General features: G+C 47.2%; 1 protein-coding gene across 6 annotated transcripts; it reads left to right on the top strand.

The window, feature by feature from the left end:
• Positions 1-17,874: 17,874 nt before the first annotated feature.
• Positions 17,875-67,221, top strand: PRDM11 (PR/SET domain 11). Of its 6 annotated transcripts, none has more exons than XM_048305823.1 (8): positions 17,875-18,000; positions 35,791-35,909; positions 36,292-36,395; positions 37,299-37,561; positions 38,468-38,535; positions 53,211-53,398; positions 56,488-57,138; positions 57,977-67,221. In XM_048305823.1, the coding sequence occupies exons 2-8, from the start codon at positions 35,794-35,796 to the stop codon at positions 60,139-60,141; spliced, it is 3,555 nt and encodes a 1,184-aa protein (XP_048161780.1). In that variant the 5' UTR covers positions 17,875-18,000; positions 35,791-35,793; the 3' UTR covers positions 60,142-67,221. The 6 variants fall into 6 exon arrangements, with proteins under 6 accessions (XP_048161780.1, XP_048161779.1, XP_048161781.1 ...); XM_048305822.1 differs by lacking the exon at positions 17,875-18,000 and adding an exon at positions 18,254-18,507; XM_048305824.1 differs by lacking the exons at positions 17,875-18,000; positions 56,488-57,138 and adding an exon at positions 18,256-18,507.
• Positions 67,222-70,853: the final 3,632 nt, after the last annotated feature.

Here is a 70,853-nt window from a genome sequence, read left to right as displayed (position 1 = left end):
CTCTGGACAGACACCTGTGAACCTTCTCCTGCTGGGAGCCAGGCAACGGGACTGCTGCTGGCTGATGGATTGACAACACCTAACCAACAACCTCATGATTGACGATATTATGAGTAAAAGGGACAGTTGGGAAAGAAATCCTTTGTGGACCAGAGGCTTTTCTGTTAGCCTGTGTAATCTGTTCAGTACCATGGAATCCTGCAGGTACATCACTCCTTTGTCACCACCTAATGCTCACAGCACACACAGGCAGTCGCTGCTTTGGGCAGGAGCCCAGAGCCTCCCTGCAGTTTGAGGAAGGTGTGTGTTGCTCCCCATGGGGCACTGCCTCTTAATTACCTCTGTTAAAATGACTTAAATTAACACTGCAACTTGTAGAGTCAAGAAGCTCCTAAGGATGCAGCGATGCAGATGTGGTCAGAGAAATATTAAGACAGCAGCAAGAAGAGATGGCACATTCCTGCCTGGAAGGGAGAGAAGAAAACAAGGAAACAGAGCTCCCAGAGGCAGCTGAGATGCAGAGAGGTCGCCGACTGCGGGCACACACCCACCACTGCAGACAGGGTCGGTCACCCGTGTGAGGGCACAGCATCTTCCCTCCTGCCAGCCCTGCAGGGCCAGGCGGGGCGCACCGGCAGCCAGTCACACCTCTCCACCCTGGCTTCAGCGCTGCACCTCGCTGTCAGATGCTACTGGGCACAGAGCTGGGCATGACTCACCAGCTCAGCAGAGGCAGGTGGAAATGGAACTCTGATGGGTTGCCCCCAAGCACAACAAGGCACGATGGGGCAAGGACCACTGCTGGCAGGGCTTCCACCACAGCACCTACTCACTGCAGGCTGCCCAACAGGGGTTTTTCATTTTGTGGATGAAACAAGGCCTGAAAATTTCAAAGCTACTTGGGAATTGTAATTGTGTTTTATGCAGCAGATTTAATGGTATCTGTGAGGATAAATCCCTTGGATCCCTTTGAATATCACCAAAAAAGACCTGGAATAACGAGTCATCAAAGGGCTTATTATATTTCCCACAAGAATTGATTGTCTGATGAGAATTCCAGATCAAGAAGCCACATTTAAATTCCACTTCTCATATCAGCCACAGGCGAGATCTAACTCATGCTCTGCTCTGAACCTCTGTCGAGTATTGTTAGCCAGCCACTGTGATGTGCTCCAGCTGCAGAGGATGAAATAGTGCCAGTGCATCTCCTACTTTCCCTTTGGGACAGCAAGGCTTTGTTCTGGCATCCTTTCCCCGCTGGTGAGCAGACCCACTGAAGTCAGTCCCACTGCCTGACTGTGGCAGGGATGCTCATGGGGCTCAGCCCAGCTCAGCAAATGACTCTGATCCTCTTCTGAGGATCAGAAAACTGCTCAGGAGGGGGTAAAGTGCACTGCTGATATTGCTGCAGGAATTTTTACGAGTTGCTTCCCGCTAAAGCCCCATCCCCCTCTATTAGTTTCCAGACCTATGTCAGCAATAGTTGTCTTCCCTTTCTTCTACCTTCTGCAAAAATTTCACTCAGTAGGAGCAGGCTGAAAGTGCTTCTAAATCCCTTTACTCTTCATGAAAGTGGATCAGATCAAAGAAAAACTTCCCCTCCATTCCCGAGAAGGAAATGGTATCACCCTGCAGACTGACTCCTCCTTACAGTTCTTTAAATCCTCAAAGAATGGATCATTTTTCAATGTTTTCCACACTGCGTTTTGCACTTTCCCACCAGTCCTGATCTGTGGACCCTTCAGTTGCCAGGGTGGACAGTTACACAGAGAATTCAGGCACTTCCTTGGCATAGTTTACCTTTGCTTTCTGCCAAGGGTCCTACAGGAGCAGACCATGGTCTTTCACATGCCTGCAGGCAGAAGGCATTCCAGGGCATAACAAATGCTCATTTGTGTCATGTATTGGCAAGCTCTTTCTCACAGCATATCCGAGCTTCTCTTTACAGGAGACTGTAAAGGCCAAAATTTCTGTCCACTTTAATCCCAGAATATCTCCAGTAGATGACTGTGAAGCAGAATAGAATGACTCGCTTTACATTAGAGAAAGCTGAATAATTCAGACACCTTATTTAGGCCTCCTCATCTCTTCCCAAGACAATAATCATCCCACATTTTTGCCTTACAACAAAACCAGCCACCCAGGACTTTTCTGTATTCTCTAGGCTTGGTACCGACAGGAGGAAAAAGCACAGATCCCTTTGCCATTGGAGTGAAAAGAGAATTTTATTTGATTGCTGGAACATGAGCCTTGTGCTGCAGTTGTGCATTTCCGGCTGCCTTGGAGGATGGGCAGTGGCAGGTGCCCACACGTACGGATCTCTGCTCACGCATTAGGGAGGATGTTTATGCAGCCCAAGGCCGGGGACTCAGCCAAAATGGGAAAAAATCTTGCTGCAGATTTCCTCTGTGGTTTCGGCCACATCACTTTGCCTGTCTGTGACTCACTGCTCCACCTGCAAAGAGAGCAGTAGAAGCACAGCCTGCCTGCCGCTGGTGGCCACAAGAAGCAGCATATGCAGTGAGTGTCACAGACCTCGATGACCGGGAGTGTTAAAGCTGCTCCTCACCCTACACAACTTGTCCCCAGCCCTCCAGGAAGCCTTGCTGCTCTCCTATGGGATGCACCAGCAGCTTGTTCTAAGAACAGAAGAAATCCTAAAATGGTTATAGATCTTTTATCAGATGAAGGTAATTATGCATCTAATATTCCTGCACAAAACCTCCCAGCCATGTCCAGTAAATATTTATCTTCTGTATTCTGAAAAAAAACAGGTGCCATATTAGTATCCTATGAGATTAATGCATTATTCTACTCTGCTCTACATTAACAACAAAAATTACTGAATATACTTTACAAGAGATAAATATTTCTAAATCAGGACACCTAAATAGTATTCAAAAGGTTTCTATTCAGAAGGTCAAATAGTATTTAAAAGGTTTTTAAAAACTCTCTGAAGACCTCTGTAAATAGTTAATGTCAATTTTTAATAAAATTTGGGGAAACTGAGATTTGTCTGCAAACTGTAAGGGAGGCATCATTCCATTAGCACTTCTAAATTATAAAAGAGACACAAAGAAGAGAGGGAGATGAAGGGGAGAGGGAGAGGCAGAGGAAGAGGAAAGCTGTCTCACTCATCCCCTAGGCCACTAGCCCACTACTGGGGAGAGGGATGCGAGGCAGAGGCACATGAGGCTGGGTTATTATTGCACAGAGCAGGGTATTTTGTGTCTGATGACATTTGGAGGAGGGAGAGTCACAAATGTACTTTTGTCCTGGAACAGTGCCCATCACTGAACTGGCTAAATTATACCCCATCATTTCTTGCTTTGCAAACCAACAGATCTCAAAGTCTTTTCACCAGCCGTGGTGAAAATGGTCAACATAATGTCCACTATCTCAAGTGGTTTTGATGCCATGATGATTTTTTGCCTTTTCTTTTATACCCCTGTTACACCTTTTTACAACTTCATTATTCTTAGTGCTTTTTGCCTACATTCTTGGACTTGTTTGTTCAGCAAGGAGACTCAACATCATAGAAGCTTCGTAGCTAGAGATCAGTGTGCCCCAGACCCCAAGGTTCTCTCCAGAACACATTCTGTAAACTAAGATAGAACCGTCCAGGGGGGGAAGGTTCCTTGGGGAGGGGGGCTCATTCAAGCCTCTCATTGGGGAATTTTTTATGGATAAGCTTATTAGTAAGACCTATAATGTTATACCAGATCTTTTAGCGGTGTGCATTGTGGTGTGCATTTCAGTGCATTCTACCTGGATGTGGTGCACCTAAGGATCGTTAAAACAAATACCAAGGTAAAATCCCTTTTTCCCTTCTAACCATGTATGACTCTTGATTTCAAGACCAGGAAAAGGCATCAGTTTCAAGGGAGGTGCATCCCTGACCTGCTGCTCTCCCATACTCCAGCAGCCATCCAAAAACGAACTTAAAATTAGTGTCTGCAAATTTCTCAGCTCTCACTGCCTGGAAGGCTGGTAAATAATGAAGATTTACACACATAAATTCTGGTTACACTGACAGAGAATGACTGGAAAACAGTATTTGTGAACAGCCTGGTGAGAGCATGAACAGACACAGTGACGGGCTGCCAGAGTGCTGCTGTGACCAGTGGAAAGGCACAGGCTTTGACATACCAGAATGATCCTGCCAAGAGGGTGCCCTTGCTGGGTCATCCTGCATGTGTTTGTGCAAGATAATGGCCAGATCTGCAGTTACTTGGAAATGTGGGCAGCTCAAAAGATGGAATTTTTTTCTGCCCGAGCAGCTCTTCAAAAGGCTCTCTCTGTTTCAAGATGTTACTGAAGTGCATTTGAAGAAGGCAGATTTTTTTAAGCATTGTATGATATGAGCCAGCAGAAAAAGCACTCTGTGTCCTTGGAAGGATACAGGCATGGTGACAGCTTGGGATTTTGGGTGTCTATTACTGAGGAAACCCTAAGCGTCCCATGTCAATGTGCACAGTCTCTGCTGTGAGAGCAGCTGGTGCACAAGCACCTCAGGGAACAGCCAGAAATTCAGTGTCTCACCTTCCTTCAGCAGTAAGACTTCCTCTGGTTATTGAGACAGGCAGTCTCCCAAGCCATTCAGGGGCCTTTGTATTTCCCTATGATCCTTTTCTTCTTCCCATCACCTTTATCACAGGAATCTGACTTTGCAGATTCCCTCATAAAGTGGAATGTCTGAACCTGGGTCAAGTGATTAAGCCAAAGACAAATACAGCTAAACCCATTACCTTCAGTTTCACTGCCTAGCCTGCAGCTCCAGACAGGTGAGATTAACCCTTGCCTATCTCTACGCCATTGCTTGAGTTGAACCCCTAGTGACCACCTCCTCTCCCTGCTCAAAGTTTCTGAGGTAGCATATGCCACAGAAGAGGCAGAGTTGTGAACCCAGACATTAAAAAGAAGATAGTCCTCTCCTCATTTTGCCATGATAACAGGAGCAGCTTTTGCTAATGGAATTGCTGCACGTAGAGGTATGCTAATACACTTTCACAGAAAAAACTTTAAATCTCCTAAGCACTGGGAATGCTGCAAGCAAATCATCTGTGTGTGTGTGTGTGTGATTGCAAAACAAGATACATTGCTCTCTTTCATGTATGTGTACACTTACCACTTCTTTTGATACTTGCTCTTGTTGAGCTCCAAATATCATATTTTCCCTTTGAATGCAGTTTCCCTGCTCTGTCCTGAGTAAGAGGGATGACTTATCTACCCGTTACATCAGCTGCTCCAGGTGGAGAGATAAACATGGGCCTGGGGAAAAAGCTTTGTCAGCTTTTGACAGAAAGATTAAATGCAAGAGGTTGCTGAACCTAAGGCAGTGCCAGTGCCCAACACATGAAACTCAGCAAACAATACAAATCCCTCCATTCCAGAGGCACCAGTAGCGTGAGAAATGTGTCCCACTTAACTGTGACAAACGGTCTGATCCCAAGGGGGAGCAAAGCTCAGTCAGTCCCAGTGCTTCTTATTGTTGCCAGCAGTATTGTTTGCACAGCCCCTCCTCTCTCAGCAGCTGGGCAGCAAGTCCCCCTTTTGGGGCTACATAAAAGCAGACAGTTGGTGCGAGCTATATCACCATGTGGGGGAGAGCAGTATTAATTCAGAGAGGGTTTAGGTCTTTCAAAGGGCAGGTTCAGCTTCTCCATCCAAGTTTGAATAGCATTAATGAAAAAGCATCATAACAGAAAATTTCTCCCCATGCTGGAAAAGGGCTGGTGAGATTTACTCTGGTAACTGTAAAGTGGTAACACCAGTTGCAACCACAGACACGTCAGCTCTGCCATTAGCTGAAACCTTCTGCTTTCCACTGCATAGACTTACAGGGTAGCATGGATCAGAATTCCTTTACATGTTTACACACGTGTTTTGGATACCACAGCTGGGAGAAGAAATGCAGAAGTTTAACACCCTGGCTCTAATTTACTCATCAGGTTCTGGGGCAGCCCTCACTGAGCAACACCACACCAGCAACTCACTACATGGGTTGAGGCTGTTCCTTCCTCTGCCACCCAACCTGGTGATTCTAACTGCTCAGCAGAGACATGCTTTACCCTTTCACAGTCCCCTCATCACCCATCACCCCTGCACCAGCAGCCAGGTTTGAACTATACACACTACACTCTGTTGATGGTGCCTCCAGCAAGCAGGCAACACATGCATGCCTGCGTCCTTGGATTTGGTGATGATTTTTCCAGCACATGTGTCTCACTGGAGCACTGGAAGGATGCAAAGAAAGGAAAATCTGAAACAAACCTCCCATGACATGTTGATCAAAGCAGGAACATTCAGGGCTTTGGCTGTATTCACTGACACCACCTTGAGAAGGACTGAGGCTGCTTTGAGGATACAAGGGGCACTTTGCTGCTGAGAACATGAGGGGAAAGATGCCATCTTTCAGTTCCACTGTCTGTGAAATTGTGCCTTCAGATACACATTTACAAAATGGAATGTGTTGCACCCCCACAAGTACTGAGGAAGCCTGCAAATGCATAAACAGCACTGAAAGAGGGATACTTTATTTTCACACCTACTCCAAATCTGCTGTTCTTTGTCCCAAACTGGTGTAAACTATCGCATGGGGATCAGAGAGCAGTCTGCCAGCATATCTTGAGCATTCATTTGATTTAGTCCTTCTAGGTGGCTCAGAGATGCACAGAAACATGCCATCTCTGGGCTTGAAGAAATAGTTTTGCCAAGAACCTAGCAAGCCCCAGTGAAGTAGCTTCAGGCTTCAGCTAAAGATCTTCCACGCCCCTTGCTGGAGAAACAGTGCCATAACAGAGCTCTGGACAGCAAAGAACGAAACCAGTGAAGTGGAGAAAAGCCAAGTACATAATGAATCTATATTCCCACGGATAGAGAGGTCTCCTAAAACTCACTTCCAGTAGTAAAAAGTGAACAAATAACCCATGCAACTTAAACTGCAAAACAGCACAGGCCTGGTATATACTGGCACCACATGTCTGATGTAATACAGTGCATATTCTCCTGTTTTTAAAACCAGAATGACCACTTCAGAGGCTGTGGTACATGAGAAATCATAACAGATGTTCACATAGCATAGAGAAAGATGGCATAGAAGTGACTGTGTTGTAGTATAAAGATACTGGAAATAACTTCAAAATAATTAGCTAGTGTTAGTCCTGATAGCCATGTAGTGGTCCACTCTGAGATCTGCATTGCCACAGGCTGTTTCCATTGCTTGAGTAAGCCAGCTCCAGGCCAGCTCAGGAGCCTCCACTTGGCACCATCTGTAGTGCTGTGACTGCATCATGGAGAAACCCAAACCTTCTGAGCAGCTCTTGCACAGAGCCAGTTAAAAGCAGAAGAAGTGTAGAGAACAAATCAACTTGAGCAAAGACAAGTGTAAGGTCTTGCACCTGGGAAAACGTAATCCTGGAATACAGCACAGGCTGAGATCTACCTGGGGTCTGTGGAAAAGGACCTGGTGTCCTGGGGGACAAGAAGCTCAATGCAGGTGAGCAGTGCGATGATGTGACATAGAAACCAATGGGATGCTAGGCTGCATCAGCAAGGGCATCACAAGCAGAGGTAAAGAAATCATCCCACACTACTCAGTGGTTGCCAGGCCACACCTGGAATACTGTGTTCAGTTTTGGTCCCCCACTATGCAAAAAAGATGTGGACAGGCTGGAGAGGGTCCAGAGAAGGACCATGAAGATGATCAAAGGACTGGGAAGCTTGCCATGTAAGGAAAGGCTGAGAGAATTGGGTTTGTTCAGCCTTGAGAATATAAGGTTTAGGAGAGAGTTTATCACCATGTTCCAATATTTAAAGGGTGGGTACAAAAAGGATGGAGACTGCCTTTTTACAAGGAGTCACATGGTAAAGATGAGGGGTAATGGTACAAGTTACTCCTGGAGAAGTTCTGACTGGACACAAGAGGACAAATTTTTAACAATGAGAACAACCAGCCACCGGAATAATCTCCCCAAGGAATTGTTGGATTCCTCAGTATTGAACAAATTAAAATTTCGGGGAGACAGGGTGCTGGACCATCTTGTCTAGGTCATGCTTTTGCCAGATGATCTTTGTATGATTCTATGATCCTCTGAACTTAAAAAGAGAAGTGATTTTGGGTTGCTTCAGTTACGTAGAAAAGGTTAATGCTGTATTAACATGACCCATATGCCCATGTGGAGAGTTGGAGCTCTGAGACTGCCATCCAGAAGACTTTGAGGTTGTTTGAGAGATTGGCAGTGCTGAGTGGACAGGGGTTTCATGGCATTCAGCATTACTGTGAGATGTGATACTTGTATTTCCACACCCCACACCTTCCTGTCAGGGCTTTTCTTTCCCCGCTCCTTCGCTCTACATTGTTCTCTCTCTGATACAGGCTGTTCCAATCTGAAAATACCTTCCCAACAATTCCATGTTGCTCTGCCTTGGTTTGGATCATCAGGGAGCTATCTTCCTCAAAAATGAGCTTTGGTATGAAAAATATGGAAAATTTCACATTTAGAGACACAGCTTTATTCAGAAACCAATTTGCACTTACTGATTTGTCAAAGGCAAAAGAAACAATGCTGTGCTTTGTGGGGAGAATACTACAATTTACTTGCTGTGTTTCACATGAAGAAGGAGCTCCATGGAAAGCCTTGTAAGATTCCCACTCTTAAGCTTCTGTTCCGCCTGCAGAGTCTCCATGAAAGCTGAAGAAAGATCAGTTTCAGGAAACCTTAAGAAAATCAGTTTTGTTTAAAATATTGGGGGGTTTTTAATTATTTGGCAAACATTTAATGTGTTCCTAATGGAGCATAAAGTGAGTGGACTCATCTTCTAACACTTCATTACCTCCTTTATGCTTTGTTTATTGGTAGTGATGGCAACTGAGTGGCCTAGAGGGAATTGGCATTTAAATTTCTGTAGCAGCCCAAAACAAAATTGTTTTTAATCTAGGTCGTGTAAAAATGAATGGCTAATTTTCATAGAAGCATAGAATGGCTTTCATAGAAGCATAGATGACCTTAAAGATCATCTAGTTCCAATCCCACTGCCATGGGCGGGGATACCTTCCCCTACAGCAGCTTGCTTAGAGTCACATTCAACCTGCCCTCGAACACTCCCAGGGATGGGGCATCCGCAGCTTGTCTGAGCAACCTGTTGCCGTGTTTGTCTCCCAGCCTCGGAGGCGGCCGGGTCGCGGAGCCCCCGGGCCGCCCGGCAGAGGGCGGGGAGCGGCAGCCGGGCTGCTGGACATCCATCCCGCCCCGGGGACAGCAGGGTCAGCTGGGGAACAGGCAGCGCCGTCCCACGGGCAGGACTCGGAGCGCCGGAGCGAGCTGCGGCGGGGCTGGAGCCCGCCCGGGGGCTGCCCTGAAGGAGAGCGGCCCATGGCGGGTTGGCCAGGGCAGGGCGGAGCCGGCCCACGGCGGGTCGGCCAGGGCGGAGCGGGTCCATCGCGTGTCGGCCAGGGCGGAGCGGGTCCATCGCGGGTCGGGCAGGGCGGAGCGGGTCCATCGCGGGCCGGCCAGGGCGGAGCGGGTCCATGGCGGGTCGGCCAGGGCGGAGCCGGCCCATGGCGGGTCGGCCAGGGCGGAGCGGGTCCATGGCGGGTCGGCCAGGGCGGAGCCGGCCCATGGCGGGTCGGCCAGGGCGGAGCGGGTCCATCGCGGGTCGGCCAGGGCGGAGCGGGTCCATGGCGGGCCGGCCAGGGCGGAGCGGGTCCATCGCGGGCCGGCCAGGGCGGAGCCGGCCCACGGCGGGTCCGCCGCCGCACACGGCACGGCGAGCGTGCCCCGGCTCCTTCTCACCGGACAGCAACGTGATTTGAAGCCAGTAGAGACTTCAAACCTGCCAGGGTTTGCGGGGTGGCTTGGGCATTCTCTGAGCTCGCCTTTAAAGCCTGGAAGACCCGCACGACAGGCGAAGGTGCCTATCTGCCCATATAGACCACCCAGCCAGAGGGAGTGTACACATGTACTGACTCGTTCACAAAGGAAATTGAGGGAGAAAAACACCCTCCAATTTACTTCTTCCTCGTACTGGAAGAGATCATGACACGAATGATATTCCAACAAGTCCGGAGGAAACTGTTAGTGAAAATTTAAAATGAAAACATTCTTAGCAGGAAAATTCGTGGAATCTACCCCATGTTTTAAAGCATTACTTTGCCCAGATGTTCTTACAACTGATCAAAATAAAAAAATCCATTTCGGTGAATTTTTTTAAAATGTTGGATCGCTTTTAATCTTCCGACAGTAGAAGAGCAAAATCCAGAGCTTTTACTGATTTCTTTTTTAGTTTGTATGTATTTTTATTGAACTTGTTCTTAGAAACACTTTTGACACTTTGTAATAACTAAATGGCCTTTTAACTGAAGCTAAGCTTAAGGAAAGTAGCAATCAGCCTTTGGGGGAAGCTAAAGCTTTCACTGGGCAAACACATCATACTTCACCTCCACCTAAAAGATAAAGATTTCATCATAAAAAGGAGAAGGCAGAGAAAATGAGAAAATAATCTTTCTTCATTAAAAAAGAAAAGTATTTTTTGATTTTTTGAAATCTCTTATCCGTGCAAGTCATACCCATGGAAACACTGTTTTCAGCTCAGTGGGCCTTTTTTGATGTATTTCTTCACCTTGAACACTTTTGATGTTCATGCTTTTAATAAAGTAATGTGTTGGCTTTGAAACTACCCTGCATCATGGTCATTGTTTTCACTTGTATTAGTCCTTTTATTACATATATTAATGGAAGACGTAGAGACTATAAGATTACCCAAGTGCTAATCAAATGCAGAACACACACACAAAAAAGGGGTTCTTGACTTAACACACTTAACACACCTTAATCCCTAAGGGATTAGGCAGGAGACCTGGCAGACTGCAGAGTTTTTTCTCCTTACAGACCAGAAGATCTGGACAATCATTTTACTTTTTGTTTATTATTAGCTCCCAGTCACAATAATTTTCAGACTCTGATGCATCAGAACAACATGAAATGATTTGAACTGCAACAGAACAAGCAACAATTTACTTGGTATAAAAATATATATTTTTTTTCTCTAGGATTTCAAAACCACATGGAAGCATTTATTTGATGTAGATTAATTTAGTTACTTTAAAATTTTAATTCAGAGTTAAATTTGATCTACATGCCTCTAATTTGGAAGAGACAATCCTGAGATTTATAGATCATGTTCTCTTGATGTAGTGCCTGTAACATAATATGCCGGTGCAACAGCGAATGGCAGAGGCTCCGCCTGTGAAAATCTGCTGGAATTATTTGCTTTGGAGCTCTCTGCTCTAGTCGAGCATTTGTGTTGACTTATTTTACAAAATAGCCTGCTAAGGACAACATCAGCTAGTGGGGAACTGTTGCACAGATTGTCTGTAACATACTGTGTTAGCATTTCTGGAACAGCAACACTCCTGCGCTCCCAGTAAAACGAAATAGTAATAAATGATGTGTGCAGGAGGCATTCCATATGGCTGTCTTAAAGTTGAACTGGAAGAGATGTCTGACAAGGGCCATCCTCTTGTTATGCAGAAGCATCATGAGAGCCTACCCCAGCCTTCCTCAGAGCAGCAGGGAGTAGCTGCAATTCCCTGGTAAGAAGAGTGGGTAGAGTCTCAAGATGCAGAGTCAGAGTCAACTGCAAGACTGAAGTGACAACCTCTTTCAAATTATGTCCCCTGCTCAGGAAATCTGCCTCCAGCTACTGCAACAGATAAACTGGTAATGAACGGACTTTCTAAGAAGTATTTACACCTAACCTACTCAGTATTATACCAGAGAGTTAAATATAAAATTACTGATGATAAAATTCACAGGTGACATCAACATGAGCAAACGAGGGAAGAGAAGCTGGCGTGCTATCTGATCTGAGAGTGCTTCATGTCAGAAACAGGGGCCCATTCCCAGAAAGGGATTTTGCGGGCGGTGCCATGCATTGGCACTGCGGGCACAGGCCACTCCCAAGGAGTGATGGCACACCCTCTGGGTAACAGCAGCACTTGAAAGGGTAAAAGGACACTTTCATGGGAAACTTGTAGTGTCCCTACACAACGATAGACGTGGTGATCCTGAAAGCATAGCTGTAAAGATATTTTTATATAAATATATATGTGTATTTTGGGTTAAATGGATCCTATATTGCCAGGGGCAGTTCAGACAACCGTGTTTTAAAAAGGATGTTGAAAAATTGAGCGGAGTTCACAGGAAAAACAGGAAAACAATATAGGACTGGTAAAAATATCTTTTTTGAGAAATTTAAAGAGACAAATTTGTTAACTTACTCAGAAAGAAATATTTTGAATTGACTAGATGACAGCATAGATAATATTTTCCTAGGGAGAAGATACCAAGAATGTATCTAAGCATAAAGAAAAGCAATAAAAAGAACCAGTTTCTAGAAGATGGATGCTGCCAAATTCTTACAGGGAATCCAAGCCCATGTTTATAATGAGGAGAGTGAGGACAATGGGAAAGAAATTCTTTATCTCTTGATTTCTGCACCTCAGAACTCAGTGTCTTTCTTAAAGACAGCTTTATAGTTAAGTACAAGTTGTTTGGCTCAAGCCAGGGTAGCTGCTTGTGATATACAGAAGTGCACATTCCTATGGACTGCCAAAACATGTGACGGATGCCTAGAAACAAACCACTGAGTTTTGAAGTGCTTGTGAGCAGAGACATTCCTTGCTTTCCAGTCTTTGGGCCAACTACAGAGAGACCATTTCATATGGAAAAGCAGTTCTGGTTATTCATTAAAAACATACCAGCACAAATTCTCAGATCCTAGTGTTTGAGAAAGGTTTTGCATGTGCCTCCTCTAGTCCAAAAGATTTCAGGACTGGTCTTGGGCAAGGGATTAAATGTCTGTGTTTCTGGCTACAGTCTGACTGCTCATTCCTGCTGCCATCCCTGCAGCCCGAGGTATGGGCACCAATCTGGGTAAAAGGCAATCCACATGCGTGATTCAATACTACAATAACCAAGCAGCTTTCTTCTTTTTTTGGTGGATTATTTTTAACCCAGTTCAGCCTTCTTCCCCAGCTCAGGGCCTATGAACAGCCTTGTCAGCACAGCCAGGGCTGGGCAGCCATGGCAGCACCCACTCACCACAGAGCAGGAAATCCTAAAGGCAGCACTGCCTCGGAGGTGCAGATGCCAAGGCTGATTCCCTGGCTTGCTGCTGCCAAGGGAAAGGTCTGGCTTTCCCCCTCTCCCCCAACAGCACAGTCCCACCACCACCTCCTTTTGCTGATGTTGGCAATTGCTGGGTTAGGCATCCAGCTCAGAGTGAGCAGTCTGAGGGACTGTGACTGCTGGAGTGGCTCTACCTACCTGCTGCCATCACGGCATCTCTACCATCAGGCCATACCCTCAATTTCCCATACAGCTCTACAGCATTCCCAGGAAGGACTCCATACACTATTCTAAACCCCAGGCAGGATCATCCCTCCCTCCGCATTGTCCCTAACACTGCCTTTTCCTGCTCTCTTGCTAGCATCAGAGCTGCTGTGGCCACAGGGCGGGCAGGCTCAGCCCTTGAGGCAGTAGCACAACTGCCAAGCCTGGAGAAGAGAGCAAAGGGTAGAAGGTTGCATCCAGAAGTTTCTTGCTTACCAGTTGAACTCAGCAATATTCATCCATGGAGAACGGTTCATTAGGCTTAATCCAGTGAAACCCATAACTTCAAGGAGAGCACTGTATTGCTAAAGGATTCCTATTCTTCTACCAGTAACAGTGGAAGACTCATATAGCATGATGAGGAAAAACACCCAGCACTGCTGGGTGAAGGTCATCACCACTTCTATTGTACAGCAGAAATAAAAACACAAGCTGCAGCTCTGCACAGTTACGTGCTCTTCAAAGAGCTCTTCCCCCGCACCTCATTCGGAGCCTGTCCCACCCTGCTACAGTAATTTGTAACTATGGGCTTCTGGCCGAGTTTCCTTCTCAGCCATGTAATTTCCTCTTCTTTTGTGGGCCATTTTCAGATTTTCAAAGGGAAAAGTTTGTATTCCCTTCACTATCCAACAACCTATCAATGTGGAAGAGAAGCGTCCTTGATTTTGGTGTGGCTTATTACCAGAGTTTTTAATGCTAAAAGATGTTTAACAGCTAACGACACACTGAGTGAGAGCATCAGCACCATGGTCCTGCAAATTTGAATCTTTTCTGTTTGCAGGAGAAATGTTGTCTGTATAATAGCAATAGGATTTTCCTTTCTGCTTGCAACCGAGTGACCTTTCCTGGAGGAAGATGAAGTTTGGCCCCAAGCAGCCAGTTTCTCAGAGCTTGGGAAGCAGATGCCAGCTTCTTTGTATTGATGTGGTTACATAGGATGTTGACAATCTTAAATGAGAGAATACTCAGTAATGTCAAGGCTGCTGCTGTGTGCTACAACTTGCAGAAGAACCCAAATGCTTTTCTACCTTTCCTTAGGCACCCTGTTGAAGACAGCCAGACACCCCACCTCCAGCACATGTCCTGACTTCCACCCTCTTTGCAGTGTTGTGCCTGAGCCACTGGGTATTTTTAGGTAAGCTCATTCCACAAAATACATCCAGACTCTTCTGGTGCAGGGGTCAGTTTTTGCAGCTGACAGATGTACCTGCCAAATCCCAGCACTTTGTGCTCTGAAGACCATTTAAGTGTGGCTTTTGACAAGCTTGATTCAGTTTTATCCACTTTTGCAAGCATTATTTTTTATACCATTGGCTAAAAGTTCAGTGTCAGCAGAAGAACCTTTTTGCCTCTGCAGGAGAGTATCCAGCATTTCATGGAGGAACAGATTTGACAGTATAATACTGGAAAGTCAACACCTAATTAGACAGTCATTCTGTCAACACCTAATCAGACAGTCATTCTGAAGTGATGTTGCCATTTGTAAAGTTTTATTCTGAGAGCCTGCAGACAGAGGAGATTTGCTGTGGGTGGTGGAGTGGGGGTTGAATGTACTCATTAAAAAAATTAATCCTATGTCTTCTTAATAAGTGAGGAGGCAGTTTGTTGAAGAAGGGAAGCCTTTTCAAGCCCCAAAGGTAACATTTTTGCAGAAAGAGTACACATTTGCACTGTCTTCCTTCCATAATTTGCTTCTAGATAAAAAAGATACAAAATCTTCTTTGTGGGGATTTTATCTCCTGATGTGATGGGTTGACCTTGGCTGGACACCAGGTGTCCACCAGAGCAGCTCTATCACTCCCCTCCTCAACTAGATAGTGGAGAGAGAATACAACTACTAAAAAGCTCATGGGTTGAAATGAGACAAGGAAAGATGACTCACCAATTACTGTCAAGGGCAAAACTGACCTAACTTGGGAAAATTAGCTTATTACCAATCAAATCAGAGAAGCATCATGGGAAATAAAAACTAAATATTAAAACACCTTCCCCCACCCCTCCCTTCTTCCTGGGCTGAATATTACTCCTGAGTTTTTTAATTCCTCCCCTCCAGAAGTGCAGGGGGACAGGGAATGGGGGCTGTGGTCAGTTCATCCCACATTTTCTCTTCTGCTCCTTCCTCCTTAGGGAGTGGACTCCTCACACTCTTCCTCTGCTTCTGCCTCCCACAGGCTCAAGTTCTTCACAAACTGCTCTTGTGCAGGTCCCCTGCAGGGTCACAAGTCCTGCCAACAAACATGCTCCCGTGTGGGCTCTTCTCTCCACGGGTCCCCAGGCCTTGCCAGGAGCCTGCTTCCAGCGTGGGCTTCCCAAAGGGTCACAGCCTGACTTGAGCATCCACCTGCTCTGGGTTGGGGTCCTGCAGAAGGTAAAAGTAGATACCATCTACACCATGGACCACCATGGGCCGAAGGGCACACCCTGCCTCACCATGGTATTCTCCACCGGCTGCCAGGGAATCTCTGCTCTGGCACCTGGAACACCTCCTCCCCTCCTTCTTCAACTGACCATGGTGTCTGGAGAGCTGCTTCTCTCATATGATCTCACTCCTGTCTCTGGCTGCAATTGCTGTTGCAGTTTTTCCTTTCCTTTTGAAATGTGTTGCTACAGTGGTGCTTCCACAGTTGTTGATGGGCTCGGCCTTGGCCAGCAGTGAGTCCGTCTTGGATCTGGCTGGAGTTGGCTCTGTTGGACATTGGGACAGCCTCTCACAGAAGACACCCCTGCGGCCTCCCCGCTACCCAAACCTTGCCACACAAACCCAACATACTTGACTATTAAACATATAAAGGCAACCGGCACACATTAAGACAAGGCAACTCCCTCAATAAATTAGCATGCCTGTGTTTACAGGAAGACATAATAGCTGTTATTTATATTGTACTTACATATTTAATTTTCTTTATAAATAAAAGCTTTATGCCTCCCTTTGAGCCTCCTCTTGCAGCCTTTGTCTACAATAGCTACAACTAAACTATTACTCCAAATTAGCCTGGCATTCAGTGTGCATTTGTATTACTCACATGATTTTTATTGGTTTTTTAATTATTATTTTTTCTCTTGGTTCATTCATCAATCATATTTACAAACCCATTGTTGCACTTATTGCCAGTTGAGTGTTCTCACACATTTCAGCACACAGACAGAAACTGCAAACTAGGGCAGCTCTATTAGGATCTCTAATATTTCTGAGGAGTCTGAAGGTGCTGACAGCTTATGGTCTTTCCAAGGCAAGTGCAAGTGCCTCAAAGTCCATCTATCTGCAATTACTGGAAGGGGTAGAATGACACCGCACGCTTTTCCTTTCAGAAGGAATCCTCTCCCCAGAGGTTAGAAATGGGGAACAAAAAGCAAACTACAGCTGGAGATCTGATGACTGATACTCACTTGAACTTCTGATTACTCATCTGTCCCACACTGGCTGCTTTTGCAAAGTGAGCCTGTTTTGAACCTGAGTTGATTACCTTCCTTGTTTTGCCAGACAGTTTAAATTAAGTGATACATCAAGACCTAACCCTGAAGTTCTGCCACCCCACAAGGCTCAGTGAGAGCAGTGGAAGCAGCTCAAGGATGGCAGAAGCAGGCCTTGGTTTTGCTTGGGCTATGTACTTTTTTACTTTTTGTCCTCACTCAATTTTTCTATTCTTTGCACCAACTTTGTATAGTAGGCACTTCAGGGTGGAGAGTATCAAGAAAGAATTTATTTCTCAGGACTGCAGAAAACGCTGTTTCTCAGGGCTACAGAAAAAGGCAAGTAGTTCCAAGAATCCAAGCCGGCACATTGTCACCACAGCCATGCTTGCATACAAGTCCATTGTCAACCGAAGGAACTGGAAAATTGTGGCTATTTATCCATCCCTCTCTTTACCCCCCCGCGTTGTGCCTCTTTTGGCAAAGCAGCTGAAGAGTGTGCATTGTTTCAAATTTAATGCTTGCAGATGGTTTTATTTAGAATTTGTTTTATTGGTGAGACATGCTTCCTCTGTTTATTAAATTGTGCCTACTTTTTGTCATCCGTCATGTTGCTCACAATTTCTGCACAGAGCTGGAGGGTAGGGTTTGTTGTTACTGTTGCCGTTGGGTGGGTTACTTTTTTGGGGGGTAATTTGAAATATGATCAAGGTCCGAGCGCCAGGGAGACACCGCGTCTTCTCATTCACTTTTTTCCCGCAGAAGAGCATGAGGTTCCCGACGGGCGGGCAGAGGTGCGGGGTGCTGCCGGTGGGACAGGCGCCCGGCACGGGGCAACTCCGCCCCTGGTCCTGGCCGGCGGGGGAGCCCCGGGGCACGGCCGCGGGCGGGGGTCACGTCTGGCCGCCGTGCCCCGGAGGCGGGCGGCCCCGAGGGCGCGGGCGGGCGGCCGGGTCCCGCTCCGCGGAGCGCCGCGGCGGCTGCCGGGCGGCGGCAGGTGGTGGCCGCGACAGCGCCCGGGGGGAGCCCGGCGGCTCCTCCGGGACGGGCCCCCTCGGTCGGCGGCTCCCCCCTTGCGGTGCCCGCGGGCCGTCCGGGCGGGTTTTGTCCTCCAGAGCCCCCCCGAGCCCCCGGCCGGCCGCGGGGGCTGATCGCCGGCGGCTCCGCGCGGAACTCGCAGGCTCCGGAGCAGGAGGTGGGAACCGCGGGCGGTTTGGGCTTGCTCGGCGTCTTCTGCGCTTGGTTTTTGGTGGTTTTCCCTCCCCTGCTCTATGCGGCTTTTGGGGTTTGTTTTTTATTATTTTTTTTCCCCTCCTCTTTTCCCACCGCGGGTATTTGGAAGGAAAGCAGGAATGCCGCGGCCTCCAGAGAGCCTCGGCGGGCCGGGCCGGGCCGGGCCGGGCGGGCCGGCGGCGCCTCCCCCCGGTTCGGGGGGTCCCCGGGCTCGGCCCCCGAACGCCCCTCTCTTCCGTTCTCCATGTCATTTCCTGTGCTAATAAGATGGTGGTCACGGCCGGGAGGGAGGGAGCCGCCGCTGCCGCCTCCGCCGAGCCCGGCCCGGCCCCGGGACCCGTCCTCGCCTGGGACTAGCCAGCGGGGCCGGCGGGGTGGGAGGGCGCAGCCAGCTGGGCTCCCCCCGCCCCTCCCGGGCGGAGCGGGCCCCCCGACGCCGAGGCGGGCTCCCCGCGCCCGCAGTGCCGAGGTGAGTCAGCCTCGCTGGTAGCCAAGGTGGCCACGAAAATGGCTGCGGAGCGCGGGGGGGGAGCCCGTCCCAGCCCGGGGGGGAGGTCCGGCCGGGGGGTGCCCGCAGCGAGCAGGACGGCGGCGGAGACCCGCGGGCGCAGGTATCGCCTCCCCCCCCCCCCCCGCCCCGCTTTTCCCCCTCGGGGCGGGCTGCGCGGGGCCCGGCCCGTCCCCGCCGCTCCCGCCGCGCCGCTCCCGCCCGCGCCGCGGCTGCGCCCGCCCGGCCCCCCCGCCCCGCCCGCGGCCGCCAGCGGGGCCGGCGACTGACGCGGCCGGCGGCCAATGGGCGGCGGGGGCGGGCGGGCGCGCGCCGCTTTGGAACGCGGGGGCGGGGCGGCGCGGGGCGGCGGCACCCGGGAACCCCGCGGGACACGGGGACACCGCGGCAGCGGGCACACAGCCTGCGGCATCGCCCGCGCCCCGTGCGCTGCGCCAGGGTAGAGTTGCCCTTGCGTCGCGCAGCCGGGATGCTCTCTCAACTCGCGCAGAAAACTCCAGCTGCATATTCTGGGGCCTTTTCCCCTCTGTGGGTTTGGGGTGGTTTTTTTTAGTTACAAAACTTCTCAAACTTCTTTGCAAATGGTCCGGTATCACTTGTCGTATTTCAGAGGGAAATGGAAGATGCCTCCAGAGTCCTCTTTCGGATCCCTGAAAAAAAAAAAAAAAGCTGGCCCGTGGGCAAAACTGTTGGCTCAATGTTGCTTCCTCTTTTTCCTGTGATTAATGCCTCTCATTAGTGGGAGGAGAACTGGCAGAACCAGTTAAAAAAATACCTACCTAACCGTAAGATAGGATTGTTTTCCAGCACTGCAGGTGTGTGCAGAGGTTTGTTAGGCAGCAAAGGAGTCCCAGCCCCAAATATCCAGCAGCCCCTTGGATCCGGTCCTGCCAGCGAGGTTTAACTCCCTCTGAGTCTGGCGAAGCACAAGCTCGCAGCCTGGGTTGGGCTTCACGTCCCCTAAATTTCCGTTTGTCTAATCACCAAGATTATAAGCAGTGAAAGTGGAAAGGGAAATGAGTCTCCTGACTTTCTAATGAATTGTGTATAAACCCAACAACAGACAAGCATGCCTGATGAGGACACTGTGCTTTTGCTTTTCAAGTGCGAGCTGCAATCAGAAACAAAAGTATTGAGATGATGGGTGTTTGCTTCTTGCAAGGAATGCTTGGACCAAAGGTGCTCCTGCTCTAGAAGGAGTAGTTTAGCACAGGGCTGAGTGATGTGGGGTTCTTAAAACACGTGCAGCCTGCAAAGAGTTCAAGTGTCAGGGCTATTGGTGTAGCCAAGGACTGTGTTAGCAAAGGAGGGGTTGGCTGCTGGAATCACTTACCGGGGAGGATTTGAGGTAGCCATGGGAGATGCCCAAGTTTGCCCTGGCTCTTGGCTAGATGCTGAATCGACCGATCTCTCTGCAGCATGGAGTAGCAGGACCAGGGGAAGTCGTCGTTCCCTCCTGCCCAGGAGTCAAGTCAAAGGCTGCAGCTCCTTTCCAGCTGTTTGTGGAGCATGAAGGAGGTCCTCAGGCTCCTGACTTAGTCCTGGCTTTGGTGCAGAGCTCTCTGGTTTTGGGATACATTGTTCCTCTAGCATCTTTGTGGACCATGCATGAAGCATGGTGCTTTCTGGGGCAGTTTATGGGGCATTCTCACTGTGAGCCTTATAGGTCACTGATAGCAATTACTTGCACTTTTTTAACAAGTAAGGGAGAGGATTATTGTGAAGGTAATACCTGATTTTAAATAATGAGGGCAAAAGCAAGAACTTCTTTGAAACCTGATTTTTCATGAACTGGTGCAAGGTCCATCTTATTGGGATGGGATGGGGGCAGCTTGTTGCTCGTATTCCTTGCTGGACAGTGAGGGAGCTGCTTGAAATTGGTAGGACCAGTGTAAAGGTTGTGAGCACTGCACGAGGAGCCTGAAGCAGGAAGGCTCCTGCCCTGCAGCAGGCTGGCTTTGTGATCAGGGGGACTCAGGTAGTGTGCAGAGTGGAAGTTGCCACTCTGAGTCAGGAATCAAAGTATGTATATTGAGGAGAAATACCAGCCCAGGCAAGAGAGGTCTTTTGTCTTTTTATAGAGAGTGCCATGTACACTTTATCCTTCTGTGGTTTTTTTAATATTCTTTTTTCCTTTAGTAACTCCTTTCTCATGCTGGTTAATTCCCAAGTAGAATTGTGGGGTTTTAAGGGTTTTTCTTCCCCATGTCCATTTATGCAGGAGAAGTGCATGCTTTTACCTAGCTCTTTATTATTAATGTTGCTGTTAGTAGGGCCTGTCTCTTGCTGGTTCATCTATAAGTGCTACTAAACCATTCCCAGAGCTCTTAAAGTGCTGCCTAGTATTTGTGACATTTTGGTGTAGCATATTTAAAGTCATTATTGCCAATCCGGTGGTACGTGGATGTGAAAATTTGCACAGAGAAACTAAATGTATTCCCAAATACAAAATGGTTTGGGTTTGTTTTTTGTTTGATAATCAAATAATAATACTGTAGGTTAACTTGGAGACCTTTAGAACAAAGAAATAAGCTGCTAAAACTTGATCTGAAGATATAAGACTGGCTACCCGTGAGAAGTAATGACTGTTGTTCCCAGGGAGTGAGCGCAGGTGGGAACTTCTGATGCCTCGTCTGCACTGGGAACGTGTACCTGAGACCTGTGGTTTTCCTAAGTAAAGCCGAAACAAGCAAACATCACTTGTATTCCTCAGTTTGCATTGCAGCTTTCTGGCCTTTCAAGAAATCTGGAGTCAGCTGGATGCACATCAGGGTTTGCTTGATGTATCTCCTTGTGTCAGTGCTGAGTTGTCTGATCTGTTCTCTCACCTGAGCAGAGACCCTTCAGACTCCGGGTCTGAGAGCTGCTTGAGGCACAGGCGTGGCCGATGAAGGGGAATCAGCACATGCAATATCCGCTGGCATTGAGCAAGTGGCAGAATTCCTGCTGGCCTGCAACTGGGCAGCCCTGCTGTGGGATGCTGGCTTTGCTGCTTCACGTTTCACCCCTTCTCGTGCCTGTGGCATTTCTCATTGTAAGCGCGTCAGCACTCCTGCCTGAGGGTCTCTTGTAGTGGGTGAAGTTTCTTGGACCAGAGCTCTTGTGCAGCTGCAGACAGTTTTAATGCCTCCTCTTGCAGTGACCCCTCTGCAGTAGTGGAGTAAAGAAGGCTTTAATTTCACAGGGTTTTCTGTTCTCCCTGTGACCTCTTCTCTGCTACCAAAGGTGTTCTTAAATAAAGCCTCTAGAGCCATGTTCCTTCTAAAGCTACATAGTAAAATGTGGCTTTTCAGGAATTCCTGCTAGTTAAACTTGTCTGTGCAAGTGGATTCCAGTAGCAAGTCCAACCACCCTAAGAAAAGCAGAGGACAAGGTGAGAGGTTTGTGTTGCTCTGTATGGCATCTTTGGAAAGAAGATGAGGGAAAAGTGCTTTGGAAAGAAAAGAATTTTGCAGGTACAAGAGGCCAAAGAGCAATGGGAAACAGAGCAGTCCTGTGGCATCTTTGAAAGGTGGGAGCAGCTGAGGTGGATGGAGAGGATGATAAGGAGGGCAACGCAAGTATCCCATGTCAGAGAAGTTTTTCTTTATAATGTCCACCACATGAGGGACAATAGTGATAGAAAAGACAGAGAGAATTGAAATCAAAAAAGCAGAGATGAAGGAGTAAATTTTGACTTGGCAACTAGAATCACATTTTCCATGTGTTTTTTTAGAAGTTGGTCACTGTCCTCAGCACATAGGCTTTGAAGTTCAGCTGGAAGTGAAGGTGGTACTAGCACAGGCATTTTTCCAACTTCCATCCCAAGCTCTTCACAAAAGTGCAAGAACATATGTTTCTGCAGAGAGACAGTCAAGCACTTAAAAATACTGTCACTTAAAGCTTTGCTATTGTGTTTCTTGGTCATTGCTCCCTTTGTGAGGGCAGGATAGCTTGTATCCTTCAGAGCTGTTGCTGAAAGGCTGCTTCTCTCTGCAAGGCTGGGAGGCAGTACTCTGGCAGTACTCTGGCTCAGAACAGTTTCTCTACAGTCAGAAGGTAAAAGCATTATACATATAATTTAAGGTTAAGCTGCAGAAACTGGCAGCCTCCAGCAGTCAATCAGTAATGCGTACTGCAGAACTGTTTCAGTGCAGTCCTTCGCTCATGGACAGCCATCAGTAAGGGGCCCATCAGAAGGGTCAGTTATAAGCCAAGTTGTCCAATTTGAGCATGGTCTGATAAATGGCTTCTTTCTCTGACCCCTTTCTTCTCTCTTCCTTAGGCTTTGGCTTTTCAGCAAGGCTAGTTTTCCTTCACCTGTAGTGACTTGTCCCGGAGGAGGGACTGCTGTTCTAAAGCCTTGGCATCAAGCCCTACTGGGGCTGCCACTGCCGGCACTCACCTTGCTGCCTGTGCTGCTGTCAGCTGGGGCTGGCTCCTGCCCATGGAAGCCTGGCTGTGGGTAGTGGGGGAGATGTATAAGGACAGGGTGGTAAAAGTTCATGGGAGGTGATGTGGGGGATTATCTCACGTGGCAGCTCTAGGGTTGCTGTAATTAGCTTCCCTGAGAGCCAGCAGAGCTCCTGCCTTGCTCACTGGGGAGCTGAGGCACTGAGCATCCTGTGCTGGTCCCCAAGCCAGGTCATCTCTGTGGGCTGCAGAGCACTGGCTCCAGGCTCCTGACTATGGATCAGGGCGTCTGGGGTGCACAGCTGCAATGGTCCCGGACTAACACCCTTTCAGAGTGTTTCAGAGTGTTGAAGGCTGCTAATTGGAGCTGATATTGGTCAGGACCATCAGTCATTTGCAGGCTGATAATCAATATGAAATATTTTTCAGTACATTCTGGTTTTAGTACAATGAAGCTTTATTTTGAAAATGTATCATATAAACTGCACCATAATATGCTGGGTGGAGTTAAATGTGGTCCTTCAACTACAGACTCAAACTAAGTGTTCACAGCATCTTCCTTGAAAGATGTCCTAAGTTTGACTGGAACTACCTTTCCACTCCCAGTATGTTCCTCTACACCTTTCATTTGTATAAACCTTGACTTCCTCATGTCTGTGTATACCAAGGAGGTTTGCTGTTGTTTGGGTTTATAAATTTCTTTTCTTCTGATGCTGCTGGAGTACTTCATGTGGTCTGCTGCTTTCTTTGAATTGGAGACTCTTTGCTTGGAAACGCTAATGAGAATGCTAAATATGCCACAGTTTGCAGAGTCCATTCTTTTTATCCATTCAGGGGAAATTACTGAAAACACTTGGAAACTGGCTGAAGAAAAAATCAATGCTGATGACACAGAAACATACTTTCATGAACAATAGAATATGTTCTATAGTTGTCATTTTTCACACCTAGGCTTGCTGGTTATCTTTTCCAAGATCAAATTAGTTCAGTCTTTTGAACTAATAGATGAAGAAGAGTAGATGCTTTTGAATTGCTGATTTTGAAGAATAGATACTTTTAAATTGCTGATTTTCTCTTCCTTTTCTGATTGCAAAGAGAACATTCTTATGTATGGTGCGTTTGTAAGTTGCTTAGTTCCTTGAAAATTCTACCTCAAGTAGTGAAGGGCCGCTGTGTGGGTGTAGAGCTGTCTGACCCTTAGCGCAAAGTCCCACCAACTAATGCTGCATTGCTGGTGCAGAGGTGGTACCTCCAGAACTGTGGATCCACTGATTGCATCTCCTGGACGTGTTGAGAGCTAGCACTGGCTAAATCAGATGCTAACATAGCCTTTCTAGGCGTAATGGAGTTAAGTGGTGATTGCCTGGGTGTTTTTTTTAACCAGGTCTCATTCCTAGTCAGGTATTGAGATGTCGCTTTTGAATTCTTCTAGGATAGTTGGTGAACATTTGTAGTTCCTTAGTGACTTGCACATGTGAAGTCACTCTGACATGCTCCCTCTGCTTTTTGGACTGGAATTGAATGAGTTCATGGGCTCTTTCCATGCTTCTGCTAATCAATGTTTTAAAAATGTCCATAGTGAAAAGGACCAGATATTTCTGTGCGGCCCAATACCTTTATGTAGGGGATGCACTTGAGGTTGCGCGTATGGACCAGAAGTGCTTGGTCCCCGCTGGAAAACTTTTTCTAGTTAGCTGTGTTAGGATATACAGGGTCTGAACACCCCTCTCTCAGTATGGAAGAGAATGTGCAGATCAAATTGTGGTGGTGGTGAATTCAGCACACGGATATCTGGTTTCTTGGCAGATCCGACACTGGGAGTATCTGGACTGCTGCCTGCCCCAAGGAAAAGGGGGTCGGTGTGACCCATGCTCAACCACTACTCATCCAAGCCATGTAACATGAGTCCCTAACCTGTAGACAGATTTACCAGTTCTGAATAATGTCTGTTGTGCTGTGAGATCTTATCTTCCTAATGGCCTGCAAGAGGGTACAAATGAGGAGAAATAAATACTGCTCTTGCTTTTGCTTCCTCTGCATTTTGTGGAACAGTTGATGTGTTCTCATTTTGCCTGCTGTGTTTGTTAGTGCTTTTAAAGGACTGAGCGAGTTTGTCAGAATTTTGGGAACAAGTGAAAGTAAGATCTGCTCCTACCTTCTCATTTTCTCTCACGTACTCCTTTCCTTTTTGCTGAACAAGTAAAAAGAAAGGAGCTGCCTGCCGTGTCCTGAAGTCCGAGCAGAGTGAAACCACTGTAACAAGCGTAGGGGAACTGTCCTGTAACATCCTTCCACAGAAACAGGCACCAACTTGATAAATGGTGCCAAAGCAGGATGTTAGCTTTATTTTACATCTGTTCCCATAGGTCCCAATTGGAATAGGGATTCCCTAGCACCTGAGACTGCCTGCCTAGAGGTATTGGTACTCCAGAGGCTTTACAATTTTACATTTGATTCCTAAAGCTTTTGAGTTGGGTGGTGGGAATGGGCATTGTTCAATAACCAGGTGCCTTCTGGAAGTCCGGAGGTATCTTGGAGGAGTGGAAGTTCCCCATCTGCCTTTGGGATAAAGAGCTTTGGGTTGCGATTTGTAAGTAATACAAGTCTGATCAAAAAACTTTCTATCATGTGACTGTATCAAGAGTGAAGTCTTATTTTGTGATTCCTGACAGAATTTAGCAGTAGTCTTACAAAAAATCATTGATGTATGTTTAGGCGGACCAGCAATTCATTTTTGTTGTTGAGTGCGTCGTTGGCTTTGTGCAGGAAAAGGGAGCTCTGGCAAAATGTGCTGAGTTTTCTGACTCGGTGGGGCAGTTTGATTTTAGTGCATAGCTTGGCTGTGTCTCACAGATGTGTCTGCAAGCCTGTCCATCCAGTTTGGTCTTCTGACACCACTAAACATTCACCAGTGGAACAAAAAGACACCATACTGCAGGTAATCTTTCTTTTTTAAAGAAAGGAAAAGCTGGAACTTCTGGAAAAGTGTTGAGTGAAAGGCCGTCTTGTTAGAAGATGGATGTGCTTTCAGAGGGGCTAATTTTGACACTAAGGAAATATACGTAGAGCTGATTGCTGGCCAAGTGCCAGTCACTGAAGGGCACCAGAGGCTGAAATGCCAGGCAGTGCTGGTAGTGCTGGCACTTCAGCCCATGACGGTTGGGTTGCATGAATTATCTCTCTGCCTTCCAGCTAATTTTATCCTGTTGATTTTTCATGAATCATTTCCCATCTCTGTGGGTTAGAAATTAAAGTGGAAGTTTGCTAGCCAGAATAGCCACATCTGCTATTTAGAAACTAGTGTCTGGGGTTTGCTTCCTGGCCACCCCCACGCCTTCCCTTCCCTTTCCCTTTTTACCTCCATCATTGTTCAAATACATGAATCACTAGTGTTGCTCACCCACAAAAACTTTTAGGCTGACCAGCCTGCACAGGTGCAGGTGTCTTCTGGGTGCATGTGACCTCACTGTGGGTAATGGGGGTGGCAGGCAGGTGCTCAGTGCTATGTGGCAGGGTCCCAGGTGCACAGTGAAGCTGGCAGGACATGACTAGGGCATCTTGAGTTTCCTGCACGTGCCTTATAAAACATTAAGGGCACTCTAGTGTCTTTTCCCTCTCCCAACACAGCAGAAGAGCAGGAATGTGACAGTGGCCCAGCCTGTAGTGTGCCTACCAAACACTTCCTCACTCCAGCTTTTTTGTCTGTCCATGAATGAGAGTAAAAGGTCATTTGGGCAGTAAATTCACATCTCTGCTTCCCTTTGTTGAGCTGTGTGCCCTTGGCTGCCGTTGCGGCTGACATCCAGGCCAGCAGCAAGGGAAGGATAAGTTCATTATCCAGAAGTTGAGTGCTGCAAGCAGGGATCCAGGGACCCATATGGGAGCTGCCTAGCATGGGGTCCTGTTGGTGAGCAGAGTTTTGCTGGCAGCTGTGCTAAGGAAAAAAGTACATTCCCTTGAAATATAGTGAGCACTAGATGAATGAGAGGAGGTCTCTAGCTTCTCATGTTCATTTTTAATCAGTCTTGGTGGATCACAGCAAATGCAGGAGACTGAGTGCTTGTGTTGGGACAGTTTCGAAAATTGCCAAGTGGGTGGCCCAGAAAAATACAGGCTGGGTAGCATGACATCAATCCTGGGTAAATATAAAATTATTTATGCCTGAAAATTGTTGTCATGAAAAGTGTCTTGTACTCCTTGAAAAGGTCTGATTTTGTTCTTTGAGAACATTACCTTTGGCTTAAAGAGAGATCTCTATATATGATATATATTTACATATAAAAGGCAGTTAACTCAGAGTATGAGAACCGAGTTAATATCCAATGCCAGAGAATATCAATAAAATATAAGTGGCTTAGGAAGTGAGGGTAGTGATTGATAGAGAGCCAGCATCCAATAAATAAACTGAAGTGGCAGTATAAACAGTAAGGAGGTTGAAGGATACTCTAAGCTAAAGGACAGTACTAGCACACTAATAAATCAACTGGTTGAGGATTAACTTCAGGATGAACGTAGAAAATATCTTTTCAGCATCAAAAGATCACAGTTCTGGCATTGCCACCTTAGATGAGGGGAGTAAATAATCCAGCTATTTTAAGCTAGAGCTTGATCATTTTACAGAAGAGTCTTTGCAACATGATATGTGGAGCTATGTTTTCAAAGAAGTAGACTTGATGACCCTTCTCTTCAGATAAGGGGAAGGGAGAAGCCAGATCTGACTGACACTTAATCAGTGATGCAGAAGAAGACATGACTCATCACTGGCAAAATGTGTAGATGAAACATGTTTGGTGAATTGTAGCTGTTGATAGGGGCAGGACGGTGTAATGCAGTTTGTTAGGTAAATGAGGGTATTGAAACCAAATCATTTTCATGCAGACAAGTGGAGATTTATGAACCTGGAAAGGCATGTCCTGAACGTGATCTGTGAAGGCAGGCTTGTGTCCTGAGCAGTCCCGTGTGAGAGCATGGGGGTCAGAATGGGCAGGCGGCTCTGGGGAGCTTTCTGTGCCAGGTTCTAGCTGGAGAAGACAACCATGATTTTGGACACAAACAGGGTGGTAATGAATCAGGGTGAGGAGGTTGTTTTATGTCTGTAAACCTTATATTTACTTCAGACTCAGTCTTACATCAGTGTGGCTTTCTTGTGCCAGCGTCTTGAAGTAATGTCGAGAAAATTGGATGAGTTACACAGAAGAATGATGAAAATTGTTGGAAAGCTAAAAAGATACTGCATGGGTGCATAGCCAAGGCGCTGCTATGTATGTGGTTTTATTCAGTGCCTATCACTATTGCTATCCAAACACCTTTCAGTAGTGCCTTAAGGAAGAAGGCTTACAGCTGCCACTTAGTTGTACTCCTATTCTGTCCTTAGGGAGAAAAATGGTGAAATAACATCTAGTTTTAGTACTGGGGGTTTGTGTATGTTTGTTTTAACTTTATAAATATAAGTATATATTTATGTTGAAGCCAAAGGCAAAGAAGGGCAACTGGCAGTTCTGACCAAAGATGGTGAGGTTTATTACAGCCATTAACCTGGGAAGCAATTCTTTCCAGTTGCTGAAAGCGGTGTCCCAGCATGCCGGGTATTTCAGCCTTTCCCATCAGGTTCCAGGGCCCTTTGAAAGAACTGCTGCCTGGTGCCCAGAACCAGAGAGAGTCACACATGACTTGTCTATGATGGGGATTAACAACTGAGATGAACTCATGAAATGTTGGCTTCTCTTCTCATGCTAATCTCAGATGGAGTTTTTGTCCTGTTTGTAGGCTAAAAGTAAAGGAGTGGGATGTACAGGGTGTCAGTCAGATTGTCCTGATTCTCATTTCTACCCTTAAACTGTGAACCTGCGAGATCAATGCAGGGAGCTGAGTACAGCAAAAATGAGACATTTCCATGTATTTTAAAAATGCAAGCCACTTACCTAATCCTTTCAGCTGCAGTAAGTACCTGCCTTGGTTCTGTGGCATGTTGCACTGTTCCAGAAGCTTTTAGGCTGCATGGGAGCTTTACGTTGTCAGCATCCTGCTTGTTTGAGTCCTTACTCAACACTTAACATAGAAGTTGCATCATGTAATACCTGCTTTGAATAGGCTCGTGCTGATCCATAACAGCACATGGACCAGCACGTGGATCCTCTTTCTACTGTGAGATCAACAAAGGGCAAATGCTTCCAACTGACCGTAATATGGAATTTTGTGACAAATCCTGTAGAGCATCTTCTCTAGAAGCCATCATAAAGCAAACTTAAGACTGGTTCAGGAGTTATTTCAGAGGTTTTCTGTCTTCTTCTCCCTCTGAAACACGTCTGTCATGAAGTAGATCATGGGGGGTTTTGATAACATGTTTTGCCAATGAACCATGTAAGAGTGACTGTGAATCTCGCATCCATTTGAGATTACAGGAGGAGTTCCAGGTTGGCAAACTGGAATTTCCCTGTTCCTAACTTGTCTGCAGTCAGGATGGCAGTGAGAATTTGGTGTTGTGGTGCCCCATCCTGTTTGTCATGTCAGTTGCTGGTCTTGGGCAGGTTAAAACCACTGGCAACTCTCAGCCCTCCCTGCTGTAAAATAGGTTGAAGTCTTGTGGTTTTGAAGCTTGCTCTCCAGGCTTCTTCAGAAAGCTGCAGAAAAACTGGTGGTGTTTCCAGGTATCTTTCTTGTAGTCCTGACCTTCTTCAGTGTTTTTAGAATTTGAAACTCAAAAAAAGTATTTCATACTTCTGGTGGATTTATGGCTCCTCGGTATAGTGGGGTAATTGACAATGAGTTAAACAAGTCCTAGTCACAGCCAATGGCTGCTCAAATCCTGCCTCATGCATGACCTATAATTCTCACTAATTGAGTTTGAATTTGTGACGGCTTCAGCTTGTTGCCAGGTGTGCTGGCTGCATTCAGCCTTGCTCTGTGGCCATCAGAGAAGAGCCTGAGCCTCACAGCAGGCTGGGAGGCAGGTCACGGGGTCTTGCCCTGCTGCCACCCACCTTTGCTGTGCCAGGACGCTGCTCTGCTGCACCCCAGGTGGAGGACAGCTTCACTCACAGAAATGTTGTACTTTTGTGGGGAAAGTGCTGTGGCAACTGTGTAGGCAAAAGCAATTTTCCCCGTGGAGCATTGGCTTATATCTGGCTGTAGACAGTGGTCCTCCTCTGAGCAAACTGGTTCTCCCTGTTACTTTGTGGGATCTTTGCTCTTTCAGAGTTTGCACTGGCTGCAAGCATGAGCTGCATAGCCAGCTGGTGCTTCATAAAGTGGCCTGAAGTGGTTGGTATGGCCGAGGACCTTGGTAAGTGCATTCACCTCAAGGAGAGTGGTCAGCCTGGGTCTTCCATGGCTGTATGGTGGGGGGAGCTCAGAGCCTTGAATGCTGCGCTTTATTCCCTGTTGTCAGCTCGTCAGTAGCTGACTGTTCTGGATTACTATTTCTGATATTAATATGCAACTGTGGAAAAAGCATATGAACTTATGCCCATCTTTCACCATGGGCCTGCACTTTAAAACATGGTGCAAGCTAAGCAAGATCTGCATTAAAAGAAGAGGGGATGACCTGCAGAAGGGCAGCAGTGAGAAGCTGAGTGAAGGAGCTGTGTGCTGAGGAGGGAATGGATTCCTATATGGCTGTTTCACATGAAAGAATGTCCCAGTCTGGGAAACCTGCCAGTAAAATGTAAAATTAAAGCTCTGTTTTGGAGGCTGATCCATGCAGATAAGGGTCTGTGACTGTTAACTAATAACTACAAGAGGGGCAGTGATAACGGCGGCATGCTTGAGGACAGGAATCCACAGGTTCGTTCATGCTTAACCCCATTTGGAGGTTTTTTCCTGCATTAGAGATTAATAGCTCAGATGTTCTAGTGTTTTCTGATTCCCTGATTTTGAGCAATATGGCAAAGCCACTGGAGATCTTAACATGTGTCATGCAGAAATGTGACAGGTCCTTGCCTACTTTGTAAAGAAAACAGGAGAGGTTATGTGGCACTGCTGTGAACATGGGGATGTTCCAGGCATGCCTCTTGGGATTTGTAGCAGTCATGCTGGTGTCCTGGTTTTGCTGAGGACCACTGTGCACAATTGCCTTTGCTGTTCAAAGTGCTTGATGTTGTGTGCAAACAGCACCTGGATCATCACAGCATCCCTCTCACCAAGGGATTGTTCTCGCTGATGTGATGCGAGGACGTTGCAGTAGGCTGTGTGCCCACTGAGCACTGGGAGGGCTGAATGTCCTGGTGGGCATGGGACATACACAGGTGAGACCAGCTACCCCCTGGAAATACCCTCAGCAGTAACCAAGGAGCCTGCTCTGCTTATGCTTACATGGTGCTTCTCCACATCATCTGAAATCTTCAGAGGCTCTTCATATTTAGGTGCTAGAATGAACACAATTATGAAAATTGCCAAGAAAACCCCAAAACAATGAAGGGGAGGGAGTGAAAACTCCAGAATGTGAACTAGACTCTTGTAGCTGTGGAAAGCTAAAGGGGAAGGAGAAATGGCAAGAAAGAGAAACTAATGAGCAGTGAAATTACGAAAAATTAAACACCACTTTGAATATGTCTGAAGCTAAAAGAGTTCTAAAAGCACAGTCATCTGCTGAGGTCTGGAATTGGAGAAATGTCATATGTTTCTTTTCTGGAAGAAAAGCTAGAAGATGGTACCAGTTACAGCAGCAGTGTAATGCTCTCTGTTGTAGCAGTAGCTTGGGAAATTACCAAATAGCAGCTACTACAGCAATACATTTTAAAGTTTGCTGTTCTGGCTAACTTGGATCCAGGGATTTTAAAAGGCCTGACTGAGCAGTGCTCTCTGGGCCATGAATGCAAATTTAAAAATAATTTTTTTAAAAAAGTATGCATAATGAGTTAGACTTAAAAAAATGTTGTGTATTACTGATAAGCGAGTAGGCCAATTTCAAGTTTAACTGGGCAAATTAAACTAGGCTACCTGTGGTCTGATGTTTGCTTCCAGTAAAATAACGTAGTAGCTGATATGGATCGGATTGGTCCTGATTTAATGGGGTATTAGTTGTAATAATCAGCCTGTACAGGTTTTTTTTTAATTGTTCTTTTCTAACATAGTATGATTTTCTGGTGTTGCTATAATCTTACTTGATAAAGGTAAAACTGTTGGTAAGTCTAGCGTGTTTAATGCACTGAAGTTGTGCAACAAGTCATGGGAATAAATAGATGGGATGATTCAGTGTGTCACACACGCACTGTTGGAGCGAGTCCAGAGGAGGGAGGGCAGTGAAGATGATCAGAGGGCTGGAGTACCTCTCCTATGAAGACAGGCTGAGAGATTTGGAATTGTTCAGCCTGGACAAGAGAGGCCTTCAGGGAGACCTGATTGCTGCCTTTCAGTACTTGAAGGGAGCTTATGAGATAGCTGGGGACAGACTTTTTAGCTGGGCCTGTGGCAATAGGACAAGGGGGACTGGCTTTAAACTGAAAGAGGGTAGATTTAGATTAGATATTAGGAAAAATTTCTTTACTGTGAGGGTGGTGTGGCACTGGGACATGTCCAGAGAAGCTGTGCCTCTCCATCCCTGGAAATGTTCAAAGCCAAATTGGATAGTACTTTGAGCAGCGTGATCTACTGGAAGCTGTCTCTGCAGTGGGATTGGAACTAGATGAACTTTAGGGTCCCTTCAAACCTAAGCCGTTCTGTGATTCAATGCATAAAGGAAAACCTGACTAAATAAAAGGTCACAGTGTTAAAACAAAAGGAGCCCCATTGCTGGCAGTGTAGTAGTCTCAGCTGGGAATTATTTTTTTGCTCAGTGCTAATCAAGAGGCAGAAATTGGTCTCTTCTCCTTATTAACTAGTGATAGGATGAGAGGAAATGCCTTCAAGTTGCACCAGGGGAAGTTTAGATTGGATATTACAAAAGAGTTACCAAACATTAGAACAAATTGCCCAGGAAAGTAGCTGAGTTCCCAACCCTGGAAGGTATTTAAAAGACATGTTGCTATGGCACTTAGTGATATGGTTTAGTGGTGGACTTGACAATGCTAAGTTTATGGTTGGACTTGATGATTTTGGAGGTCATTTCCAGCCTAAATGATTTAGTGGTGGACTTGGCAGAGCTAGATTTGCGTTGGACACAATGATCTTAAAGGTCATTTGCAGCCTAAATGGTTCTCTTGATTCTAAGATTGTGGATGTCCTGGGGAAAAAAGCACTAAGTTAATTTGGATTGTGTTTGTGGGCAACATAGAATCTGGGCAAAAAGAGGCAAGTTAGTGATGAACTTGGGATTGCGTGTGTGCTGGGTGAGACAACAAGGAGTTGTGTGACAGGCTTAAAGCAGTCACCTACTCTCAGAGCAGGTGGGAGGGTTGGCAGCGTGTGTGGTGGCCTGGGAGCAAGGGCTCTTACAGCAGCACGGTGGTTCACTGCAAACAGAACCCCAGCTGAAAACAGAGCCCCAGCTGGGCACAGTGGCCAGAAAGTAAATGCGGCACTTGGACACAAACATGGCAATCCTGAGCCGCGGCAGGGAGGGCGTTATCTCGGTGCAAGGTGCTGCTCCCGCCAGTGCCAGCGTGCTGCACAGGAATGTTGCTGATAAGTTGGAGAGAGTTCAGGGAGGACCAAGACAGGGAAGGGCTGCAAAATGTGCTACACAGTAAAACACAGAGCTTCATGTATAAAATAAACAGTGTTTCTTTTTTTTTTTTATTCTCCCTTTGTTTGGAGCTATGCAGTAGTTTAACCAGAACTGAAGGAAGCACGGTGACCTTCCTTGGCAGGAGGTCAGACTGTGTCATCACAGGGTTTCTCTCACTCTGTAAGTCTCCATGGGGCAAGAGTGGGAAAGGAGAAGTCATTTTATCTTCAGAGACAAATGTATGCATCTCTTTCCTCTGAATGATTGGGGGATATGAGTATTCTAACTCTAGGTGTCCTGTCTGCCAGGCTTCCAAAACAGGTGGTTGTTCTGACCGAGAGCATCTGCCCCACAGGCAGCGTCCACCTTTCCTGTGACAGTGCAGGCCCCACAGCTAACCAGCTCTGGGACAGCACCTACCTCTTCATGTGTTTTAACATTTTCCCGCTGCCCAAGCTTTCTCCCTCTTCAGCTGCTGTACTGCAGAGTTTGCAGAAAAGACTTTTTCTTTGAGAAGGGCAGGTAGGCCTAGATTGCAGCACTGGCTGGTGCATGGGTACAGGACTGGAGAGCTTTCCTCTTGCTCCAGGGAGCCCAGACAAGGGACTCAGCCTGCCAAAATAATGAGCCCTTCTTTGGCGTTATTATCGCTTTCCTTCTGAATGGCTGTGGTAATTCTGAAAGAAAATGTGTCTTGTTTTGGCCATCCTGTAAAGGCTTGAAAGTGCATGTGTTTGCATGTGTCTAGTTCTGCTTACGCTGAGGCTTTGCTTTCAGACCACTATATGAGTATTAAGTAACACTCCTTGATACAGGCTTGATAAACGTCTTTCAGGCTGCACATTGGCATGTGAGAAGTTGGATCGGAAAAACGAATCATTTGTCCCCTGGCACAAAGAGGAGCCAGAGAGGTTGGGAATGGCATTCTTTCTTGCTGTAAATAGGGCAGAAATGCAGACCAGACTTCCATGGTGTTCAGGCCCATACAAGTGTGTGTGGAATAAGAAAATTCCTGTCTTCAGGGTTTGTGACATTAGAACATGAATTTAGGAATGCCCTGAGCCCAGTCATGATGGGGATGGGCTCTTCCACCAGTCTTCCTGACAGAAGATCAGCTGCAGAGGCCCCTTTGTCAGCACTGCAAGTATGCAGCATAACAGAGCATGTCGTTGGACAGTGGACATGGAAGGGGCTATCACAGGGGATTTGGGGGGAGCAGCTGTGACATCTGTCTGATCTGGTGTGGTGCCTGAGAGCAGACAGTTTGTGTGCCTTGCAGGAAGTCTTAAGATGAATGCAATGAAGAAATGAGCAGCACTCTAATTTATTCCTTTTCTCAAGCTGGGATGCTCTTAAGCTTAGTGGCCCTTCCAAAAATCTAAATTAAACCCACTCCAAATTATTATCACTTGACTTATCTATATTTTCTCTTCAGCACCACCCCATGATGGGAGAGGGAGGGAAGTGTTACTGTTTTGAAGCTTGCTGTCTTTAAACATCATTAAATGATTGATGATTCTGTGATTCTATGAAGTGCCTCCTGGCTCTTGTGTTGAGCAGAGGGAGAGGCATTTTCACTGCAGCATCCTTGCGTGCCAGAAGGGTGGTGGTGGCTCAGCTCTGGCTGCTGCAAAGGACAGGAAGATTGAGAGCATGATTTGTGCAATCTTGGTGGAGTCCCAAAGGGCGCTGTAGGCACTTACCTGTTTGTCAGAGGTGTCCAGAGCACACAGAAAGCTCCATCTGCAGGGGTGTAGTACACTATAGTCTGTTCCCACATGGCATATGTTATGTTTGTAGGCAGATCCTGGTTCAATGCCCCAATCTGCATTCCTCTTTCTTGTCCTTCAAAGACCTGAGGTAGTGGTGCTCTATGTTCCCATGACATATCACACCCATCAGTCTTAAATTCCACATGCAGTTGGAAATCCCATATGTGTTTTTAATGGGCTCTGTGAAGCATACTTCAGATTCTCCATGCCTCAGGTTGCTCTGTGGTGTCTCACACTCTTCACCTGACCTGCAGCTGAACTGCTTTTCCCTCCGCAGTGCAGGAACGGGTTTCCACCTATGTGCACACGTGGATGCTCTGGTGTGTGATGGCGACTCTTGGTGCCGGAAAGGAGCCTGATCTGCTGCCTACATCCCAGCCTGGGGGGGAAAACTGTGGTTCCTGGGGGAGCAAGGTTGTCATTTCTCAGCCACTCATATTTCTCATTTCATTGGATCCTTCCTTCATTCTTTTTCAGAACATGAGTGAGAACTTGAAGGACTGTTTGATCCAGACCCAGGCTTCCTTAGGGGAGATGGTAACGATAAAAACAGAGGCCTGCTCTCCACACCGGGACCAGGAGTATGGACAGCCTTGGTATGTGGCTAAGCTTTGGTCTGATGTACTCTAGACCCTTCTCTCCACCTCCCTCCCAGCTTAAAGGTGATTTTGAGGAATATACTTGAGCTTTTTGAAGTTATTAAAGCCCTTCCTTGTGAGGTCTGCCTTGGGGTGTTTGACAGGGGTGGTCACCTACTCATGTGCACCTACTCTAGCTGCAGCCATTACCTGCTGTGGGCTTTAGCCTTAAGGATCTGAGATACCAGCTTTTGGCAGGTTGGGTGGCAAATGTAGTTATTTCTCTGCTACAGTTGTGGGACTAAAGGAGTTGGTCAGGCCCCATTGCTTCAGCTTCTCTCTGTGTGCAGTCCCAGCATCTTGCTAGGTTAACATCATCCTTCTCTTGTTCCCTCCTCAGCTCCGGAAGGCCTGACCCGCAGTCCATGGAGATGGAACCCAAGAAACTGAAAGGGAAACGGGATGTAATCGTGACCAAGAGCTTTCAGCAAGTGGATTTCTGGTGTAAGTGTCTTGTGAGTGAGGGAAAAGCACCACTGCTGCTTTTGTAGACTTTGGTCTTCCGCTGTCAGTTTGGGGCAGGAAGCAAGGGGAAAAAAAAAGCCAGGGACAAATTTGCATTCTCACCTGAAAAGACTGGCATGGTTGGTAGGGAAATTGTTGCACAAAAGCAGCTTGTCGATGTAGGGACTAGGCAGAAGTAGGGAGGTAGGGGGAAAGCAAGCTGGGAACATGAAAACACACATCGGAAAACCCTGAGAGTCTGGAAAACCCAAAGACTTGAATTCAGAAACTGCCAAGGGAGCTTTGAGCAGATGAAAACTCTTTCCCTCATATTCTGGAAAGAAAACTGGTACTATTTATGTTGGCATACCTATGAAGTACCAACTGGTAGACCTGCGTCCCTGTCTGGACACAGGACAGGTGTCTGGGATGCTGTCTCTCTCCCAAGCACAGAATGAAGGCTATATGATGAGGGTATTTGTTTTCAGAGATGTTTGTTTTAGCTCCCCTCTGGTGTGTGGGGAATCAAACCTTTTGGCTGGAGGACTTGCTGCTAACCAGGGATGTGCAGGGAGCCCTCAGCCTCTGTCTCTGCAGGCAGTGACAGGGCCTTTCCATGTGTGTTCAGCCATCAGTGGCAGATACCTGCAGGGCACCAGGGCTCACGCAGGTGCAGGTGTTGGTTGGGGCAGAGCCCTTGTTGAGAGGCGTGGCAGAACAAGGGAGCAGCCAGTGAAGCATCTCTGTGTGTGTAGGCCAGAGTTTGGGGAAGGGGCTCAGCTGGGCCAGGGGAAGGACAGGGAGCTGAGTTCTGAGTGCTGTGCATCCTGTGCACTGCCCGAGCCTGTACATCATGTGCATCGTGTCTGCCAGACCTAACCCGTGTTTCCTTCTCATCTGCAGTCTGTGAGTCCTGCCAGGAGTACTTTGTGGATGAGTGTCCGAACCATGGCCCCCCAGTGTTTGTGTCTGACACTCCAGTGCCCGTTGGCATTCCTGACCGGGCAGCGCTGACCATCCCACCCGGAATGGAGGTGGTTAAAGAGCCCAGTGGGGAGAACGACGTGCGCTGTATGAACGAGGTGATCCCCAAAGGTCACATCTTTGGGCCATACGAGGGACAGATCTCTAGCCAGGACAGGTCTGCAGGATTCTTCTCATGGCTGGTGAGTGACAAGTTTCCCCAACTAAGTGACACCTCAGCCATGCAGCTCAGAGCTTGTGGAGCCAAACCTTAGCCATCTTCCCCCTTCTCTAAAGGTCTTCTGCTGGCCACGTGGGCACTACGTCAGCACTGACCTGCCATAAATAATAGCAGGTTAAGGGTATAGATAGATGATCTGGAGATTGCAGAGCTCTCTCATGGGCCTCTAGCACTCCCGCCCAGCCTAGTAACTCCTCTCCAAGCATAGTGACAGAGGTCAGGGGGAGCCCGACTGTCCTGTAAATCTTCCTGTATCTCCTTATGATGGAGGTGTCTCTGATTTGATTTTCATAAAACAAGAGAGCAGAGGGGGTGGCCAAGAGGCCAGAAAAGAGATCCAGTCCATCAGGAACTGATCTACGTGCAGATTCCAGGACCAAAACTTTTTTCCCCTCATACTACAGGACTTGGTTAGCATATGAGATAGAGACTTCACTGGATCAAAAGATGTTAATGATTATGAGAATTGCAATGTGGAACTTGAGTTATGATTGGGGAAAAAATTGACAAGTGCTGATATGAAATGCTTCTCACACTTTTGTGTGTGTAAGATAAATGTGTGTCTCAGCCCTTTCCCAAAAGGGAAGTTAATCTTTTATATCCCAGGATTGTTAATGATTTTGTCAGCTCCATCCACAGTTCTGTTACAGATATTTGTACATAGAAAAATGCCTCTCAGTCAGTTCAGAGTAGCCCCTGCACACTCACCCAGGTCAGCAGCCTGTAATACCGGGAGAGCTGAGATTCACAACATAGAGTTTCACACCATGACTTAAGGCTAGAACTGAAGCAGTGATTTGAGATTCATAGACCTTCTCCTGCCTGGACCAGCTGGTTGACATGCTGCATCCATTCTCTTGTCCCACAGATCGTTGATAAGAACAACCGCTACAAATCCATTGATGGAACAGATGAAACCAAAGCAAACTGGATGAGGTGAGTCCAGTTCTCTTCTGCCTTCCCTTTTGGGGCTCTGTGTTCCAGAGAGAGGACATCAAATACTCCTTATTATTTTGTGTGTTGGAAAACCAAACCAAAATGTCACCACCCATTTTGCAAATGGTGTACTTGTGCTCTTCCAGTGTTTATTGTGATGAGTGGTTTTGGTATCAGATTCAAAGAAAGGGTTTAAAACAAGGCGAGGATATGTATATGGAGGATGGCTATTTCCTGGAATGAGGATAAATGTTAAAGATGATCCTATTCATCCACTTACAAGCACTGACAGTTCTCATTCCATTTTTTTATTCTTTATTTTTATGTTATGTTCAAATATTTGCTAAATGCTTTGCATTACCCCCAAGGCAACATTTGATTCTCTTTGGGGTTTTGTCCCTACTCATTTGACAGATACTAAAAGAGGTGCCTTTTTTTGTTTTCTTTCTGGGCTTCATTTGAACCAGCTGTCCGTGCTGGCTGTGGTTTGGCAGTGTCAGCTGTCCTGTGCGAGGAGGAGGGCGAGCTGGGCGACTGCAGGCAGAGCTGACGCGAGTGCTTGCGCTCCCTCTGCCGGCCCCGCGCCTCGGCAGAGCAGCCGGCAGTGCGGCTGGCCTCGGGAGCTGCAAGCTGTGGGTTTGGGAACTGCAGCAGGAGGGCACCGTGTGTGACCATGGTGCAGTGTTTCAGGTATTGCTGTATATCTGCAAAACGTAGGTCACTGAGGCCTCGTACGTGTACGAGTTGCCAGAACGGGGCATTGCTGCAATGAGGCCCGTCAGACCAGTCCTGCTTCCACAGTGAATTTTGGAAGCAGGTTATTGTCAAGAATGCATCTGCTACAAGAGTAAAGCAGAGTGGGATTACCTGGTTTGTTGGCCTGGATGTCTAGGATTTTCAGTTGTCACTCATTAAGGGGAGAAAAAAAGCACAAAGTACAGGTAAATGCAAGATTGACCTAACTGGTCATATCTGGTTGCAACACTTTTGGCCGTTTCAGTCTTCACATGGATAGCAGCCGTTCTGATGTTTATGTTCATAAAGTTCAGCAAAGGATTTAATTTTTACATAAGGTTTCCAGCTGTTACAGTTGTTCACTACTGCATGAGATAAAATACTAGACCTGGGCTGAGGCTGGAGTCATCACTCAAAAAGAAGCAGTGGTACAGTGAAGAGATAGGTAGGCAGATATCCAGAAGTAAAGAATGCAAAGTTCAAAAATCAGAGTGAGGACTTTCTACATAGGCCTGGATCTTTGTGATCTGCATTACAGTGAAGCTGGGGCAAAACACAGTCTTGGGAAGCAAAAATTCTATGATGAGCTCTTCTTCCTACTGATGTGAACATAAGATTGATGTCTGAATTTAAATGGACACTACTCATGGTCCTAACACAAAAGAGCAGGATGTTCTTGCCTAAACTTGTATTTGCCATGGTTCAGTCTCAGTATGAGTGTGGTCTGGGCCATTCTGTACAGCCTTGAAAGGCACAAGGGCTGTGGCTTTGTGGAAAGGGGATGTTTGCAACCCTTCATGGGAAGGGTATATCAAAGGGCCTGTGCAGGCTATACCAGTCTTACTGACCTTCCCGATCTTACTCTTGAAAACAGTAGTACTATGTAGAGTCTGACTGACAGTTCAAGTGGCAGTAGAGGTCCTCAAAAAGCTTTGGTTTTGTTAGCATCTTTCAGACTGAGGTGTACTCAGTATTCTGTGCTAGAACATCACCCGACACCGAGATTACACACACAAACCACACTTGACTTCCAGGACGCTGTAGACAGCGCTCTTTTTGTTTTTCAGATGGTGCTCTTTGCTATCACTCACAGATGGTGTACTTTGCAAAGCAGATCCACTCACCTTCTGGGTAGGTGGGTATGGCACAGGGAGGGCAGCTTGGGCTGACTCCTCTCTCTTCCTGTAGATCTGGCTATTGTTTTTGTTGTTTGAATACCACATCTGAGTCCACTTTCATGTTGCCTGAGGACAATATGTGTACTGCAGCACTTGCTGGTTTAATTTCAAGTGCCTGTTTACCCAAGGCAGTGGATGGCAGGGAGGAAGGAGTAGGAAGTGCAGCAGATGGCATGGCAATGGTAACATCCTCTTGCCCTTTCCCTCATCAGTCAGTCAGTCAAGACAAAGTCCTGATGCTTGGGAGCATGTTCTTCTAAGCTGGCTGCTGGCACAAGGGTAATGCACCCTTCTTCTCTGTCCAGAGTAAAGTGCTACTGCTTGCAATACCTTATGAAACTCCATGACTTCAACATGTGCAAACATCTTCCTCTCTTTTTATTTTTCTGGGGGCTGATTACCATGGATCGCTGCAAACCTCAAGCGAAACTAATGCTTTCTTGGACACAAACAGTAAATTGCTGCTGATGGCAGTTCTTGGGGCTTCTGAAGGGTTGCAGAGAACCATCTATTTTCCTGGTTACTTCTGAGGGAATTCTCTTACTCAGTTGTTGGTGTCCTCTAAAAATAATGGATCTGACCAAGAAATGAAAGTAATTCAGAAAGTTCAGGAAAGTCAGTCCTTCTGAGTACGTATCACTTGGCCCAGAATGAGATGTAGGATAGAACATACCACCAAACTGGTGGTGCCTAACTGAACTGTTGGAGTGTAGTGCTTCGCGTTTGGGGTTTCCAGGCTATTTTGAGCATTTATAGTCTGTAGCCCTTCTTACATGGGAGTACCTGAATTCTTAGGCTTTTGGCACAGTTTAGATTCATCCTTTGCCTTAGCCAATGTGAAAAGGCTGAAGCGAGACTTTCTCACTTTCTCCTTTGCCTTCCTTTCTGCCCCCTTTCCTCTCCAAGCATAGTAACAGAGGTCATGGGGAGCCAGACTGTCCTGTAAATCTTTCTGTAACTCCTTATAATGGAGGTGTCTCTGATTTGATTTTCATACAACAGTAGAGCTTGGAAGGGGGCTCTGGTCAAGTGTTCCAACAGCCTGCTTAAAGCAGGACCAGCTTTGACTAGTAAATCTTTTCAGTACTGAGCTGTTGTTTCAATTTTACAGGACCTTTTTAAAAATAAGTATTTTAAAAACAGTCAGGGTTACTGTGACTGCCCTTGTGTTCAGGGTGAGTAAAAGCCACCAGCCTATGGATGTGATTTTGTTGAACTTCATAAACTGATTTCTGCTACCTTGCAGCAAGTGGAGCAAATGTTCTTATCGATTAGAGAGTCAAATTTATGCAGAGTTGAGGGATCCTAAAGTACTGTGGGGCTGTGATCCTTGGGGAAAAAAAAAAAAAAACGAACCAAAAACTACTGCAAAGCCCTGGGAGAAATTACATGCTTGTTTCTTAGAGGCCAAGAAAAGTGGAGTTGATTGATATTTTTGTGGGGTGATCATTAAGTGCCCACTGTTCAATGTGTCTTGCACTTTCAGATTGACCTGGGCTGAGGTGTGAATTCACAACCTCACAGCTGGGGCTGCTCTGGAGCTTGCTAAAACCCTCATGGCATCACCAGAGAGGTACTTGTAAATATCAGTGACTGCCTTTAGGGACGTACTGCATGCTAGAGGAGGAAAAGATCCCTCTGATAGTAATACTGTCTGCATTTTTATAAGGAGGAGGTTGATGTGCCTGCTAGGAGCCTAACATTAATTGAATTTGTGATTAAAACTGGCCAGTGCTCATTACTCAGTGTGTGGCAAGTTTGCTGTTGGAATATGAAGTTAGATTGTTTTGACCCAAGTTGTACTGGAGCAAATGAGTGGAAACACTGAAATCTGAATATCCAGGCCTACCATAAGCTGTCCTAAGTGCACTTGATGGGATATCCTGTCTGGGAAGAGCAAAAAGGGTTCTAATTCCCCATCAGTGCAGCTTTGCTGGTGACAGCAGCTGTGAGTTCAGCAGAGAGGAGGGGGCACCAGTTTTTGTGACCCTGTGGCTCCAGAGAGAGCTATCTGTTCTGCAAAGTCACCCCTACCCAGGGCCACTTTGCAGAATACTGTTACTCCCTTTCGCCAGAGCAGCTTGTCAGCAGAGTTCTGTTGCCACCTCATGGAGGCACTGATGATACTGTGCAGTCATGCGTACCTGACGAGGATCTACACCTAGCCCAGTTTTGCCTTGCTCGATGTTTTGTGTAGCCTTCTCCCTTCTTGTTGTGTTCAGCTGGGAGAACTCCTTTTTCCTTTTAAGTTTGGTAAGGTTTTTTGTTGGGGTTTTTTGAGGTTCAGAGTAGCAGGTGCTTTGCTGGCTCTCCATCATTTCATTACCATCTTCTCTAAACAGTCCTTCTTTCCCTCTGTAAATGAAGCTCCACCAAGACAGTATCTCAAGCATTCATTTGTGTTTGTTCCCATGAAATGCATCTGTGCACTTAGGTCCCAGCTGTCCCTGATGTGGCCTGGATTTGAGCAGCTTCTCCTACTGGTTTTCCGGCTTTAACCGAACTGACGCTTGCCCTGATGGCAGGCAGCAGTGTCAGTGAGATTGATTAAAAACAGTGTTAGCAGCACTAAGAAGAAGCTGGAATGGCAAGGGTCAGCACCTTTCTGTAGGTTCAGACGGTCTGTTTTCTCCTTCCTTATTGAATAGATCTGCTGCCTTCTTTTTTTTCCCCAATAAAAAAACGTAGTTAGGACTAATGCTTTGTTTATTTTTCTAGTTTTCTTTGACTGTGGCTGGAAAAATTAACACACACCTCCTTTGGACTAAACTGCTTGTTCTCAGGATGGCTGCCTCCTCTTCTCAATGGGCTGAGGCTACAAGTTGTTCATTTGAAACACCTGGAACTGGGTGCAGGCTCATGTCGGTGGTAGTGACAGAAAGCCTAGCCAGGAAAAACAAGTGGGTGGCCTCATTCCTTTTGAGAACAATGGGAAATGGCAGCCATTTCTGGGTGAAACAAGAGCTTGCTGTGAAGCAGACAAATGCTGGATGTGGAGTACCCCAATGCTGAAAAAAAAATCTTTCCTTAGGAAAAGCAAGTTGCAGAAATTGCCCACCAGTCTAGTCAAAACCTCCCTACCCTTAAAAAAATCCAATTTGATGTGGCCTCTTTATGACATCCTGCAAGTTGTAACACAAAGGGTGGTGTGAAAGTTTCTATTGCATGTTGTGCCAGGTAGAACAATAAGATATGTTTCAGGCCTCTAAATTTCCTCTACGTCTCAAGCAGTGTCACATTAGAAGCTAATTCACCGCTGTGATTGCGAGTTCTCACACTTTTTTCTGTGCACAAACCGTGGCAAGTGATATGAGGCTGAACTGAAATTCTCATATGTAAGTCAGGGCATCAGCCGATGTGTAAAATTAAATTTTAACTTTAAAGCTGAGAGGGTTCCTTCACACTAGCGTTGCTTGGTATTTTTTTCTTAAGCTTGAAAATTGCCTTTTAAAAACAAAATGGCTGCCTTTTCCTGGTGCAGTTGAGGAAAACTGAGAGGTTGTTGTGGGTCAGGGGAGCTGCATCCCACCAAACTCCTCTGCCCCAGTACTGCACTGGCCATGTGGTTGGATGCAAGGGACTGCTTTGCGCTGATTTCCTTTTACCCAATTATGCTTTGTGGGATGTTCAACCCAAGGAACATGGCTGAACGAAAGAGGAAGCCCAAGTTTTCCAAGGAAGAACTGGACATTCTGGTCACCGAGGTGACCCGAAATGAAGCCATGCTGTTTGGGAGGGAGACAATGCGTCTATCCCACGCTGACAGGGACAAGATCTGGGAAGGCATAGCCAGGCAGATCACATCAGTCAGCCAGGTCCCCAGGTCTGTGAAAGACATTAAACACAGATGGGACGACATGAAGAGAAGGACCAAGGACAAACTGGCATTCATGCAGAGGTCCCTCTCCAGCCCCGGCAGCGCAGGGCGGCCCTCGGCCATCGTCCTGACCGCCCATGAGAGAGCCATCGAGTCGGCACTGCATTCATCGCACCAGAGGCACGGCTTCCGGAGAGCGGATCTGGACGTGGTTGACAGCCTGTCAACGAGCTGTAAGTATCACTGCCTTAACACCTCTTTGTCTTATGCTTGCATATCTCAGTGACGCCAGAAGAGCCTTGTGTGTTGTGTGAGATGCTGGGTTGCCTGTCAAGACAGGTCCTTCTGCTGTGATTGGTTTCAAGACAGCCTGCTCTGATGGTTGTGGAGTGCTGAGATGGTTCGTTTTCAAGTTAAGATCATCTCTATCTGTTTATCTAGTTCTTTTCCATACTGTCTTCCGAGTGTAGATAATGGATTATAAGTATGAATTAATCCTGCAAGTGAGGGAGCATCTGTAGTTGAGGTATGACTGCCTCCAGTCTGTGGAAAAAGTGCTTGAAAAAATTAGGAGATCTTTACCCTGATGAAACAGCAATGCTACCAAACTGAGAGTCATCTGCCAGTCACCAATGGATCACTTCCAAGAGAGCTTTGGGGGTCTCAGTGATCACTGGTGTTTATTGCTGAGGTTGGGCCACTAATGATTTCTCCGTAGTGGTCTGAAGGATCAGCATAAATGCTGTGATAAAGGTAGACAATAATGACTCCTTCTTCACTGGTTTTAAAGAAACTGCTGGCCCTGCTTTTAAAGTTAATCTTCTTACATCACAATTCTCTGACACCTTCCAGTGCTAAACCACAAGCTGTTTTGTGCAGGTTCTTTCCATGGTTCTGTACAGACACTTTTCTTTTGTGGAGGTGCAACTTCTTGTTTGTGAGCTTTTAGGGGTACAAAGGAGAGAAGGAGGGGGTAACTTCTTGGGGAGTGGGTCAACTAATACCTCATGGGTGGCACTGTCCCGCCACACTAGGTCTGATCTCATATCTGAAGTTGTTAGTGGGAAAGCAAGGACAAAATCTGCCAGAACTGGCAAGGTGGGACTTGGACATTCTTTGCATCTCTCTTGGAAGCCAGTTGCACTATTTCAGAGGTAAAAAGAGTACAGGTTATGCAAGGAAATAGTGGGCAGCTGCACCAGGTGTAACCTTGTCTCTTCTTACTCTTCACATGCCTGTACCTGTGAACTGGCACATCACTAGATATTTATCAGACTAACGAGAATTTTCCCATGGCATTCTGCTTTAGTTTTGATTTTGCATCAAGTGTATTTCCGTGATTGACATAGGGTCCTCTTGCTGCTATGCCTGACTGCCTGGTTGTCTTAGTGATGCCAAGCCACATGGTGGCTTTGCAGGACACACTTTGAGAGCAGCAAATGCAACATCTCTGCTCTTGTCAGTGCAGAGCATGTAAGAAATGACAGGGGAGTAGGATTTTTGCATGAAAAGTCTGTGTCCCTCCAAAATATTTGTGCTAGCTACTTACGGGTTTGGGGAAGAGGAGTCATTGCTACTGTCTGAAATGGATTTATATTCTAGTAATGGACAATGCTGTGTACAGAATACCACAGTAGCTTGGGTTCACCCACTCTTCAGGTTTCTTATGGCTAATCTTGTCACCCAGTGCTAACGTTGCAGCACTTGCATGTTGAGTTATGCGTCAGAAACTACAGGCTTGTTTGAACTGGCAGACTGGGGGGAGGGGAAAAGCCTTTTTCTATGTTCTTTGAGATATCCTGAAACAGAAGCCAGTGTTGAGAGGGATTTCACATTAATGATTCATGCTTCCTCTTCTGTTTAAGCTGATGAAGATGAAGAGATGCCAGGCACTTCTAAGGAACACCACTTCGCTTCGCTGCAGAGGGCTGGTGCAGGTGTCAGTCAGTTCTCCGGGCCCTCCTTCCTCCACACTTCTTCCTCATCAGAGCCCTTGGAAGCTGCCAGCCAAAGGCAGGAACTGCACTGTCCATCCCCACGCACCACCTCGGCCTGCAGACCCCCGCACCCCCGCACCAGGAGCCCGCCCCTCTCCAGCTTCGATCGCCAGCTTCTCCATTCCCACGCACAGCAAACAGACCTGTTCAGGCAGTTCTGCCAGGAGCTGGTGGCCATTCACAGGGACATGGCAGATAGCATGCATGCTGTCAGTCAGAGCGTGGCTGACCTCACCAGCCAGGTTGGCCAGATGTGTCAGACGCTGGCAGAAATACGTGATGGGGTCCAGGCTTTCCATAGGATACAGGATCCTAGTGTCATGCCAGGGTCCTGTCTGCAAGCAGCTTGCTCTGAACAGCCCCCTGAGCCCAGTGCAGAGTCCAACCAAAACTCTCTAAAACAGATGACTCCTGCACGGGCCACCAGGTCACGAAAAAGAAAACATACTTTTTAGTCTGTGTCATGTAAAGTAAAGAGGGATGCCCCTTTCTGAGCTGCTGCATGTTCAGATGGCTTCTCCATGTGTATCAGTATTCTGTGGGGAAGGTCAGCAGCTGACCCAACCCATCCATCCCCTTGCTGGCTAACAGAGCAGTGTGAATATGGCAGCTAATTGTAGGACTGGCTCTCTGCAATCGCAAAGAGGAATCTCAAATACTGTAGAGCTTGGAATGTAGGACATCTTTGGGTTCATAGAGATTAGGAGTTTTCACTGGCTTCCCCATGCTTTAAATGCTCTATAAACTAAGAGATGCAATAGAAATCATTATCTGGATCTCTTCCCATGCCTGTGAAATACTATTTACTGAGACAGAGATCCCTTTGCAATCAGCTCACAAATTTACCCTACTACTGCATTCCCATCATCTTCCTGAATGTTAGTATATGCAGTATGTGCAGAAATACAGCCTTATGACTAAAAACTCTTACTGATTGTTGCTTTTCTTTCATTCAGCAATAGTGGGCTATTCCGGGGCTTACTGTGACTTACAGGTTTGGGGAGAGGAGTGTAAAAGCAGACCTTGTGCAGGGAAGGGAAGAAGGCACAATTCTGAGGACGGGTCTCAGCACTGTAGGGTTTTAGACTGCTGAAAAGGGCTGCTATGGCATAGGCCTGGATCCTGCAGTACCACATGCACTTGTGTTAAAGAGTTTAACCTTTGTTTGCTCCAGTCTGAAACCTCTACTTAACTTTTACAGTTGCAGTTAAAATACAATTATTTCATCATATGACAACATTTAAAGAGAATTGTATCATATAATTTTCTTGCATGTTGTCAAATCTTCAGTTTTGAACCACCCCACCCCTTCAAAATGTGAGAGCCTGCACAGAAAAGATGTAGGGCCTGCTTCTGACCTCAAGCCAGTTTGGTTTTGTTTCACTGTAATTCTGTCAGCTTCAGTACAGTTACTTTGCACTTAGTTTTATTATGGTGGGATCTGTACTGTGTTCTCCTATCATAAAGAGTTTACAATCTAAATTCACAGCTACATAGCTTAAAATCTTAGACATATTGGTTTTGTACTGCTTTCTTTCCCCATAGAGATGCAAGAAAGAACTGTGTTGTAACATTTGAATTGCTCTAGAGCTGTGTGAGGTTCCCATGTACAACACTGATTCTGGAACTAGGCTTTAATAGTGTCACCTCAGGTGGTGATAATATATGTGGTAGCTCTTTTATAACATGTCGATTTTCTCCTTAATTTGCACATCTGCATCTCGCATGCTGGCCCCATCTGTGGAAAAACCTGGACCATTATCATGGTAATCTTCAGCAGGGAAAAGGGCCAAGGTGTTAACCACACAGCACACCATGCTCTCCAGGCTGTCCTATTGTATTTGGAGGTTGGTTGCAGGAAACTGTTCCAGTTAGTATGAGTGTACATCATCATGCCATGGCTGGGCTACAGACTTGGCAAAAAAGTTACAGAAGCTTCCGTGGAATTGAACGTAGGCAGCGCGGTGTAGCAGAAGGGGGGCTTGTTTTGTGTGATCTTCAAGGGTCATCGTTAATCTGTGTGGCCTCTCCTTTGAAAGTATAGTGCACTAGCTTCTTTCCTGAAAAGTTCATTGTATATCTGCTGTGTCAGGCATTCAGGAATTCCTGACATGCTTTTCCTTTTTTTTTTTCCTAAGATGTTCTGTAATTCTAATTCAAGTAATTTATTTTTAGTGGTGCAGTAAAAGATTGCTCAGGGAAGTAGTGGCAAAGAAAAAAAGCCTCCTTTCTGAGGAATGACCCAGCTGGTTTCATGCAGGGGACATTCCTTACAGTGCTGGTACCAGACCAGGGCAGAACTTGCTCACCTTCCCCTGAGGATGTCCTTTTACTTCTGTTGAAACATTTGTATTCTGCAAAAATCACAGTCTCGCTTCAGATGAAGGGGAGATTGGGAAATCTGGCAGAAGTGGATTTAATTTATGAATCAGAGAGAGTTGAAAAAAGGGTGATACGTGTTAAAGGCTTTTTGAGTCAATATAGTGCTGCTGCTATACATTAATAATAGTGTTTTATATTTTTATAATATTTGATCTCTACTGATGTCCTCCTATGGATATACTGGTAAGATTAGCTCCTCTGATGTTGTTCAGGAGGATCCCTTCTGGGAACCCTGAGGTCTGCAAAGGAGGAGACTCCTGCAGGTGCTGGGCACTGGAGAGAGTTAGCATCATTGCTGCCATCAGTTTGCCCACACGGATGTGTTTAGAGAGGGAATCCTGGTGCAGGATGCACAGCCCTCAGTGCAAATCCCCAAAGGCTGGGCACTGGTCAGGAGAAAGGACTTTTTACTATAAACTGCCTGATGTCTCCCCTAGTTTCCTCTGTGGACTATTACAGATTGGCCCAGATCTGGGGACGTATCTCCTGCCCTGTGTAGACCTCTCGGTGGAGTGGCTTTTCTGTACTGGCTCGCAAAGGATACTTCTTCCTGCACCTATCATGTTAACTGGCTGTTGAAGTAAGTGTCTGTGTCAAAGCAAACTACTGTGCTCAACCTCAGTATCTCCATGTCTGTACATGCTGAAAAAATTCTCTCTTTAAAAGTATTTTTGTTAAGAATGCAATAAATATATAACACTTTTAACACAGCTGCTGTTGAGTCATTTGTTTCTCTCTACAGTTTTTGCCTGAGCTGGTAACAGGCCTGTTGCAGATACGGGTCTCCTGGAGACACTTGGCATCAGAGCACTGAGGCAGGGTTTACGTGTATGGCATCCCATGGCATCAGCCTGGGCTGGCAGCTGCTCTCTTGCATGGGATCTCCTGCCCTGGCTCTGTACCCAGTGTTGGTTTGGGAAAGGCCGGTGGCCTTTTCCCTGCAGTGCTCTGCCCTGGTAGGGCATCACCAGAGCACCCCCAAGGCCAGATGGAGGGTGAGCAATGGAGTGGGCAGCAGGGAGGCATGGGGCAAGTCCAGGGGGATAGTGGAGAGGAGAAGGGGAGAAGCCTGAGCCTCCCTCCAGCTGCAGAGGTCTCCTCCCTCTTCACCATCTCTTCTGGATCCTCACCAGAGGCTCTGTTTCCCTTCTGGGGAGGAATGATCCCAGCTGCCAAAAAATACCTTGACATTTTTCTGGGCATGCTCACTTGGCCATCCCAAAACTTGGGAATTAGGTGTCCCGAGTGGGCTGTGGCTTAGGAAAAATGAAATTATTTTTATTTGCTGGTAGCTAGGGAGTCTGTGGGAGAGGTGGTCCTGCAGAGAAAGGAGCTGTGCCTCTGACAGCTGTGGGGTTGATCCAAGCCCCAGTAGCTGCAGGTGGGTCAGAAGTGGTCTCCATTGGTGTGATGTCTGGTCCTGAGTAGCCTGGGCAGAATCTGTGGTGTTCTAGAGGCTGGCCTGTTGCAAGGACTAGACAGGACACAAAATGATGGATTTGTGGCTGGTGGCAATGCCTCTCTGCAGGACCAGGTGCAGCTGAGGGTGTCTGGGTCTGCTGCAAGAGCGGTATGACTGCTCCTTCTCTGGGGATCACGGTCCCCTGGGAAACCTGCTCTGCAAGCAGGGCCTTGCCCATCAGTGTGCAGTGCTTGGGTCAGCCTAACCATGCCTGTCCTGGGTGTCCAAACCAAGGTAGCCTCCTTGCTTCAATCCAAATGGAGCACTTGGCGTTGGGACAGGGACCGGGCACTTTGCAGTCTTTGCATGAAGGGTTGGATTCTTCTGAGCACTTTGGCCTTGGGATGTGTGTCAGTGAAGACAGATCATGCAGTCTCTCCTCAGCTGGTAGTTTGTGCCCCTGGTTCACCAAGCTGGCTGCCCTTTTGTGGAATGACTTTCTCCATCCTTGGAAAGCATCTGCCCCTCAGCTGTGGTATGCAGGCACTAAGTGTCTCAGACCAACAGTTGGAATGTGGGGCTTATGCAGTCCTTTGTAACCTGTGTCTTTTGTGCCTCCGGGAAAACTCGAGCCTGGGGCTGGGCAGCGCTGCTTCAAAATCGGTTCATTTGTGTGGTTTCATTTACCTTACCTCAGGGAAGTATCACAGAGGGAAAGCTTCCTCTCCAGGAGCATAAACCACTTGCTAGCTGCACACAGCTGTGAAGAAACATGTTTGTGACTGGATTATGCCAGAACTCTCTGTTGAGGGCTCCTGATGAAACTGGCAGTGCCAGTGGCTGCAGGAGGCTGGATGAGCAGCCAGGCAGCATTTGCTTCAGGGTTGCAGCAGTGCTGCAGCTCATGCCCTCCAGCCTGCACTCTCCTCCCAGCACCCTGCTGCTCCAGGAGGCAGCCAGAGCCACAGGATGTGGGCAGCAGAGCTGAAGGATACTTGGGCAGAAATGTGGAGGGCTGTAGAGGCAGAAGCAGAGCAGTGAACAGGAAAAGCTCGTGCTCATGCTTAACAAAATACTTCATAATAAAAGTGAGCCCTGGTGGGAATAGTTAATGAGGGTCTCCCCTTCCCATTTGAAGCTGTATTTTCTACATCTCACTGTCAAATGCAGTTTGCTGGAAATGCACCCGACCATCCTGCCACTGCTCCATGGATTCCTCGGTGCCACTGGCTGTGGACATACAGGTCATGTATGTTGTGTTAAGGATCTCAGAGTGACTTTAGGTTAGTAAAACTTCACAGGGGCAGCCTGATCCTGTCACTGCTCTGCTGTGGACGGTGGGATGCAGAGCTGGGTCTCTCCTTAGCTGGTGCTAGGAAGCATCCTGACATTTTTCTTGGAATGGAGAGAGCATCCTCTTGGATCTCCTGTGCTCCTGTACTGCAGGGCATCAGGCTGACCGCAGCACACTGGTCTGTCTCAAGGGTTGTATATCTCCTGGCTGGCTGAAGGGCCTGATACACCTTTTGAGGAGCGATCACTAACACCCAAAAGCAACAGCCTGGCAGCTGTGTGCTACTGCAGGACCTTCCCACCACACTGGTCCAGGTCTCTCTTCTTTCTCAAATAAGTACATAAACTGGTACTTTAAAAGTTCCTTTGTTTTGTGATCAGAAGCAAATAAGGGTTAATAAAAGCCGATTTTAGCAGTACTAGAGTCTGCTGTTTAAATAATTACTGAAGATGGCAGAGAATCCTGGGTAGCACACATTAGGAAAAATACAACTGCTTGCAGGCACATGCACAGTCACTTAACATTAAAACCAGAATTGGTTGAGCCTCAGGCAGCCTGAGACACTGCCACTGCAGACTTGTTTTCTGTGTTTTGTGGGAAGTTCCACCAAGTTTGTGACCTTGTGTGTGTGGGTTAGTGTGATCACATACAGGTGGTCTTGTGTCTTTATCTGTCCATTCACATGGCTAGAGAAGGTAGAATATTCAAAAAATTTGACAGATTTCCTAAGCCAAGTACCTGTATATACATTAGGGAACTTGGGCCAGGACTAGCAGCAGCAGATGTCAGAGGAGCCATATGCTCCTCTGCAGCCTCCTTGCCTTTGTTGAGGTTGCTGCAGCAGCGAGTGCTGGATAACAGAGGCAAATGGCGTAAGAGGAGAAATAAGCTTTAGCTATGGACTGTTCAGGTCTGCTTTGGGGTCTGCGCATGCCATGACGGGGCCTCCTTCCTGGGTAAATGGTGTAAGCTCATGCTGGTGGCAGCTGGAACCAGTATTACCAAGCCTTTTTCGTGTCCTCTAGCAGGAACAAGAGGATTGTGAGAGCAAATAATATGACCCTAGTGATAGATCTCTGTCTTAGCAAGTTGCACAGAGGGCCAGTTGCTTGGAGTGGGAATAAATACGTTTCTTCTGAGCTGAAATGTAGCTGTTTTAAATCAGGAAAATAAATCCCATGCCCTGAAAGTGATCCTTCTGTCAGCATTGCTAGGAGATCCCCACAATGTGGTGCTGGAGTTTCTAGTTGCAGAGCTGTATTGTATTTTTGTCACACCCTGCTGAACTCCAAAGTGCAAAACCTTCCAAGACTGGCATGTCCTTGGACAACCAGCACATACTCCCATGCACATTAGGTGCCCATGTTTCTGTCCTTTGAATCTCAATTCTGCTTGTCTGAGAGGAGAGAAGCAAGCAAATCTATTACCAACTAAAAAGGAAGGCATTGTTTTGGGGAAACAGACAGACAGAGGAACCCTGCCGTATTCCAGATATTCCTGAGAACAAGGGAGGAAGCCCTGGGATGTGAAGTGATGGTGGGGAGTCCAGAAGTCCTTGTTTCTATCACTAGGCAAAGATATTTCTGCCTGGGAGAGTCTGTGTCACCCTTGCTGGCAGACATCCTTTCAGGCTGGATGTGCATTTTTGTCATCCCTTCCCCAGCAAGAAACAGCCCCAATGGCTTAGTGTTCCCTGGGTGTCCATGCTCGTCTGCACACCATTGCTTATAACTCCATGCTTTCCAGCCTGGCTGTGTTGATGGCTCTCTCTGAAGGCCATTCTGGCTTCTTCATGGTTGTCATTCTGATGAAAGGGGGAGCACAGGAGAGAAGTTTGTGCTTCACACCTGCCTTGTCTCCTCGCCCTCAGGTATGTCATCATCTCCCGGGAGGAGAGGGAGCAAAACCTGATGGCCTTTCAGCACAGTGAGAGGATTTACTTCCGTGCCTGCCGTGACATTCACCCTGGGGAGAAGCTGCGGGTCTGGTACAGTGAGGACTACATGAAGCGGTTGCACAGTATGTCCCAGGAAACCATCAACAGAAATTTCACAAGTGGTGAGTCCCTTCCCTTTCCATCCTTTCTCCTGATCCCCTTGGGCTGCCCCACAGTTGGGCCAAGTGTGGTGGGTGAAGTAGGTTTTGCACAGGCTGTGTGAGGAGAGCTGCATTTCTAGAAGCAGAGCACCTCTGGGTGATAGCCCCCAGCTTTGCCTGGCATAGATGGATGGGTGTACAAGGAGAATAAGATAACCACAGTCACAGAGATCATGAAAGAAAGATTTGTGCTGTGATGTGTCATGCCACGTGTTGTGTTGTGCCATGTTGTGTGTGTGTGTGCTGCAAGGGCCTGATGCAACGCCCAGGGATCACAGAGCGCCCCTGTCACAAGACTTTCTGGCCTGAAGATTACCAAGCTGATGATCCTACAAGACAGCATTAGGTTTCTCCTCTGAACATGCTGCTTTCTCTGGCTCCTGTGAGCAGCCTGTTTGAGGGAGCCCTGGCTGGTTTTGTGTGCATATGAAAGCGATTTCCTTGGTGTGTTTGTCCATTTTCCTCGTTTAATTTATCTCCTCTTTCTTCAGAAAGATAATTTGGGATCAGCGCGACATCAGCTAGAGACTCCTTAGTCTCACAACCTTAGAATGTGTGTACAACGTACAGGAGGCTTTGTTCTTGTCAGACTGATTCTTCCTTGGATAAAAACTGTTATCTAAAGAGTAGAAATGTTGAAACAAATGCAGCAGTCCTTTGGGCCCATGTATTGTCAGCAATATAGGAAGCTTTAGAGGAAAGCAAAAATTCTTAATGCATCTGTTCATCTGTACAATGCTGATACTTGAAGTTAATTAGGAATATTTCTTTCCAGGCTAGATGCAGAATGGCAGGGCCTCCGAGGGGCAGCCACACTAAATATAACTTTGTAATTACAATTCCTGAGTATATTATTACACAGCTGTTGTTGCTGCCTTGACTTGGTAAAAGGTGTCTCCTCTTCAGTTGTGGGGTTGACAAGATGTCTTGAAAAAGGTGGTTATCTCTATCACCTTAGGGTTGTTATGCACTTGCAGTGTTACATCTTGGTGGCTGTACTTGGGCAATTCCCACTTCTGAATTAACATGGGTATGGATTTGCTTTTTTATGTTAATGAACATCAGTGAGTGATTAGGTATAGGCTGCAGTGATTTTGCTGCAATGACATGCACACATTAGTCATCCAGATGGCTTAGTGCTTTCTGAAAGTACAGCAAGAGACAGTCTGTGCCCTTGAGGCACCAAGGCTATGAGCTATTGCCCTGCCATGCAGACATGCCTTTAGTCATGGTTTTTTGTGGTGTCATGGTTTGTGGGAGCTGCAACAGTAACTCACAGCCTGCTCTGTGCTACAAGCGTGGTGAAGATCTGCCTCAGGACTCTCCAGAACCTGCCACAGTTTAATGCACCCTCAGGTAGAAACTCATGTGGCTGCAGAGACCATTCCGGAAACCCCCTGACATCTCGGTGAGCTCATCCTGCTGCAAGCTGGGCTCAGCCTGCCTTCACAAAAGGGGCGCAGAGATGTTGCTAAAGTGGAGCATCACCTGGGCCAATGCTAGACTTGCAAGAGACATCGAAGCCTCAGCTAGGAGGGGACTGGGAGGTGGTCAGGAAGCAGCACAAAAATCTGTTGAGTCACTTTCTATTTAAAAGATTTTAAATCCCTGCAGATGAGTCTGTCAAATGAAGCCAAGTGGCACACTTTACTAACTCACAGAAAAATAACATGGTTCCTGGGTTTTGTTTCTGTTGATAGTTTCTGACCCGCCTCATCATTGGAGTTGAGACCAATAATATGAGGGATCGTCTTGTGATTTCTAGCTTTTCCATAGGGCTGAAGCACTCGGCTGGTTGGGGGAAAAATCACCGAGAAAGAAGAACCGGTTCTCTAAATCCCTACCTCTCACAGTAGTTGCTGTAGTCCATAACAGGGGAAATACTAAGAGAGAGACTGAAAGCTTTGTCTGTAGAAATTCTCGTCAATGTGTTGAAAATGAGATCCGTTGTTATGGATTCACTAAAGAAGGGGCTGGGTTTCCCAGCCAGCATCCCAACCCAATGCAAAATCCCATCCATTCAGGCCAGCCCTTTTTACAGTGCCTTACTCTAACTGTTTCGAGTCTTGCATCTTCTCTGCATTCTTAGCATTGCTCTCCTTAGAGAGGGAATGGTAGCTTTTGCTCCATAACTCTTATGAAAGCATGAATACACTTTAAGCAAACAAAACCAAAAATCAGCATAAAGCAGCGTCTTGTTTGGGAAGCCATCAATGCTTGAAGTTATTTACAAGATAGAAGAGTGATGGAAATTGAGCCAAACCTATCGTCTTTTGAATTTCCAGGTAAGGAAATCTGGCTATTCCCTTTATTTTAAGCAATTAATAATTTGTATGAGGTTGCTTTTAATATTTTTTTTTGATTACTGAATGGCCATACTCTCAGACTCCACCAGGACAAGCTAAATGTCCCATCCTTGGAGGGCATTCACCCGTTGTAGCTCAGTTGACAATGTGTACTTTAGGTTTTAAGTGTGCAAGTTGTTTTTACTCTTTTACTTTTGCATTTCTGGAGCAGCCTCCAAACTGAACGAGAGTAAAGGGGCTTGCAAACTTTGTGCCATGGCGTGCACAGGCTCTGGGGTTGTCATGAAATGGTGTAAATCTCTCGCTGCACTGCTATATGCTTGATACCTTTTACCAAGTCAAAACAGGCACAGGACTTCCAGCCAGCCAAAACGGCACTTAGGCTCTTGGTATAGTTTCCACCATGATCAGTCATTCACCTCATAGTCCTCTTCCAACGCAGGTTGGTTATACCTTTAGGTTAAACAAGCTGCCTGTAGTTTCTCTTCTCTTTGAAGTGTGTGGGTTCTACTCTGCTGTGGCTACCCAGGACTGTCTCTGTTTTTGCAGACATGCCCATTAGCAGGGCTTCTCCTCTTGCAAGCCTCGGTTTCCACTGAGTTGTGTCAGTTCCCTGGCTTGTAACATAACATGCAGACCTGCAGGGATTCAGTCTGCCTTTTTGTTCTTTTTTGTTTGAGTTTTAGATTGAGGGATGTTGCTCGGTTCCCAGTGATAATCCCCACCCCTCATTTTCCATTCTAGGAGACAAAATGTTACAGAATGAAACGTCAGAAAAGAATGTAGAAAATCAAGAGGATGCAAGGCCAGCACTCCAGTTCACCACCTTAAAGCAGGGGAAGAGCCCCTACAAGCGCAGCTGTGACGAGGGGGAATCCCACCCCCAAACAAAGAAAAAAAAGATTGACCTCATCTTCAAAGATGTCCTGGAGGCTTCTTTGGAGTCTGCCAAGTTTGAAGAGAACCAGTTAGCAACAAGTACACCACTTTCCCTCAGAAGAGCATCTAAATACCAAGCTGAAGACATCTTTGAGCAGTGTGGCAGTGCCATGCAGCACGGCTCCCTGAGCCTCAGCAGAAACCAGAGCGAGAGGGATTGGAAGGTCCCTCACAGTTCCTCTTTCATCTCAGCCAAGGAGATGAGCATCCTTGAAGACGAGGAAGAAGAGCCCCTGTCACTTAAAGCAGACAGCCCAACCGAGCTGTCACTGGCCTCTGCACAAGGCAACTCCCATGAAATCCCCACCACGTCCTTCTGCCCCAACTGTATCCGGCTGAAGAAGAAAATCCGGGAGCTGCAGGCTGAGTTAGACATGCTGAGATCTGGGAAGTTACCCGAGCCACCCATGTTACCACCCCAGGTACCCGAGCTCCAAGAGTTCTCAGACCCCACAGGTAAGCCTTGCCAAGTTAGAGCATTCTCCAAACCCTGCCTAAGGAGAGTAGTGAGATGCCTGTGTGCTGTGTACCCATATAAAGCATTTTGCCCTGAGTATTCAGGTGAACCTGTGGTTCCATGGAAGGTTCTTCGTGAGGTTTTTTGACTGGGTGGGCCAGGAGCTGATGCTGTGGGTACAGTGGAAAACACTGTCTGGGAAAGACTCTGTATGACAATTTGCTCTATTTGTTGCCATTGTAATTAATAATGCACTGCCAATAAAAAAGACATTCCATTGCAGACAGTTTGTTTGCTGTATTTTTGATGCATTCTCTTTCAGCGGAAGCCCCTCCACAATGCCTCACATGCTACCAAGAAAGTATGAATGACTCTGTGGTAACGCTGAAATGTGCTCTCTTTGTGTATGAAATTATGTCCTGCTGTGTCCCTTGTTGGAGATCTCTCTCTGTTTCCTTCACTGCCTTAACACAACCACGTGTCCCTTTCTGAAGATACATTTCATTTCCTCCAGGAACATGCTCTTAAGCAGCCAGGAGCCTTCAGTAAAAGGAATATTTGGGTCACACAGTGTACTGTTCAAGTGGCCAGGATGTAATGTCCTTTCTTTCTGTTCAGTGTGGCATGTTGGAGACAAAGATTTTATGCAGAAATATTGATTTCTTTTCCTTTCAAAGTCGTGATTCAAATTCTATCCATAATGTCTTGTGGGCAGGAGAGGAGAGGTTGTGGTCAGCTCTTTGGGCAATGCTCTACTGTCACCAGTAGGATGATTCTCTAGCTCAGCAACTTCGTAAATACCATATTTTTTTCCTTTTTTCTGTTTTTTTGATACAGCTTCAGAAAGCATCATCTCAGTTCCCACCATCATGGAGGACGATGACCAAGAGGTGGATTCTGCTGATGAATCAGTTTCCAATGACATGATTGCTGCTACAGATGAGCCTTCCAAGATGTCTTCTGCGACGGGCCGGAGGATACGGCGGTTCAAGCAAGAGTGGCTTAAAAAGTTTTGGTTTCTTCGGTACTCCCCAACATTGAATGAGATGTGGTGCCACGTCTGTAGGCAGTACACAGTGCAATCCTCACGGACTTCAGCCTTCATCATTGGCTCTAAGCAGTTCAAGATACACACGATAAAGCTTCACAGCCAGAGCAACCTCCACAAGAAGTGCCTGCAGCTTTACAAGCTCAGGATGCACCCAGAGAAGACAGAAGAGATGTGCCGAAATATGACCCTGCTCTTCAATACAGCCTACCACCTGGCCCTGGAGGGCAGGCCCTACTATGACTTTCGGCCTCTGGCAGAACTACTGAGGAAGTGTGAGCTCAAGGTGGTGGATCAGTACATGAATGAAGGAGACTGCCAGATCTTAATTCACCATATAGCCCGGGCTCTCCGAGAGGACCTGGTTGAACGCATCCGTCAGTCTCCCTTCCTCAGCATCATTCTGGATGGGCAGAGTGATGACTTGCTTGCAGATACGGTTGCGGTCTATGTGCAGTACACGAGCAGCGATGGGCCTCCAGCAACTGAATTCCTGTCTCTTCAGGAACTGGGCTTTTCTACAACAGACAGTTACCTCCAAGCATTAGATCGGGCTTTTTCCAGCCTGGGAATACGATTGCAGGATGAGAAGCCAACTATTGGCTTGGGAGTTGATGGTGCTAACATTACCGCCAGCCTGAGAGCCAACTTGTTCATGACAATCAGAAAGACGTTGCCCTGGCTTCTCTGCCTTCCCTTTATGGTGCACAGGCCCCACTTGGAAATTTTGGATGCCATCAGTGGGAAGGAACTACCATGTCTGGAGGAGCTCGAAAACAATTTGAAGCAACTGCTCAGTTTCTATCGTTATTCTCCCCGCCTCATGTGCGAGTTAAGGGTCACTGCTGCCACTCTGTGTGAGGAGACCGAGTTCCTGGGGGACATTCGAGCAGTGAAGTGGATCATTGGGGAGCAGAATGTGCTCAATGCTCTCATCAAGGATTACCTTGAGGTTGTGGCCCATCTCAAAGATGTCAGTGGCCAGACCCAAAGGGCAGATGCTTCTGCCATTGCCTTGGCCCTCCTGCAGTTCCTGATGGACTACCAGTCGATTAAACTCATCTACTTCCTGCTGGATGTGATTGCTGTGCTTTCACGCCTTGCCTATGTCTTCCAAGGGGAGTACCTTCTTGTGTCGCAGGTGGACGATAAGATAGAGGAGGCCATCCAGGAGATCAGCCGGCTAGCAGACTCCCCTGGGGAGTACTTGCAGGAATTTGAGGAAAACTTTCGTGAAAGCTTTAATGGCATTGCTGTGAAAAATCTACGGGTGGCTGAAGCCAAATTCCAGTCGATCAGAGAAAAGATCTGCCAGAAGACCCAGGTGATCCTAGCCCAAAGGTTCGATTCCCGCAGCCGGACATTTGTGAAGGCCTGTCAGGTATTTGACCTTGCAGCTTGGCCCAGAAGCACTGATGAGCTCATGAGCTATGGGAAGGAGGATATGGTACAAATATTTGAACACCTAGAGACAGTTCCATCATTTTCCAGAGAGGTTTGCAGAGAGGGGATGGACACCCGAGGGAGTCTGCTGATGGAGTGGCGAGAACTCAAGGTGGATTATTATACCAAAAATGGTTTTAAAGACTTGCTCAGTCACATTTGTAAATACAAACAGAGATTTCCCCTCCTAAATAAAATAGTTCAGATCCTCAAAGTCCTTCCCACCTCTTCGGCCTGCTGTGAGAAGGGGCGCACCGCCCTGCAGAGAGTGCGCAAGAACAACCGCTCTCGGCTCACGCTGGAGCAACTCAGTGACCTGTTGACGATTGCTGTTAACGGGCCGCCCATTGCCAACTTTGATTGCAAAAGGGCACTCGATAGCTGGTTTGAGGAGAAGTCAGGCAATAGTTACGCGCTCTCAGCTGAAATGCTGAGCAGGATGTCATCTCTTGACCAGAAGCCAATGTTGCAGAGCATGGACCACGGCTCTGAGTTTTACCCTGATATTTAGGAAGGAATGCCTCAGATCAGATAATTTTTTTAAACTATACTCTAAACTTTGATATATTATATAAAAAATATATATTATCTATATTAAGGAAAAACCCACACTGAAAATTTAAAAGTTAAGACGATGTGCGTCTGATAGAAGCTAAGCAGAATTTTAAAGATTGAGACAATGTTTAGACATTAACTGGTGTCTCCAACCATGGCAGCTGCAATGTAGGTGGCAACATTTCATTCTTTAGAAGCATGTGCTGGGGCCATACTCTACATGTTCAAACCCAACAACCTATAAGCTAGACAACGGGTCTTTTGTCAGCCTCATCCTCCCGGCAGTTTCCTTTGTATGTGTGTTGTTGTTTGCTGGGTTGTTTTTTGTTTTGTTTTGTTTTGGGGTTGCTTGTTTGTTTGTTTGTTTTCCCCTCAGTTTCAATCTCTGCCTCTCTTTCCATTGTTCAGCCCAGTTATTGAGCCATTTGAGCCTTTTGTTGGCAACCATCAGATTTCTGATTTCCAACAGAGCATCCTGCATGTTTATATGTTGCCCCCAGCTCCACCCAGTTCTCTTCAGCTGAGTGGAAGCTTTCTTCACTCAAGAGATTACTGACAGGAGAGAAGGGCTGGGGGCATGATTTTGGGTTTTTATTCTGATTTAGAAACAAATGCCTCCACTAAACTGTGATACTGCTATCTCAGTTCTCCGTACCTTTGGGCTGTAGAGTAATACTTGGCTTTCAGCTCCTTTTATGATAACCATAGTACCGGTCTATCATACGTATGTTATAACATGATGTCATGTGCAGACTATAAAATAGCAAAATAGAGAAGGCAGGGGGAAATTTTTGCATTTATATTTTTATATTGTATGAGATAAATATATATATATATATACAACTATTCATTCAAAACCAGGGCTGCTGTGGAAGCTAGACAGCCAATGAGTCAAGAGCCACCTCTGGGCGGAGATTCAAAGGCTTAAAAAATTATATTCTAATTTACATTATTTATACTATGTCTTTATAATCCTAGATTGTTGTGGGGTTTTTGTTTTGTTTTGTTTTGTTTTGTTTTGTTTGGAATGACTGAAAGAAAAACCTGCTGCAGTTTGGTGGCAGGAGCTATCAATGCAAGATTATCTTGGATTATATTCATGTGTGATGTCCTACAAAGGTTCACTTATTCTCTTGTGACCAAGGTAACATGTTCCACAGCACAGCAGACTGATGACAGCAGGAAGAAGGGATGTTCTGCTTCTTCCTGCGACATATTTCTTCCTTTCTTGAAGGAATGCAGAGTCCAGCTGAAATGTGAATGGGGGACTTGCACCTTCCATCACAAAGAGATTGTTTTGTGGGCTTGGGGCTCTTCTTTGTTTTATTCTTTTAAAGTAAACAAGCTCCAGGCATCCACACAATATCACTTCAGGTTAGAAAAGAGAAAAAAACTCACAAAAAAAACCCCAACTAACCAACCAAAAAAAACACCACACAAACAAAAAAGGTGCAAAAACTCCACAGATGCTAGTGCCTTGCCCTGCTGATGTGGCATGGACAGCACCAACCTGACCAGACCATCATGGGAGTGAGATGTGTTGACCAAAAGGTGTCCAAGCCAACATGTTCTCACTTCCCAGAGGGATGAGCTTTGTGCCAAGCTGTGTTGTTTGGAAACATGATGGTGGTATCAGCAACACTGAACCTTTCCTTTCTCCTGTTACCCCCCTGCCCTTGGTCTTGGTGCTAAGATATCTCTAGAACCGTTGCTGCTAGTTGATAGCTTTTCATTTATAAAAAAATATATATATATATATATAATATTATTTTATTTTTTAAACTTTTTTGTTTGTTTTCAATGGAGATGTAGCATGTTGGAACCGATCTCTCTCTGAGTCACTTTCACTGCCAGGGTTCACGCACTGTCTTCCCCAGGAAAACACACACTTCTACCTAGGTTTCACTCACCTCCTGCTAACCCCTTTGCCTTCAGCAGAACTTCACAGCCAGCACTGGCAGAGGTGTGCAGCCAAGCCACTACGGACTGATTCAGCTTTCACACCCCACAGGAACAGCTAGACTGGTGTTGGTCAGGGTTTTGGAAGTGTTTTCCTCTGTCCCTGTGGGACTGAGGAGGGACTGAGCCCACCCAAAGCACGAGGGGTGGCCTGTCCTCGTGTCGTGACACGCCCCTTTGCTGTAAAACGGGGCCCTTCAGTCAGACGGTCCGAGCAGAGCAGAGCGGACCCTGTGAATTTAGCAGGGAGGGCTGGTCAGCACCCTCTGTAGCACTTACCCCTTGCCTTACCTCTGACAGCACTGCAGCCTGAGGCTGGCTCAGGCAGGAGAGGGCACCTGCGCCAGGGCCACCCACCTGCTGCCAAACTGCCGCCAGGGGTGCAGGCGCTGGGTGCTCTTCCTCATGGTCCTCATGGGAATGTCACAAGTTAGGTCAGGGCATCACACAGTTGCAACACAGGGCATTGATACGACACACCTAGAAAGCATTCATGTTTTCTTGTATTTCCTTAGAAACGATGGGATCAAATTGATGCATTCATCCAGAGGAGTAAAAATTAAACTGGAAACCCTCTGCCAGCTGTGCAGATTTGGGTGGTTGTTTGCCTGACCATGAAGTAGGGGCCTCTATACACAAGGTGCTCGTAGCTCTCCAGGCCTGGTGCATTGGCTTTGCTCAGGGTGCTGCCACAAAGCTCATGGAGCTACTGCTGCCAGGGAGGTGGCAGGCTTCCTCCCTTTTTAAAACTTGAGGAGATGTAAAAAGATAAAAAAGAGAAAAATTGCTGCTCCATTAGTTTCTGACTGAAGATGGGCAAGGTGAACATAGATCATAGAATCCATAGAAATCCATAGCTCTTCGTGGGTGGAGGGGAAAAATCACCTGCCTTTCTGTTTGCAGTAGCAAAAGCTCCTTGGCACGGAGGCCCATCAAAGTGCCTGGCCCACATGGAGGGAAGGAACATTTGGGGACAGTCTCCAGACACCTTTGGAGAGAGGAATGCTCCCCCAGGGATTGTGCTGAGCAGCCCGAGAGGCCTGTTTACAACTCCTGATCCAAGCCTCCTAACTTTTGCCACTGGGGAGGAAATGGCAAGGTAAGAGCTGCCAGAGGCCTGTTCAGAAATTATTTTTCCAATTTGTCACTCCCTCCCTTTGGTTCTTGCAAATCCTGCTCTCATCAGTGACACCTTTCACTGGCAGCTCTTATTTCTAATAGCATAGTGAAATGTGCAGCATGCGGTGGTTTTTCTCTGGCAGCCAGCTGACGCAGGCAGAGCACTTGTTTCTTTAGCAAGTTACTTTGTTTGCAAAGGTGATTCCCTGCCACTGGATGTTGTGGATGTCTGTAATGGGAAAGGTCAGAGACCCCTTACATTGGTGATGGAGGTAGACAAGAGCTTGGCAGAGGAGCTAGCCCGGCCCAGCCCATCCCAGCTCCTCCAACACAATTCCCTGTTACCCGCACATCAGAAAATAAACCTGGCCTTTGTCCTAAGGTAATGCAGGTGCTTTGCAAGCTTTCCCTCCAGCTTTACCTGCCTATCTCAGATCTGTAGCTCTTACTTTCATGGATAGTCTGTGGAAACACGACTACCAGCATAGACAAGATAGGGAGGAGGGAGGAATACCAATGCAAAGCACCCCTGGCTTCCCAGGGCTCCCCAGCCTTTCCCAGAAGCAGGTGCATTTCTGTTTGTCTGGGCCCAGCCTGGTGGCAGTGAGGCCAGGAGGCAACACCAGGCATGGGGAGGGCTCAGCGGGGTGCTGAGGGAGGCCTCTGTGGCTCCAAGATTGCCATGTGTTTGGTTTAATCAATGCCTTTCCTGCTGTGCCGAGAGAGTGAGAGGAGTTGTTTTGAACGTGTTGCTCACAGCATCTTGAACTGGTTAGGCTGCAAAGACAGAGGGTTCCGTTTCTCTCAAATGAGCTCTTTATTGTCTCCTTCCCCTGCATCTTAGCTATGGCATCTGACTGTGAATAATGCACACTTCTCCAGACCCTCGGGTTTGTATTTCTAGCCCATGGGATTTTTGGTTGCCAATTTCCCTTCCCCACTTTTTGCTCAGGCTCCTTGCCTCTTTTACCCTGCTGTGAAGCAGAAATCTGTGAAGCACATTTAGACATGTCCTTCTGCAGGGCTCACCGGTGTCCGCAGGGGTCCGGCCCCTCTGGCCATGAGACCGACCTCAGCAGGGATAATCCTCACAAGAGACCAAAGCTCTTCCCATACCAGCAAAAGCACATAGAAGTTACGGGGGCTGTGAGGGGACACGGTGGGCAGGGTCCTCATGTGTTGTCTGCCTTGGGACTTGAGCCAGCTGCAGTGATGTCCCCCGTGCTGATCAAGCTTTTGCTGGTATGACTGTTCAGACATGATTCAGGCTCGGTCCATCTCTTTCTCACAGCACAAACTCAACCAGATGGCCCGCGGGGTCTTTGGAGTTCCCCTCCTTTCTTATCTCATGAGGATTGCTGTTTGTTTGACCAGTGCCCAGACAGCTGGCTTGCAAATAAGCAGCAACAGCCTCTGCTTTCGCAGATTCCCCTCTCAGCCCTGTCAAAAGAGGTCTTAAAAGCAGAGAAATGGTACGTTAATCCCCCAGCCATTGTATCCAATCCAGTAATGCCTATGCAATTCCTGTCTCCCTTGGAGACACGTATGATGTGTGTGCATGTAAGCTAGTGTATGTGTACAGTACATACGCATATGGTCTATATATTGTATATACGCACATCCCAGTACATATACACACAGTAAAAAAGATTAAAATCACATGCTTATATATCTATAAATGAAATCCTATATATTTATATATTTCTATGTTTTCAATAGATATAAAGATATAATATAGAGATAGACTCAACCACCCTTGTGTAAGGCTGGCCCTGTGTTCTAGCACAAGGCACGTAACACTGAAGACTTTGGACTTTGGGATGGTTTTAGCCATACACTGAGGCCTGCATTTACATGTGTAGCACTCTATGGAGAGGGGCTTGGCTGTGTTTAGGGCAAGGGTTTCCTTGTTGGTATGTTAACCAAGTGATAAATAAGGTTTATTTAATAGGGGAATGTCTTGGCAAGGGAAAATGCTGGAGTGTCCTTCTCCCAAGAAAGCCTCTTGCTGAGGTCCTGTGTGTTCGCACTTGGACGGATACATATCCCACCCTCATATGCACTTTTGTCTCTCTGCATGGATGCGGTTGGCAACTGCGGGCACTGGCACCGTGGAGACGTGGCTTTTTGCTGTTCTGCCTGGCGTTCCTCGGCAGTCGCCGGCACACTGCCAGGGAGACCCTGTGCTGGCCGGCACTCGCGGCACCAGCAAGAGCGTGAGTGCGCTTGCGGGCATCAGTCAGCGACACAGCCGTGGCACTGCAGTAAAGGCAGCAGGAGAGCCAGGGCGGTACTGAGTGCAGGAAGGGTTACAGCCATGCAGTTGGAGACAGCAGGGATGGTGTATGGAGCTGGAACAGTAGAAACGAGAAGGAACCGTGAAGTCGGAGTGATAAGGATGAGAGCATGCGATCCCCATTGGGAAGGCGCATTCTGCTCTGTTGGGTCAGGCTGGCCGCTGTTCTGCTGCAGGAGCCACTCCGCTCCCTCAGGTCTCACAGCCGCTCCTCAGCCCGTGAGCAGCCTGCCTGGCCAGGGGCCCAGGGAGGCTTTCTGGAGGAAAGGAAATTATGTGATTGTATGGAAGACATGGTCAGTGTTGCATGTGTGCCTTTGGGCCTCAGCATACAGCATTCAGACCTTGCCAGGCTGAAGCATCGAAGGGTGCAGCCCTCTTACCCTGCCCATGCAAAGAGACACCTGTTTTCCCATGCCCAGCATTTCTGTGCTGGGATGGGGGTGGATCTGGGCAGTGCATCAGCCCTCCCTGAATATCTGCTGATGCCTGTGGGATGGACAGCTGTCTCATCCCTCCATCCCTCCCTTCGCACAGCCATTCGTAGGACACTGGCCCTGCTGCATCCTGAAGCCTTTGGCTGACACCTGAGAGGACCTGAGAGGTGCCTCTGGCCGGTCTGGCAGCAGGTGGTCAGTCAGCGAGCTGCTTCCCCACAAGGGTTGGAGGGAAAGCGTGGAGGTTTGCCTTTGCAGCTCTGCGCCAGGCCTGGCAACCGCTGCACTCCTTGCCGTTTGTTTTATTTGTTGGCTTCGGTCGGGAGGAGGGTGAGTTGTAATTCCAACATCCGAATGGCTCGTTACACTGGTATTGCACGAGCAGACGCTGTGCAAGCTGCCCCCAAGCCCTGTCACACACCTCAGTGCCCTCTCCCAGGCCTCTCTCCTCCACACAACTGGTAATCCACCTCAGCCGCCCCTGCCCGGCGGCAGCTCCCCGCTCTGCCGCAGCCCCTCAGCCGCGCAGCGCCGGCGGGGAGCTCTCGGCACCTGTTCCTCACAAACCTCAGAGACAGTTTTCTCACTCCCAGCCCCTCCTTCCAATGCCACTGACACTCGCATGCGCCCAGCCCGCGGCCTCACCTCCCACCCACCCTGCTGGTGGTGCTGCCGCCCGGCGAGGGGCTCCCATGCACTGCACCTCATGTCGAATAAGCTCTCTGGGCTACACGGGGGAACCATGTCTCATATGCTGTAATGTCCCATATGCTACAGGAGGGCTACGGAGTTTTCTGCCAGTCATGGCATCCTCATAAACTCACCCGACAGTTAGCAAAAAGGCATTTCTACTTCCAGAAAACGAGGTTTTGTCTCAAACCTCTCCGTGTCCACATCCAAGCACAGCCCTACTGAACTGTTTCAAGTGATCTCTCACCCACCCACCCACCCACTCACTCACCACACACACTTATGAAATGAGAGAAAAATATCTAGACGTCTATTACTACATATGTATTAATATGTTAATATCACTCTTTTGGAGACATTAAAATGTTATTACTTTACAGACTATGCTTTATAGTACCTGTGTGAAAGGACCTAGGACACTGGATACGAATAGAGCTATGTTGATATATCATAGTATGTACACGAGAACTTTCCTTTTGTCATATTATCCTTGTAATGTAAAATGATTGTTAATAAAAAAAACCATTTAAATTTATCAAGTTGGGTTGCTAATTCTTTAAATTGTTCTTGGAGGTTAATGTCATTTTCCCAGACCAAGGGCATCTAAGCTGATGCACTCCTGTTTCCCCCAGCCCAGGACTGTAAGGAGCAGATCCAATGCTGATTAATCCAGAAGGATCAGTTGCAGCCCCCTGAGATGCTGGTAGTTCTCCCTCCTGAGGGACTGGCTTCCTGATGTGCTGAGTGTCACTGCAGCCCCTCGACGTCCGCCCCTTGGTGAGCAAGTCCAGCATGTCCTGTGATGGAGCTGCATCCTTTCCCCATGGGCTGGGTTATCCCGGTGCTGTGCCAAGGCTGCAGCAGGCACTCCAGGAGCTGCCACCTCCCAGCAGCCCAGGGCTGCTCTGGGTCAGCGCTGGCGCAGCTGCGTCAGCACATGCTATTTTTGGGTAGGGATGCAGAGTGGGTGCCCTTGAGGCTCTGTGCTCCCTTTCTAGTCAGGTACAGTGCTGTTATCATTGGCTTTGGTGTGGTGGGCTGGGCTTGTAATGTGCATTGACAAAACTTCACATATGTGTCTGGTTTTGTTTGAAGGATGGAGAGACTTTTCCTGAGCTCTAAATGCTCTAAATCCAGGCGTAGCTGGGCTTCTTCTGTCCTTAAAAGAGAGGGCTGACTTAACTTTGGATTCTTCTTCTTTGACACTGGGCTTGCAGTTGGTTAACTAAAGGTGCAACTTTTAAAACAGTTCAGCGTAATAAGAGTAATTTTGTACATGGACGGTGTTATATCTGCTAAATCATTGTGGGCAAGAGAGCCAACCTCTGAAACAAGTACATGTGTCCATGGATTAGCCCTGGGCTGTGGGTTGTGTTTGCTGACCAAACAGCTGAAAACATTGCCTCTATGGGCTGAGTCTGGCTGCTGCTGGGGATACACCTCACAGCAAAGGCACCACAGGGACTACGGATCATCCTTCCTTCACTGCGGCTCAGGTTTGCATGGCAGTGCAAGCAGGGACAACCTTGCAAAGATTTAGTCCATCCCTGGGTGGCAGCTATAGCTAGAGAGAAACATAGGCAGAAAACAAAGCCCTTCCAGCACAAACAGTTGCTCCCTCAGCTGTAAGTGTGTCCATGTGGCAGTGGAGGGAAGCAGAAAACGCAGGAGCAAGCTGTGCAGCTGACGGTGTGGATCCTGGGTGTGGCACTGCATACTGTGAGTGTTGATACTGATAGTATTGCTGAGCTTCAGTGTGGAGGGATGGAAGCATCAACAGGACTGGCTCTTTAATCAGGTCTGTAGGAATCCCAGTTTTCCAGTTGGTCCTGGGAATGGATACCAGTGGATAAGCAAGTGTTAGATGCAGTGGGTGAGCCGTTTACCCCTCTAGCAATGGTTTAATGCCATGGGAACTTATGGTATGAAAAGGGGTTTACTCCCTATTGGGGCTGCACAGTTATGTGGGTGCTCATAATCTTGGGCTTTAACCTGGTGCCCAGCTGTGTTGCTCTGGAGGCTGTTCAGGTTGCAGGCTGCCAGTGCCGCACCGCTTGCCAGTCCTTGCAAACGAAGGGAAATTTGGGTGGAAATTCTGGCTTTGAGTGAGGTCTGGGCTTAGAGGGCTCTGGGCCCAGGGGAAGTGTGCATGTAGACCCATCAAATCCCCACAGGTGAAGGACTGCAGAAATTTTGGTTTCAGAGTGAATGCCTCCAAATTTTAATGGAGAGTAGCCACAGGGGTAGAAGTGAATGGCAGTTTCTAGGCTGAGAAGTGCAAATAGCCCCAAATTAGTCATCCAATAGGTCCAATAGGAAAGGGTGTTTTACTGACTTCCTCGAAGTCCACTTCATCAAGCAGTCCATATATTGCACACAGTTTGTCATTTTCTGGCAGCTTTCTCTGTAGTGATTTAAAATTGCTTATTTTTGAGCAGTAAGCAAGCCCAGAAAATCCTGGTGGTTGTCAGGGCTTAGCTTCAGTTGGGTTTCCTGGGCACCTGTCAGTCAGCAGTGAAAACCTCATCTCTGGGGTTTTTGCCTTTGCTGGTCAATTGACAGCATGAAAGCGGGACAATGCTTCACTTTCAGCAGCTCAGCCATGTGTAAAGAGAGCTGCTTGTGAAATGCATCGCTGCATTGTAATTCATTTCCTCCAGGCAGTTTTGTGCTGTGGACTCTTGTTAGTCACCCTTGGCACTGATCAGCCTCCTTGCTGGTAACTTCAAGCCAAGGACTTAAAAGCAAGATCCCTTCAAGTAAATTGCACGATCTGAGCTTTTGTCAGGAAGGAAAGCTTGCACAAATTCATCTGATCTAGGGCTAAAGGTGCCCTTCATTTTTAGGACCACTGATTCTCATGTCAGTATGAGTGAAAAGGAAATTGAAAAATTCCTCTGCGATGGTTGTCATAGCATTAGAGCCTGACACACACTTCCCCAGCTCTGCTGGTGTCCTGGATATGCTCCATGGAGATGGCTGTTGTTAGCAGCTGGCACTAGAAACTTCATTTAGCAAAAAATCTGAGCATGTTTCTTCCTGGAAGCAGGAGGTGTGGAGCCTATGATGCCAAGAGCTTGCAGGCATAACCAGAGGGAGTTTGCAGCGCTTCCTGGGGCCTGTCTTCCCTATCTGACTCTCCTGAGGCGGAAGGAAAAGCACAGGCAGCTGAGCACATGGGTGGGTCTAAACAGGTGCCCCCCAAGATGTTTAAATCAGAGGGCAGAGGCAGGTGCCTGGGCAGTGCCAGGTGCAGCTCTGCGGTGGCACAGAGCGGTGGGCACAGGGGACCAGAGGCTGTTTCTGGCAGAGCTGTTGCCATACGCCACACGAGTGGAGCCACAGCTCATTTACACAGGGCTCTAAAAATATCTGCAGGATAATCAAAGGCTCCCACAGCACAGCATATGTGCTAGCTAGACTTTTTGACTCTCTGAAATCTCCTGTTTGAAGTTGTTTTGATCAAGGAGACAAACAAGCGTGCTGTCTGCATGGCTGCCAGACACCCTCTTTCTGGGGACACTGCTGGTACCTCTGGAGGCACGCAGGGGTGGGAGAGCCTCGCAGAGGGGCCAGGTGTGGGGTGTGGAGCCATGTGCAACAGAGGGTGAGGGGTTGCAGAGCTGCACTCCAGGGCACCACTGCACTTTGGTGTTCAGGAGAGCTGTCTGGAGAACTGGGTAGTGTGTTGGTTTTAGGTGTGACCTGTTTTCTCAGGGGCACCTTGGAGCCCTGTCCTCGCTGGCTTTATTCCACATTCAGTGATCAGGTTCAGGGAAGTGGAGGAACCGGCTGCAGACCTTCAGAATTAGCACTGGCAGTGGCTGTGACATAGCTGCTGGATTAGGTGCTCCTCTCTCTTGGCAGGCAGAGGATTACAGGACAGTCCCAGTTTAATTTTTAAATACCGTAGGGGGAAAAAACTTCTAATAAATCTGAAGTGACAATGAACATCAGGGTTAAGAGAAGAATGGTTCTGTGGCAGCTATTGCTGCTTTTCAATATGCTGAGCTGGGAATTTCTGGGTAACCCTGCGTGAATCCCCCAGGCAGGAAGGATTGTCCCTGGCAGATGCACCACCCATGTTCAACTCACTGTGCAGCAAAAATACAGCTTTTTCCTTCATCTCTACAGCAAATGCTTCAGTGTCATCAGCTTCGCTGTGCA

This window comes from Corvus hawaiiensis, chromosome 6 (assembly GCF_020740725.1).
Source record: "Corvus hawaiiensis isolate bCorHaw1 chromosome 6, bCorHaw1.pri.cur, whole genome shotgun sequence".
In the NCBI taxonomy this organism is placed as follows: Eukaryota; Metazoa; Chordata; class Aves; order Passeriformes; family Corvidae; genus Corvus; species Corvus hawaiiensis.
Note: the sequence above shows the minus strand (reverse complement) of the source record. Positions and strands in the feature narration are given on the sequence as shown.

Bases quoted from the DNA above. Each gene is read 5' to 3' on its own strand.
- PRDM11 (XM_048305822.1), top strand. From the start codon at position 18,283: ATGTCATTTCCTGTGCTAATAAGATGGTGGTCACGGCCGGGAGGGAGG. The intron at 35,910-36,291 runs GTATGTGGCTAA...TTCCCTCCTCAG, and splicing joins CAGGAGTATGGACAGCCTTG to CTCCGGAAGGCCTGACCCGC. The intron at 38,536-53,210 runs GTGAGTCCAGTT...CCTCGCCCTCAG, and splicing joins ACCAAAGCAAACTGGATGAG to GTATGTCATCATCTCCCGGG.